The 66,330-nt window shown below is 39.4% G+C and overlaps 5 protein-coding genes and 1 long non-coding RNA gene across 6 annotated transcripts; 4 read left to right on the top strand and 2 right to left on the bottom strand.

Moving 5' to 3' along the window:
- Positions 1–858: 858 nt before the first annotated feature.
- On the top strand, positions 859–10,957 carry LOC133994365 (uncharacterized). Its single transcript, XR_009927100.1, has 3 exons — positions 859–944; positions 3,858–4,026; positions 10,758–10,957. It is a non-coding gene; the product is annotated as an uncharacterized LOC133994365 (long non-coding RNA).
- A 4,791-nt stretch (positions 10,958–15,748) lies between these two features.
- On the top strand, positions 15,749–33,678 carry hap1 (huntingtin associated protein 1). Its single transcript, XM_062433603.1, has 14 exons — positions 15,749–15,925; positions 20,305–20,381; positions 20,643–20,759; positions 20,873–20,967; positions 21,611–21,719; positions 22,100–22,178; positions 22,275–22,405; positions 22,595–22,669; positions 23,029–23,240; positions 27,096–27,314; positions 29,563–29,900; positions 30,631–30,819; positions 31,065–31,167; positions 32,064–33,678. Exons 1-14 carry the CDS (start codon positions 15,766–15,768, stop codon positions 32,479–32,481), a joined length of 2,322 nt encoding a protein of 773 aa, XP_062289587.1. The 5' UTR covers positions 15,749–15,765; the 3' UTR covers positions 32,482–33,678.
- Positions 33,679–33,939: 261 nt separating this feature from the next.
- LOC134000892 (gastrin/cholecystokinin-like peptide) lies at positions 33,940–34,421 on the bottom strand. Its single transcript, XM_062440402.1, has 2 exons — positions 34,178–34,421; positions 33,940–34,016 (listed from the first exon to the last, which is right to left on the bottom strand). Exons 1-2 carry the CDS (start codon positions 34,419–34,421, stop codon positions 33,940–33,942), a joined length of 321 nt encoding a protein of 106 aa, XP_062296386.1.
- Positions 34,422–38,798: 4,377 nt separating this feature from the next.
- Positions 38,799–42,426, top strand: LOC133990759 (keratin, type I cytoskeletal 42-like). The gene is made up of 9 exons (XM_062429167.1): positions 38,799–38,947; positions 39,910–40,035; positions 40,549–40,631; positions 40,880–41,036; positions 41,231–41,392; positions 41,595–41,720; positions 41,861–42,087; positions 42,176–42,213; positions 42,320–42,426. Exons 1-9 carry the CDS (start codon positions 38,906–38,908, stop codon positions 42,424–42,426), a joined length of 1,068 nt encoding a protein of 355 aa, XP_062285151.1. The 5' UTR covers positions 38,799–38,905.
- Positions 42,427–51,832: 9,406 nt separating this feature from the next.
- Positions 51,833–54,201, top strand: krt15 (keratin 15). The gene is made up of 7 exons (XM_062441546.1): positions 51,833–52,315; positions 52,542–52,624; positions 52,748–52,904; positions 53,004–53,165; positions 53,317–53,442; positions 53,601–53,818; positions 53,996–54,201. The coding sequence occupies exons 1-7, from the start codon at positions 51,872–51,874 to the stop codon at positions 54,102–54,104; spliced, it is 1,299 nt and encodes a 432-aa protein (XP_062297530.1). The 5' UTR covers positions 51,833–51,871; the 3' UTR covers positions 54,105–54,201.
- Positions 54,202–55,800: 1,599 nt separating this feature from the next.
- Positions 55,801–59,469, bottom strand: krt98 (keratin 98). The gene is made up of 8 exons (XM_062441559.1): positions 59,131–59,469; positions 58,414–58,496; positions 58,106–58,262; positions 57,338–57,499; positions 56,549–56,674; positions 56,130–56,350; positions 56,004–56,014; positions 55,801–55,898 (listed from the first exon to the last, which is right to left on the bottom strand). The coding sequence occupies exons 1-8, from the start codon at positions 59,467–59,469 to the stop codon at positions 55,801–55,803; spliced, it is 1,197 nt and encodes a 398-aa protein (XP_062297543.1).
- Positions 59,470–66,330: the final 6,861 nt, after the last annotated feature.

Genomic DNA, 66,330 nt, shown 5'->3' with positions numbered 1-66,330 from the left:
GACATAGGGCAACGTGCATGTGTGTTAGTATGTCTGTTAACATTCTCAGGCGGGTTTGGTGGTTGGCTCTCGCAGTTAAAATAGCTCAGCACTTGCTTCACTCACATGTGGGCGCCCTTACCAATTTGAGACGATCCAGATAAAGTAAAGGAGAGGCAGCTGAAAATAACATCTACTAGAAATGTTAATGACACATGACAATCAGAGAGATGTACATGTTGTAAAGGTCACTGTTGGTAATGGAAAGGAATCTGATTGAGATTTGTGTTTAAATTGTTTAACGTTTTAAGGTCTATGACATGTATTGTATAGGATAGCTAATATTTGCTCAATTATTTTAAAGGCAGACCTCCTACATTTTCTTGTAGCCTGTGGTATTTCGTCAGCATTTTGGGCTGTAGGTTTGTCAACTGTCACTCACCCAGGCTCTTTGTGTCAGATAGGGGAACCAAAAATATCCAGAGTATGATTTCTCTGGCTTAAAATACTTTTCATGTGATCAGTTGCTACTATGCCTGGCTCAGTTTGCACATACCATCTCATATAGACAGTATTTCATACAGTAGAATGTTATGAAGGGCAAAGTACAGAGTTGGGATATCCCTGCAGGTGTGACTCGAAACCTTAATGAATACTACAGCCAGTTATAAATGATCATCATAATAAAAACGAGCAATTTATGATTAATCATAATCAGAAATTGTTTCATTTGTATTTGTATTTTTTATTTTTTATTTTATTTTTTACAAACTTTACTGGTGTGTGATGAAAAAAAGCTTTCCATTTATAAACTACATGTCCCATGATGCATCTCTCGCTCTGGATGACCAAATGGAATACGGAGCAGACCAGCCGTTGTGACAGCTGAGCTACAAATTTTCTGAGGGAAACTTCAGCCTTCAGCGCCCACTACGACCTTGAATACACACAAATGACATGAACATGTAAGTGTACTCTTTTAACCTTTCTTTACTTCTAACTGGCATTACACGGACCGTCCTACTGACTGTAAACTTGGTCGCATCACCGTTTGTTTCTCAAACTGTCCAAACTTAGTGAGGGGAAATTTCCGTAACGCTACAGGGTGGGATCCCTCCGTGGGTGGAAGCGTTGTTGATAACACGATTCAAATTATCCTGTTTTTTTACGTCCTCTGAACACATTTGACGGTCTAGTTAACGGTCTGCTTAGTGACATTTCTTGTTAACTTATTAAAGCTGTTTAACTGAACTGTTTATAATTGGAGCTAGCTAAGTTAACGTTAACATAAAGTTATATCCTCTTGTTTGAGCTGGCTATGCATGTTTTGGTAATCATGTCATCTATCATAATGATAAGAGATGATCTTACAGTCAAAGTAAGGATCAATATTCAACTGTCAGGCATCGGCAGTGTTGGTTTTAATAATACTCTGTCACTTTACAGCAGGTAAATTAAACTCATGGTCCTTTGGAACCATTAGTCTCTTACAGTATCGCCTTTCATTTTTAACCCCTCCTCTGTCAAAACTCTTGTGACTCTTGTAATGCAGGTTAGAAAAAGACATCCTCTTCTTGTTTATTCTTCAGGTGACAAACTTGAAGTAACAATAGCTTCTGTATGCTGTTGTTTAGCAGAGGATTCAGACAGCAGAGGCTCACAGAAGGTGCATCCTCTGTACACACACACACACACACACACACACACACACACACACACACACACACACACACACACACACACACACACACACAGTGGTGGGGGATGAATGCCACCTTTGTGTGTAAACCATATTATTCACTGTGTGTGCAACCCACTGATTGAGATTTAAAGAGGGGAAATGACCTCACAAAGGCAGTATGGAAAACACACTGCGGACCAGACTAAAATTAGGTATGGTATTATAAGAAACGAGCAGCACATGATCACCTTCTAAAACTGCTTTGAAATGCACTGATATGTATGTGTTTATTATTAAAAGATTTAAGTATTGAACAGTGTAACGTACTGTGTCTGTAGCACAGTTTTGAATACTATTAAGTATTGTCAGTTGGCTTTGAATGTTTGCTCAGATTCAAGCTGTTTGTTGATTTAACAGTTTCTTATTTAAAACTCTTATTTTGCAAATCGTAGACTGTGTTTTTTTTAAGGAAACATATTGTGTATCTGCTTGCTTGTAGCCTGCATTAATTATTTGAGAAGTTGAGCTTTTTAAAAAAAATGGAAAAACATGTTTATGTCTCCTGAAGTAAGGTACCCAAACTATAATTTTGGTACAGGCACAGAAATGCAGGTGTCAAAATCAACACCACCGACACCCAACACTAGTTATTAAGAGCAAACTCTGACATTTCATAGACACCTTTAATTGTTAGAGGATGCAGAAAGTGTGCTTGAGTTGAAAAGAAATAGTTGAAAACATGATTTTCCTAGTGAGTGAGTGAGTAAGTTTTTGTTTCCTCCTGATCGCCAAAAAACAAGAAAAGGATGGTATTGTCTGGTAGCAAAACATGGGACAAATACATTTATTTTTATTAGATACAGAGAGTTTTTAAGACCCTCTGATACAGAGTCATAATTTCTTGTTAGTTTTTAGTCCACATTTACTGTTCAGGATTATTATCTTCCCGTCAGTCCTTGCAACCATTGGAACGAAGCCCAAAACCGTCTGATCATATAACTGGTTTTATTAGATCTTTTATTATGTTGATAAATATTGATCTGATTAGCAGTAGTATTACCTGGCAGCAACGCCTTCTTACCAACATATTATTCTACAGTATGTATTGTGTGTAATTCCAACTATTCGCTCTCAGTACTGCAGATGTTTGTGTTTAACCACAGTGAACAGCAGGTTTTTTACAAACTTTAATAGCTGACTCCTTTAAGGACTCCTAGATCTGACATTATGAACCAGTTTTCTGTTATTTTCAATCACCAAAGTGTTTGTAGAGAGTAGAAGTGGCTCCTCATGTGTGCCTTTTGCTTTTTGGACAATGTCTTGTGTGAAGTAATTGAATGTTTGAAGTATTTCCTATGATATCATGACTATATCAGGTTACATGACGTTAGATAACAGAGGAGGTGGCTGTCTTGCTGCTATTTTAGAGCAAGTTGAAGAATCATAAGAAACTACAATGTCCTTTTTTGGTAAACACGCATCACCAATTACCACAACAGCAGCCCCTTTTAAGTAAGAAAGAAAACTTTGTCCCCAGTATTGAGTTAAGCCAGATTTAACAAACAGTGCTGGCTTCTGTTACACCGTACACACTGCTGATGTTGTCTGTAAGTAAACGTCTGTGTTTTCATGCAACGGGACACATTCTAAACTTGCCCTCAAGATGGATACTGTAAATCGCCTCCAAGTGTAAACATGTATGATAAATTCAGGTCAAAGTGATGAATCTTAACATTATAGTTAAACAAAAGAAACATTCACAAGTACATGAAGAGAATACGATGTTACAAGATTGAGTTGTCACATGTGGAGAGGCCTTTTGAAACAACGTAGTGCACGTTTGTTCAGTTTGATACAACTAGTAATTAATCACTGATTACTGTCTGTAAATCAGTGACCAGTAGTGCCGGGAAACAGTCTTGGCATTGTTGCTGTGATAAAGTCTGAACTATAGGTGTAAATCTAATTTGACTACTACAGTGGGGACCAGGTCCTGGAGGTTTGCATCTTTTGACTCATGCAAATCACAGAGCTCATAAGGAAGAGTGAAATCCTGACCTGAGAGTCTCTGTGTGTCAGCAGCTTGATAAACCAGCACGCCTTTGCTCTGTCACGTCCCTCCTCCTCTTCCTCTCTCATTCCCCCCTCAGCCCCACCTCCACCCCTCCTCACTGTTGCTCTCTTTCTCCTCTGACAGGACACACTCTGTACAGGACAGAAGCCGGCCGGTAAAGCAGCGCTAGCAACAGAGAGCATTTAATTCGATGAAGAAGAGAGCGAGAGAGAGAGAGAGAGAGAGAGAGAGAGAGAGAGAGACTTTACCTACACAGAACATCCTTTGCTCAGATAACTGCTGCAGCAGCACAGTAAGTCCATTTCACTTAGTGCTTTTTTAACATACTACAGCTGGTGGGTCTGACCATTGTTATTAGCATTTTAGCATGCTGTCTCTCTGCTGTGCTGCTGTGGTGGCTGCTGCACTCAGTCTGTGTTGATAAGCACAGTTTGCTTCTCTCCTCGCCTCATGACAACATGATAAAATGAATAAAACTAATTAAAAAGTAATTTATGCGTGAGACTATTTAAACCTGTTCATTTGTCTCAGTTGAATCAGTTAAAATAGATTCTAGGCTTGTCTGTTTGTACTTCTCAACCAACCCTACTGATTTAATCCCAAAGTCAATTTCATTTCTGTCCTGATAAGGTGTATTTGTCTCTGAACTGACAGATGTGACAGTGCAAGGAAGACTTCCCCTTGTACCTTGTGTTTGTCGCCGTTGTGGCAAAATGCTTTGAGAGCATTTGAACAGCTGAGCGATCAGAGAAAAGTGATCATTACGCTCTGACGTTCATAGTAGAACATGTTGACCTCACGCTGTAATTATTAACAGAGTGAATTTGTAACTTTAAAAATCAGTTTGACCTCTTCTGCTTGTTTAATTTGATTTATCAGAGATATTATAAATTAGATGAGTAATAAAGATTCCTGTGTCGCTCCTGAAATGATTCATCAAGTTGAGATTGGCCCTGAAATGTTTGCAGAAGTTCAGATCTCAGAGTGACTTGATGCTGCACACTAAACTGTAATACAGCTGAGCAACAGTTTAACTTCAGACACTGTGGTTAATGTTATGTGTGGTTTGGCATCTGCTATTTTTTCCCAGATTACACATTCAGAGGTTGTTCTTCAAAAAAGTGGCAACGCATCAACTATAGCTCCTTTAACACAGGTTTTTGAGCTGATGGAACTTTTTAGGACATTACAGATAAATAAGTTTAAGACAATTTGTAATTTAAGATTAAAAAAAGGCTGTAACCACCTATTAAATAATCCATTTTGCTACCTTAGCAACATAATGTCACCCTTTAAAGCCTTAAAATCTGCTTGTCTTCTGACCTAAGGACATAAGGGAGAGTTTACATACTGTATTAATTATTTCCACTTTACCTCTTTGTGTTTTAAAGCTTACAGCAGTCAGTAACTCAGCTTTGGACTCTCTTTTGTACACTAGCCTAATCTTTAACGCTGATTCACACAAATTGTTATTCTTGCCCAAATCTTAAATACCTCCAAGCTGATTAAGTTGGACTATGGGTCAGATGTTTAGAGCCAAAGTTTTGCTCCTGGAGCAGATTCAAAGGACCTCTTATTGAGTGAACAGAGCAGATTGGCCTTTAGAGAAGGAGAGATCGGTATTTGGGGTTTTTTTTGTGGCTACTTTCTGCTGTCCAGATATAGCGCTCCCAGTTGTCAGGGTGACATTCTTCTTCACGTTAAGGTCTGCTGTACACTGGCCTGTTGTGTCCCAGGCTCCTTCACTTTCATCTCCGTGTCTAATAAATTAGCTTTCTACCTTTCTCTTTACTTTGCTTTTCTCCTACTTCTTTCCTAGTGTTGAAACTTTTAATCAAATAGTTATGATAATTGATTGATTGCAATTATGGAACAAAAACACCAAATAGTTGCCGCTATCAACTTTTCAAATGTAAAAACGTTGATGATTTTATTCCAAATTATTTTAACATAATATATTCAATATAAATGGAATAACTTGAATGTTGGTTGAGGGTGTTTTTTCTAAACTAAAGGATGAATTACAAAAATGATGGACATATTAGCTCGTGAAAATAATCGTTGGTGAATTTACAGAACTGCTCTTGCCTCTTTTCTTCATCAAAACCGCAACATATTTATCAGTCCTTTTTTCCCAAGCTCTCTTTCATTGTGGCAAACTTCAATATTTGTTTTGTTATCTGGCATCATATCCTGTCCGTTGTTAAGATGTAGGCTTCGTGTTTGCACTGTGCTGACCTGTGCCTGATACATGAAAATTAAAAGTCATCAGCAGCGTGACAGATATCAGTAAAGATGCCATTTTACAGCTCATCTCCGCTGTATTAAAGTGAGCCATGGCAATGTGGAGACGATACAAGGCTGTTCTATCTGCGTCTACGAGTTCAAAATCCTCACTTCCTTTTCAGGCTGCAGGTTCTTCTCTGTGAAGTCGCTCTCCTTTTTATGATATCGCAAAATGACTAATGCACTCTATCTTTCTATGGTAACTTGCCAGAGTAAGTATGGGATGGTTAACTAAAGTGTTGTAATTGACCTCAATGAAGGAATCTCGTGCTTCAGGACAACTAGCAATCACAATAAACATGATGTCATTCAGCATATTTAGGATAACGAGTGTCTATCTGACGCCGCAGGGGCTGTTTGTCTGGGGCTTTGTGAAGCAGCGTAATGAAAACATGGAAAATGAATTTGTGGCTTGGGTTAAATCTTTGTGGACTGAATGAGAGAAAGCTGTATTGATCGGAGTTTGATGATTTGTTGCACAGTGCACATTATTTGTCTCTTTGTGGTTATGGTATCATATCCTCGCTTCAGTTGGCCACTCGGTATGTAATTTGTGCTTTGATGATAAGTGCTGTGTCTAATTTAATTATATGCTGTATTTTTTAGTATTTTAATCCCACTGATAATGGGTTCTTACATTATGTCAAACCTTGGATTAAAAGAAAGTGAAGAATCCGTGTGATTGTTTCAGGAATTGGAACACGAGCAGTGGAGTTTGACTTTGGTTGGCAGCACGGATAGATCTGTACAGGTGGTTGTGTTGGCTCTGAGGTGCAGAGGCTGTCACATGTGTTGTGTGTAGTGTTTTTGTGTAGTTTGTGGTATTCTTGATGCAGCTCATTTGAATATACAGTAAAATTGACTGTTGGCTCATGTTTATCCTTTTAGCTGATGAGGCTTAAATATTTAGCCCAGCCTGATGTTTGTGCCTTGGCATTTTGCACAGAAGAGGCAGCTGATGATACATTCAAAGGAAGAGTTTAAGCTTTTAAATAACTTTGTAATATTGCACAGTGTTGTTAGGTGGATACCAACATTATCACGACATGAGCTATCTATCAAAAGTAGTTTATGCTGAACGGTGCAGCACGGCAGAATATTTTAAAGGCCCTAATGTAATTCCAAGCGCCTCTTAGCCAAATGTATGAAACTCTTTAATGACATTTAATCATTAAATAGCTGCTATCATGCAGACCCTGCATGCATTACTCTCCAGTGTCCTGTGCGCCAAAGTAGTGCAGCACAGATGGAGCAAGGTGAGTTTGTTTGTGCTCCAAGGACTTTAAAGCACAGCCTTTGTTACTGGCATTATAAATCCATTAGATCTACTTAAAGAAACAAACACACTCAGAGTTGGACACATTTTCCATTCAATATTCTGAACTTTCCTGTTTTAACTGTGGGAAAACGGATGCACACCGTTCCCTTTAAGATTTAAAAACAAACATTCACTGCCTGCTCTTGTACTTTGAGTCTCGTTCTGTGTAACTCACAGACATTGCTTGTATAAATTATCAGCTACCTGGCACATTATCAAACTGCCTGTATTGAGCTAATTATTCAGGTATACTGTATGAACACTGCCCAGTTTACCTTGATGGTGCAGTGTTGAGGAGGATACACAAGTTTAAAGGAAGCGAAACATCAGAAAAAAGAGAAACGGTGAAAAGAATAACGTTAACTTATATTTTATTAGTAGATATGAATTTGTTAACATGTTATCTAAGAAATGACATTTTTGAAGGTTTGAAACTGCTGTGTGCTGTTTCTTGTTGGGGAATATTTTCAAGGTTGAACAGTTACCATTTTTGTACAGGGAAACAAACTATCAGTTGCTGAACTTTAAACACATAATGTCAATAATTTATCAGCTTATTTTCAGGTTATCAGTAGAAGTGCTTTGGGGGGGTTGGTGGCTTTCTTAAGAAATGGTTTCAGCTATTTGACCAAAGCTAACCTTGTCATCTTATTAATTTAATGATTATATATTTAAGTTGAGAAACATTGCTACAGTGTCCATATTACACTTGAATATTTGCTGCATGAAATATTAGTTCAGAGGTGTGGATCCTCTTGAGCGGTCACAGAAGAGATTAACAAACCCTCCCTTTGCATTTTTGGCTTGTTTTCAGAATGTGAATAATTCAACCTGCTGCTGACAGAGCGAAAAGAAAGTCTTAACAATTAGTGTCTTTTTCTTCTCGTCTCTAACACCCCCCCTCAGTGCATGCGCCCTCTCCCCCTCCCCCCTTCTTCCTCCCAGCTCTCTTTCACTCCTGTGTGCCTCTGCTCACGTACACACCCTCCTGGAAGGCCTTTGTTTGTACAGAGTACCAACGTAGAGCTTTTCAAACACCCTTCACCTCCTCTGAGTTCAGCTCGGGTCCAGACTTCAAGGTCAAAAGCGGGACGTGATTTCAAGCCATTTGCATGAGGCACTGGCGTTTTTAAGGGTCATGTGATTCTTTAAAAAATCAGATTAATGTCTAATTAATTCTGGTTCCCTCGTAGCTCTGTTGGCCAGTTTTTCTGGGCACAGAAGTTGGCGCTTTAATCTCTGCAGCTCCATTATGTTGTGTGCGAACTCAGCTCCAGCTGATTTCTCTGGCACCCTGTCTAAGCACAGTAAAACAGACTAAAATACAAAAGAGGGGGGGTTAGAGGGCTAATAACCATGTCCTCAGTGTCACCCCTAAGTGGCTGACAGGGTCTCGCTTGACTGCATGGTTAACAAACCAACAGTGTGCCACACCAGCGGCTAAATTGGAACTGACAGGCTGTTAATGTGAAAAGCTTGGACATGTCTCTTATTTTCTCTCTCTATGAGTGCGTAGCTTTTGTATTGTGTGCACGCACCATTAAAATATTTTTAACACTCACAGCGTCATTGCTCAATTAGTATTATTGTGTTGTGGGTGAGTTTAAATGAGAATCTCTCCTCGCACCACAAGTGGGTTTAGTGACAAAAAGTGGCGCTTCTAGTATGATGGGGTGGGTGACTATAAAAGCTCAAGTGTTTGCATGTGCTGACATCTCTGAGAGAGAGAGAGGATTGATGGGGAAATGTTGGCCACAGACCAGAGCACTCAGCTGATTGGATGGAACGTTGCAAAGGAGACCCAACAAGGGTAAAAGGGAATAAAGGGTTATTAGGGTTGTGCTGGTGTTAGTGGTTCTGCAGCCTGGGAGGGTTGGGGGTTATTTCATATGTAAGGTGGGTGTGTTATCATTTGTGCACAGCTGCAGTGTTTAGCTGTGTGTGTCATGTGCGTCCGTGCCAGTGCATGTGCCATACTTAACGCAGCAGTATAGTAGCTGTTGCTTTAATGGAGCCTAACCCTTTGCCCTCTGGCCAGCATGTTTTATTGACTGCAATAACCGAGGTGAGGTATCAAGTGTCCTTTTGTTAACAGCCTGAGTGAAGCGTCTTCAGTCTATGAGGAAAAAGCATCATTCGAACAATATCACACAACTTTTTACACTGTATGAGGATATTTTACATGTTAAAAAAACTATTATTTGTAATCTTTTTCATGAAGATTTGACACTGTAATTTCACATCCATACACAACATTATATGTACTTGTATACTTGTAGTGGATGGTCCCAAGTCAGCAAATAGACACTGGTGGATGTCTCAATATCAATACACTGCATCTAAGGGAGCTACAGTAACAAATTCAACTTTTATAAGCCAGCAGATAGAACATAAACTTGAATGAAATCTCTATGATGTAGTCCATCATTATCTTTAAGACAAATCATACAAAATACTGTATTTACAAGTGCAAAGAATATCAGACAACATATGATTCATTTTTGTCTGTTTGTATAAGTCTGTATTGGGTCATGTGGGAATCAATGATATAAATGATGAAAGAGTGTATTCTGTGTTTGTCGTTATATCAGAGTTCACTGAATCAGTCACAGATCAGTGACTTTGCAAATATTGACTGACATATTGCTTTATACAGCACTGTCGGACGCATTTGGATTAAGCCACACTGCTGTTGGCTAAAGCTATTGGTGTTAACAGCTCTGTATTTAATTCATAAAGCATGTTTCACCTCTCGCTGCAGAGTGTTTATAGTGGTGTTACAGTCACGCTGAGGAACCTGATCCGTGTGTTGCTTCAGGCTGTGGTAATTTTATCTTTGTGACCCCGATACACAGACAAGAGGCCAGGCCCCGCTTTGTTTTATAATGAAAGCTTCTTTGATCATAGAACAGGTTTGATGCCGGGAGAGTTCACATCTGTTGAAAAATTAATGAATCTCAACCTGTTACATGATTAGATGTACAAACTGTAGCCTTGGTAACAAGTTCAGTGTTGTTAAGTACCTTTTCATTTGTACCACATATTGGGTTTTAAGTTTCCCTTAAGTTCTTGATTGTGAGAATTTTTTTGCTAAATATATAAAGTGTATGCAGTGTGTAATGCAGAATGTGATCTGGGTTGTTTTGTGTAATTATGATGACAGAGATACTGCACAAACAATTCAAACAATATCTGAAAAATTACAGCGTGAACCACATTAACAACCACAAAACAAAAACTTCCATTATATAAGCGTTGTGTCAGTTTTTCATAAGATATGTGTATTTCTCAAACTCTGGAAGACTGAAGACAACGTTTAGTCTTAGCTTACAGTACTTCATATGACAAAAGTGAAACTGATAACTAATCTAATTTCTCTTCTCTCTTTTCTTTCCTCTTTTGTTCTTTTCTCTTATTAGTCTGTACCCTCTCGGCCAATCACATCCTGATGCCCTGGAAGCCTGTGTTCTCTCCCTGAGCCGCCAGGGGGCGTCAGTCCCACAGCGGGACACCCAGCACTGAGCCTGCCTTCACCCTGAACCCTCCGGCTCCAGTCAAGCTGTCCCATCCTGCTTCCCCTCCCTCCTCTTCTTCTCCTCCTGCTCCTCTTTCTCCCCCCTCCTGGCCCACACAGGCCCACCTGGACTCCCAGTCAGCCTTCTCCCTCCATGAGGGGCAGGGGGAGGCGCCGGGGGCCCTGGATGTGGACCCCCAGTTTCTTCAGTTTGCTTCAGCTGGGAACCTCAGGGACCCGGTACAACCATCTTATCATGATGTGTCTACTCTAACAGGTAAATGACACTTGAAATCATCTTATTCTTTATACAATTAGTGTTTTTAAAAAAAGAAAACTTCACCCACTCATCAATCTTCAAATTACTTACATGTTAATAGTACTAACCACCAACGGTTAATTAAGTTATATTTTGGATATGGAGGTGTAGGTTGTAAATTTGTCAATAGGGGGCGATGTGTTATTAAAGTTAAATGTCCCTGCTTTCTCTTGCTTTTTCCTTTCTCATACATGAACTCAAACACATATATCTTAATACACACACACACACACACACACACACACACACACACACACACACACACACACACACACACACACACACACACACACACACACACACGCACACACACACGCACACACACACACACACACTTTTCCTTCCTCAGACCTTTGTTCAGATCTGCCAGAGTTGGAGATAGTGAGCCTCCTGTCAGAGGGTCAGCCCAACTACACTCTTCGAGCAGACAGTGTGTTTGGGTACGACAATGACGACTGGCTGCACACCCCTATGCTGCCACCAGAAGTTGTTCTGGGACTCACACATGAGCAGATTGAGGAAACGTTCAAGTACTTCTGTGAGTAGTGTTATTTTGACTTAACATACAGCATAAGGTGCACTCGTGAATCAGCAAATTCTAAGGCATTCCCTGATTTTATTTGCAGAAAACGTCACTCTATTTTCTTTTTTAACATGAAATGTTAATGGAATGGCTGATTCAGTTTTCTTGGGACCACCAATAAATGGTTTGACCTCATGTCAAAGCAAGTGTGCAGACATTTGCTCACTGTTCTTTTTTACTCCATGTTTTTATGACCTAAATGCCTTTTAGGAGAGACTGAACATGTCTGATAATGTGTTTCAGCACATTAACACACAATGATGCCATCATCCCATATATAAACAATTATCATGTCACCCATCTATATTTCGATCAGCTTTTTAGCCATTAACATCAACATTAACAGCCATTAACAACTCATTTTTATTGCACAACACCTTTTATGAACCAGCTCTTTAGTAGCATAACTTTTTATGTGTTTGCTCAGTCAATAAGACAGTATCTTTCTTGTTTGTGTGTTCACGATGACCCACATGCGTGGAGACTAATCTGCCCCCCCCTCCTTTCTTCCACACTCTCTGCCACATTTGTGAGTCACAGATGTCAAATGTTGCCAAGCCAATTAACCTGCCGTTACTTGGCTTCCTAAGCAGTTTCCGCTGCAGCTCTGCAAATGATATTTCCCAGCGACGCTCTTGACATCACGATGACATTGTTGGCATGTCAGTCACTGCAGCAACCCGGAGAGGGTGTATAATTAGATGTGTGCGTTGTCTAGACTTGTGAGGTGATGCGAGGCTGTGCATTCACACCTGAGCTATCCTTTGTACTGTGTCACTGTGCATGAGCGACCATTTTTCATCATTTTTAGTCACAGAGGGTTGACCAGTGAGTCTTAAGGGTTCTGCTATGTCTTTATATGAACTAGTGCACATTAAAGAAGCAGTTTGACATCCATGATGCGAAAACAGAAAATCAGTGTTTCATTAAGTAACATTATGTCATGTGTATCTGCCATATTTACTTTGTAGTGATCTAAAAAAGGGAATGACACTTGAAAACAGGTAGTATTGTGTAATAGTAGTAAAGTATTAAACAGTGAAACAGACGTTTATAATAAGGACCATATCAAATGAAGCTACTTCTAACAGTTTCTCGTGAAAGATCAGCCAATTTGAATTTTATTTCAAGATATCCTTATTCCTGAGGACTTTAGTTTATAGGATTTCATTAGATCGTATGGCTGTGCCTTCATAATGCTGATTGGCTGTTCCCAGCTGAGGCCAAGTCACATGTTCTCATCAGCAGCGAGACAAACTAACCTGGTCCGTGCAGATTGTGCCAGGCTGCAGTGTTTGACTCGTTGGCAGGTGACACACAGTATGGCGTTGTTTGTTTTTAGAGTTCTTTACTCAAGCTCAGTGCTTCCTTTTCTGTTCCATCTGTTAGTGTTTCCATGAACGTCTTGAAACACACTTGCTTGTACATGTCCTGTTATTTATGTCATTTTTAAATTTTTTTACCCCCGAGTTCTTTGTCCTCCTGGGTATGATTGCGGTTTATTGTTGGTATCATGCCAAATCTGTGGCACACCAAACACACCAAACAATTGACTGTTGAAGCTGCCACAATTAGATCAGCTGACTGTGTTTAATGTGGACTGGTTGCTCCTAGCTCCTCACTCCTAGTGTGTTTTTCAGCTTATTGTTTGAGTTTCCCCTCACAGAAAAAAAACGCCTGAAAATGTGTGGCATTATCTCAATATGTAAATAGTTATGTCATCTCGCTGCTCTGTATGATGGCCACGCTACACTACCTGTCAGAGCATTGAAATTCATATTCATATATTTTTTCAGTAGTGGCTGACAGGCTGAGAACCAAAAACAGCTGAAAGGAGCATGAATGCACACAACTACAAATGAATCCTAATGTTGCTTTGTGTCTGCTGGATGTGTACAGTTTGCTGACACATATTATTTGGTTTCTCTTTATATAAATGATTTGTAAAAAGCAAGAAGTTATCATCTCAGATAGCATGTGAATATAGTTTAAAAACTTGATATGATTGTAGTTATGAAGTAAAGTAGTCACATTTCACCGACTAGCTCTACCTGTGTTTCTTGGAAGCAAATTGTTAAGTCACACCTAAAATAATATTGACTTCTTAAACCACTGCTCCTTAACCCATTGTACACTGGAAATACCCACAATGTGAATGAGCTCTGATGTGCAGTGCGGGGACGAATCTCGCTTCTCTGGTTAAACAGTAAACATCCAATCTTCAATGAATAATTTAATGTGTTGGATCAGAAATACGAGCGGTACGTGATTGCTGTATAGGGCTGTGTCTATGTTGACACTGTGGACCAAAACAATGTCATAATCGACCTGTCAGGGTGTTCACTCTGGCAAATATTGACCAGTGATGCCAGATTACAGAGTTAGATTTACAGATTAGTAATTTAGTAAGTAGATTTGATCATGCCTTTGCTCAAACTGTGTTTAATTGCCTGCATTTAAATATATATGAGTTATTTATGAAGAAAACAAATCATCAGTTTGCTTGTTTTTGTAGACAAAGCACTTGAAACATTACTTCCCTGCAACCTCTATTTACGTTGCTTCATTTTGAGTCATGCTTCTGTAGTACGGACCTCTTCACTTCTAGTGTTTGAACATTTCTCTAGAAGGTGAAGTGGTTTCTTCTAAAGCCATACGTGCTTTATTTGCTACTTTCAAATGATTTATTCTGCAAGGACAAACAAACGCTTTCAGAGACGAAGAGCAGGAGGAAATAGGACAGTGCAGATGGCGAAAGTTGTGTCTCCGCTGTCTCTTGCGTGCAGTATTTGATCTGGAAGAGTTCCTTTTTGTGACTGAAAAATTCATGAGCAGGTTAATATTTGATTGTAAGAAACTGCCGCGTCTGGGTCGCATCTGCAAGTGCGTATGGGACGGACTGAGAAAAGACGGTGAGCTCTTAAAATAAGGAGCATGACAGCACAATAGAGTCTTCTGGAAAAATTCACTGGAAACTTCTTTATCTTGATATTGTAATAAAAACAAACCTCCTGGAAACCACCTTTTCCTCCTACTTTAGGGGAAAAGAATAATATTTTCTGAGTGAGTGTTCACAGAAAGCAACCCTCTGATCACTTTTTTGGCTTGCAGCAATTGTGCAGAAATTTGCCTCAATAGAACAGCTATTTTGATTAGTTATTCATATAAATATTGACTTAATCTTTAAGTATTACATAAAAGGAATTATTCATATATAGCGAGAAATATATTTAAATGGAAGGAAAAATAAAGAAACCTTTTCGGGGCAAAAAACTGAAAAAATTAGTATTCCTTTTGTGGTTTTGCTCAACCACCCTGAACAAAACACACATAATCTCAGCATGTGTTCACTCTTTTTCCTCCATCAGACCCCTGTGAAGGGGGTGTGGCTTTGTCTGCACCAGTATTACACAGAGCCCTCTCTCCATCACTCTGGTGTTACGTATGTGTGGAGAATAAGAGCAGCCATTGGCATGGGCGGAACCTACCATGTCCCTCATTTCACAGGGGTGTGTGGGCTTAATGCTGCTTCCCTTGAATCTGCATCAGCTTTTACATCTTTATTGTTTTTCTCAGTTAAAGTTATATTGTAGTTAATCTTTGTATGCTTGTGCAAGGTGCGATCAATATCAGCTGTACTAGTTATTGATTTAGCTTTTGCTTCCTCCTCCACCCCTCCTCCTCTTCCTCCCCTCTTCTCTTACCCGGTAGTCCAACGTGGCCAGGTGAACGGTGGCAGGCATGACGAAAGCTGGCCCTTACAGTCAGAGGGATTATATATTAACACCAAGCAGCTCAGATTCTCTTGCACACACAAACACAAGTGTATACACCCACTCACGTAAGGTAGTGGACACTGTTTTTTCCCGACACACGAACCAGCGGAATGATGCTAGGGGCCCAGCTGGTGTGTCGCAGCACAACAAACAAGCAGTAGAATCAGGAGAGTAAGAAGAAAAAGAAGGGATTTAAACCATGGACGGAGAGATGGAGGGCAGTTTTTCACCGGTCATGGAGGTTTGGAGCTGTTCGGCATCTGAGGAGGAGGAAGAAGACAGGAGCACTTCCAGTCTTGTGGATGAAGTGGTGGAGGAGAAGACATTCCTCAACAGCAATAACAATAATAATAACAACAACAACAGTGACAGCCTTTGCAGGGAGGTAACACAAGGTGAGATAAGTGCGTGTGATGAAGTAGAAGATAAGAAAAAGGAAGATGACATGATCAGTGATCAGTGATCTGCAGAGTCGGTGCTTAGAGGAGAGAGTGGAGAAATATAATATCAAGAGTTTAAAGTGTAATAATACTTTTTGACCTGCCAATCTAATTTTTGATGGCTTGTCTACTTTGTTGTACGTGGCATTGTTGAGGTCTCTGTTATCTAAGTGCTTTAATACTTAATAGTGAACAGCGTGTACTGCAGAGTGCAGGGGGCAGTGATGTCATAGAAGGTAGATCATGCAAATAATAATCCAGTCCATTCAACAAAATGCTTGTTTTTGTGGTTGCAGTTATAAGACTGCTGGAGTTTATCATGAGGGTGCCTGAAGACCTGTGCAGTTTTGTAAATATACCCAAACTGAGTGTTTACTCTTAGTGTGGTGAAGGTCACTGAGCCTGTGTGTGTATGTGTGTGTGTGTGCACGTATACACACACACTGCAGAAGCACAATCCATCTGTGTGTACATATATAAGCAGTTATTGTCAGTATTGTGATCATAGGTTGTGTTTTGTGCTGCTTTTTTATGGCAGTTTTAATGGAGGTCAATGCAATAAAATGTCAGAAGAGTATCTTAATGCAACCTTATTTTTCCAATGATAAGCTTGTTAACAGAGAATTGTAAAGTTTAAATAAGAATGAAGACATGAGCTGAATGCTTTTCTAAAAATAATTTCTTCGGTTAAATGTTCTCCAACATTTAGAGATTTCAGAGCTGTGGTTCAGTGGAACAAAACCTGCAGGTACATTAACTGTGCTGCTAACCCAGTTTCTATCCAGTATTGTTAGCTGTCTTTAATTGTACTGTAACGCCTCTAGCAGTGATACAATATCAGTATATTTCAATCAATACTTAACGATCTAGTGACATGTGATCTTAATGAAGGGCATCTTTGTGCATCTGAGATTATAAAGGTCTTTGCACTGATCTCCTGATTTAACAAAGCAGTTGATGTGAGCAGGAAGTCTCCTTTATTCCCTCTCTGTGTGGAGCGTTCTTTGTGTAAATGGGCATGTGGCTGGCAGCCGCACCATAACTGCGACACAGGCGCCCCTCCAGAAAGACGGGACATTGTGAACAAATTTGTGAACAAATGTCTGTTATGCAAGAGGATAAATGCACTGGATACAATTTTCAGCGCATGTGTATGTCAGCTGTTTTTTGTTTTCTGTTGGATTCATTGTTAATCTATATTGTGTATGAATGTTTTTACCGATAATTGATGGATCTGGTACTGATAATGTTATTAGAAATCCTTACAATTCTTTAGAGTGCGATTAACGTGAACTACTCTCAAAAAATATCCCAGCAGATTTAAGAAGCTCTATGACACACTTTAATTCAAACTACATTTTGGATTCACAAGAGGGGTCCATAGAAATATTTTTAGCTCTTGTCAATCTTGTCAAGTCTGCACCTTTACAACAGTAGAGATGAACAGGGGATCAAAGTGAATCTTAATCTCAGAGCTCATCCCTGCCTGTCTGATCCCCCACACCATGACACACGTCATAAGTATACCTATGTCTGCAAGGGTCATACATAGAAACAGTATTAGCTTAACAGTTTATGATGGCTGCCTGGATTTAGCTCCACCCAAAACCTAAAACCTGAAGCTGGCATAGTGACATCTCTTGCCTTGATCTGTGGCAGTCAGGTCAAGAGGAAATAGATCAGGTATTTTGGCAGATGAGACTTTGCAGATGCACTGTTTAGATGCATGCTGACAGAAGAATTCAATGAACAACAATTCACAATATTTGAGAAACAGTACATGATGTCTAATTGACTAAGAATTACAAGAGCTTCCTCGTAATAAATGATACGTTTCATATATTTTATTTTTATATTCCGGCAGCAGAATGATATGAGACACAGAAACTGAAAAAAACAAAGTAGATACAGGATAATTGAGTTTTCACTTGCTGCACCGATTGAATGAAAATTGATTTGGCTTTTTATTACATTTGTGTGTGTTTGTGCGGGTGGTTTGTCTGTCATAGGCTACTTCATTTTAGACTAATAAAATGACCAAATAATTGGGGGACAGCCTGTCCAATTGGACAAAACCAGTGTTCCCAACTTGGAAAAAGATGATTTTAGATCAGTGATTCAGAGCAAGTTGTGGTTATGGTTATGGTTATGGTTATGGTTATGGTTAAGGTAAGTCTTCAGGAAATGAATGTAAGTCTATGTAACGTCCCCAGAAGTGACCTAAGTAAACTTTTGTGTTTATGTGTGTGTGACTGTGGATCAGTGCTTGGCTCCAGGACGGTATCTACTGCTGACTTTGCTTTTAGCACTTTGGCTGCAATCCACTTAAAGCACAATAAGATTTGAGAGAAATGAAATGTGTGATGATAACAACACAATCAGCCTGGAACTGCTTGAGATTTGAATGTTCGCTGTTTCAGAAAATGATCGTTTGTTGTCCTTCCTGATTGAAAGTCATTTAGTGATTGTACAGAATCAGAGTGGAAGATCTGTTATCAGAAACTGAAATGTCTACACTGTTTGTGATTAGGGCGTTCAAGGTGAATAACGAGTGCGTCTACTATAACCTTGTATAGCTTTTAAGCACTGTAATGAACAAAATGAATCTATTTGATTATCATATTTGGTTCTTATGATGTCAGGAATATGCACAAAATTAAGAAAATTAATTTAAGGTATTTGTGCAGTTATCAGAATGAATAACGTCCACTGTATGCATGACCTATATTCAGGAAACAGAGTTGGCCAGTAACGGTAGATTCATCCGCCTATCAGATGCGTTTGCCCTACTGCAATGTCCTTGATAGAAACCTGCCAACAGACCGTTATACAGCCAACAGTGAGCTCTAAATTTAAATTTCCCAGTGGAGTTTGAAAATGACCAACACATTTTTTCTGTTTTGTCATATTGCTGCCTCAAACTCAAGTTTAAACTGTTCTTGTTTTATTTTCTTTTGTGCACTTTAGCTGCTTAGTCTGCTTTTGTGGTGCTGTAGGTCTGCCCACTCGATTTAATGAAGATGGAAAGATGGCCTCTATCTTATAGTTAATCATCTCAGTGGGGTATAGACCTTATTTATGTTATATAATTCATGGGCAGCTATACTTTACAGTGTGGGAGTTCAGCCCCAGTTTAGCTTCTTTCCATTAGGCTGATTAGATACTGATACAGCTACCCAATCACTGCATTTCCAAGCCAAATTCTTGGATCTCAATCTAATTACTTTGCTGTATGGCAACTATCCATCTCTTTAGTCCAGCTAAGCTTTCTACCAAAGCAAGATTACACAACAGATTTTGCTTTAGAGGTATGCAGTGTCATTCAGATATGCACTCCTGTCCAGGCAAAATCTGTCCCGTCTTAATTGAAGATGAATCAGAGGTTTACAGATGGTATCCATCTTAAGTCAACAGGTTGTGCCCCAAAAGCAAAAATCAAATGAATGATGTTGCAACTTAATCATTGATCACTTTTCAAATTGAGGACACGACTAATTAATCACCCACACATCCTCACATCACCCTTATTGACTTTGAAGTGGACATAAACAAGCCGTTCTACAGGGTATAAACAAAGTTTCAGGTCAACATCCAGTTACTGTTATCCCCTCCATTCTGTACATGTCCTGCTGTTGTGAACGCTCCTTCAGTTTAGTCCTAGCAGTCTCTCCCATTGAGCTATAAAAGTATCCAGGAGAACCAGGTCTTTACTGGTGTCTTATCTGGGCTAAAAGGGATCAAGCTAAGAGGATCATTATGTGCCCGACCACATGGAGATGTTGTGGTCTGTTGCTCTCGAAACTTAAAGGAGAAACAAGCTCCATTCAAGGAAACTCAGCCTTATAAACAACAGTGTCGTCAGTGTAAAGGAAGATTGTAGTTTTTTTGTTGGTGAATGTTCTTTTAAAATAATGAATAAAAACAAGTTAACAGGGTCAGCCTTTCTCACTTTCATTTGTTTACATGATTGTGTAAGTAATAAATAATAATCCACTCTGAATACTCATAATACATAATCCATTTTCAATAGATGAGTACATCCAGACATACAATATCGCTTTGATTTCCAAGTTAATTTTGGAAAGTGCAGTTCAAGAAATTATAGTACTAGTGGCTCAGGGACAGCAATGTTACCAAACTTTATAAATGTTCAAGAGGATATGAGGGAAAACTCTCTTTTATTTTAATTTTAATATGAAATTAACTCTTCTTATCATTTTCTCTTATAGTGATGTTGTCACCACCTCTTATGTTGTGTAGCTACAGTATTCTTTGTGTACCATCTAAAGCCTCTTCCCCCATTCATGAAATCCCCTCTCTCCCTCCTCCCTCAGTGCTGTGCTCAGACAGAGTGGGCCAGGTCACCAAGACATATCATGACATTAAGGCAGTCACCCACCTGCTGGAGGAGGTAAGAGAGAGACACACAGCAGATGAACAGGATTAAAGAGGATTACATTTTTCTGCCTCACTGACCATCACTGTTTGTCACCATTTTCAGCACTCTTATTTCTATCAGAAAGTACACAAAACACCTCTGCTGTTTCTATGAATTGTTAGTTCATTGCTAAAATTTTGATTGTGTTTCTTATAATTTTGAAATAAAAATATAAATATATACTATATCCACACACATTGTACAAATGTGGTAATATTTTGTGTTACTTTGCAGAAAGAGCGGGATCTTGAGTTAGCAGCACGGATTGGTCAGTCTCTCCTGAAGCAAAACCAAGAACTTACAGCGCGGAATGAAATGCTAGATGAACAGCTTGAAATTGCAAAGGAAGAGGTATAAACAAACCCCATAATACACTGGTAATGAAAACAAATATGAAATATGTGACCTCTTTTTGCTATAGTATAAACACTGTTGAACTCAAATGATTGTGGCTTATTTTCCAGATTGCTCAGCTTCGTCATGAACTTACTATGAGAGACGACCTCCTCCAGTTCTATGCAAGCACTGAGGAGATAGAGAACGCTGAATCCCATTCACCGTAAGTACAACTCACACACACACACACACACACACACACACACACACACACACACACACACACACACACACACACACACACACACACACACACACACACACACACACACACACACACACACACACACACACATTATATATTATTATTATTATTAAAGATAGCCTTTCTTTAAACACAATGCTGTAGGTGTTCAGTGATACAGTGGAGATCCTGTAAATGTTTTGGACTGTAACAGTATTTGGTTCTATACTGCTGCTGTGTACAGTGAGTCTTTATGAGTAAACATACATCATAACATCTCCACTGATCCTCTCAAAGTTTCCAGCTAAGCTTCTTTCTGTGGCGTTGGACTGAACATCGTACTCAATAGAGAATCTATTGAGATAGTTTAAAATGAAACAACCATGTTATCTTATTACATACACAAATGGTAATTAATACTCGTGATTTTATACAGTATATTTTAAGATGAGGATTTCTAATGATCACATCTTTTTTTCCTGATATGTTGTCATGTATGAAAAGATCCAAAATTAAGACTACTATAGGCAAATGATTTAAAAAGCATTTGTACAGTAATTATGCTGCCCCAAGGTTTTTGACACATATAAGTGGTTAACGCAGACACATTTTCATTTCGTAGAATAAAAAGGAATGAATCCTGCAGTTCTCTCAGCAACTTTGTCCACTACGACTTCCTGCAGCAGAAACTGAAAGGTTTAGAGGACGAGAACCGCAAACTGCGAACAGAGGTACAGTATGCAACACTTCACAGTTCTCACACTCAGTGAAATATAAAGGAGGTTGCTCTTAGTCTTGTGTAACATCAAATGTTCATGGTTTATGGATATGTCTGTAATCTCTTTGTTCAAACTTAACTTTTTTTTTCTACCAATACATAAAGTTCAGGCAGTAATTAGACCAGTAAAATCAGTGTTTATCACAGCCTTTATGTGTGTTTGTGTTAAGTTACAGTACCAGTCAAAAGTTTGGACACACTTTGAGATACAGTGATTCACACAGTTCAGTACAGTTCAGTAACATTACAAAACTGTCATACATTTCAATTTGTAAACTACTCTCATGAAATTTCCACCATTTCGAGCAATGACATTAAAGTTACTTTTTGCAGGCCAACGATCTCACGACAGAGACGACAAACTACGAGGAGCAAGAACAGGAGCTGATGATGGTGTGTGTGGAGGAGCTCTGTAAGTGTCACAGTCTCGTTTCGGTACATAGGAATACTGTAATGCATAGCATAGAGCCTCAGTTACAAGTGCATTAACGGGACTTGTGTATTTCAGCATCTGTCAACAAGCAGGTAGTGGACCTGTCAGAGGAGCTGGCGCGGAAGGTAGAGGACACTGTCCGACAGCAAGAGGAGATCAGTTCACTGCTCGCTCAGATCGTTGACCTGCAGGCCCGCTGCAAAGGGGTGAGAGAAACACACACACACACTTTATTTCAACAGTTAAGATGCTCTTAAAAAGGGTACATAAAACAGTTACTAACTATACTAATGGAATAGATCATAGTAAATATTTATTTTTGCTTTCAAACGATTCCATTTTATTTATATAATCACAGTGAAACTCTTCTGACTTCCTCCTCTCTACCCATCCAGGTCACCCATGAGAACGAGGACCTGAACCAACACCTGAGTGCCTCCCGAGAGGGCCAGCTTAATCTGAAATCAGAGGCAAGGCTTTTTTTAGTGTCTTAGTAAAGACATTCTTACCAAAGCTCAGTTTTGTTTTTCCTTATTGAACAGTGCAATACAAATATGCCGCACACACCTCTGTGCATACAAGTCTGAAACATGCATATGTTACCTGCCAACCTGCTTCCAGGGAATGTTATTGTTTACATTTAACAATAACAAACCACAATGTTCAGGAAGCAAAGAAAAAACAAGATACAAAATCCTATTTTAGGCTTAAAGAAAAAAAAAACAATAAATGAGTTTGTATTAAAACAGAAGCTGTTATTCATTTCCTACATTGTGAAGGTATTCTTCATGTTCTACGGTTTGACAGATTTGTCTCCCCCTATCTGCAGCTCAAGGACTTGCAGGACAAGTACTCTGAGTGTGAGGACATGCTCCATGAGGCCCGAGAGGACATTAAAAACCTGCGAAATAAGAGCGTGCCTAATAGCACAGTGCAGCGGTACACTGCGCTGGCTTCTGTGCTCCCCATGGACTGTCTGGCTGCAGAGATCGAAGGCACCTTCCGTAAAGGCCTTGACACACCGCCTTCCTCAGAGTACAAGTGAGTAAATGTTACTGTTTTATAACTGTACATATTCATGAACAGGTCTCAAAGTGTTTTTTCCCCTTTTTCTGCTTATAGGTTGGTCTGTTTGCACTGTAAACTAGGAGTAGGTGTGATTACCTGGGTTTTCTCATGTGTAGAACAATTGTACCTAGAAATAAGTTTAGGACTCATAAATCCAATTTATGGCACTCCATAAATGATTTTAATAATAATAATTAATGCTTTTATGATTTCATAATTGACGCTGGAATCTAATCCTGAAAATCCAGTTTGATTGCAACCGTTGTTCTGCAAAGGAGCAAACAACAATTTTTTTTTACAGCCTACAGAGGATGAGTGTTTGACTTCACTGAAGGTGAAAGATCTCTTTTATCCAAGCTAACTTACTTTGAGATAAAGAGTTTGGAGAGAACATCAATAGATCATTATTGCACAAAATCTTATTGATTTAATCTTTAAGTTTAATTCGATTACAATCTTACAGTTTGGTCATGTTTAAGGCCAAAAAGTATTTACAATTTCCGTGATTCAAGCCATCATGCAGGAGCAGTTTGGAACATATCATGGCATTATAGTGAAGTATGAAATGTATAGACCATATAACTGATTATATAAAGGAATTAAATCTAAAAAAAAAGTCACATTGGGTTTGGTTGACATGTTTAAAAAATGGTGTCCCTGAAGCCAGTAAAATAAAACGAGTAACATATAACACAGTTCATATGAAAAATTAAACAAAAAAATATTTTTAAATGCTTAAAAATACACTTCAGGTGTTACTGTACATTCAAGTATTCATCTTCTTAAGTGATCTTCAAAGAAACGAGGGAACCTGAAGGAATCGAAGGTTAAAACTTCAAAAACACAGTCATTCATCATAGTCATCGAGTATAATTTTAATATTTTTTGTCAGGCTGCAGTGTTACAGACTGAGTTACTATGAAGGAAAGAAGAAGGAGGTGAAGCATGTGAGAATGTTGCTGCCCAGATGAAGCCAGTCAAACATCTTAGTCGCTGTCCTGGCTATCGCAATCTGCTGCCTTCTTCTTTCTAAAGAAAGAGAACAGCCGTTTCTTCTTTTTTGAGGCTTGCTCCTAGAAAAAAAGACATATCAGAGTGTATTTTAATCAGGCTATAAAAAGATAGATCCTCAACAAGTTTGTAAGTCTTCTGTGCGAAGCAAAGTGATCAGTGTGAATGAAACGAAGAGGCTTACCTTTTCGGCCTTCTCCCTCTTAGCCTGCTCCTCTCTGAGTCTGACCTCCAGGGCCTCACATTTTATCTTCCACTGTCTCTCGCTCTCCTCACGAGCATCATTTTCCTCTGGCGCTCGAATCGCAGTCTGCAACCGGTCGTTGACGAGAGCCAGCCTTTCTATCAGCAACCCATTGATCATCTCTTCCTTTTTCTTTATCTCCTCTTGCTGCCCACGGCACTTCTCCTGCATTTCTTTAAGTTCGGTGGTTAATTTTTCCTCTCTGAGTCTACGCCGGCTCTTCCACTCTGCCTCGACTACATTCAAGGTGTTCTCCAAGTTCATTTGAAGAGCGACTTTTCCCTGAAGAGCTTCCGTTTCCTTTCTGCTCTCTTTGATCTTCTCCGCGTTCTTCCTGTCAGTCTCTTCCTTGTTGGACTTGGCAGCATTCAGTGCCATCTCCAACCTGTTGATCTCATTTCTAGCTTTGTTGTATTTCTTCTCGTGTGTCTTTTGTATGCAAACATTGTCATGCATGAGTTTAGTCTTTTGCTTTACCCAGCTGATCTCCATGCGCTTGTATTCAGTGACCTGTCTGCACAGATTATCGTTGTTGCTGCACAGTTTCTTGTTGGTTCTCTTGGCTGACTGAAGAGCTTTTCGAACTGAAGGCATCTCGCTGTCTGAAGCTCCTGCTCTGTGCTGTCTGGTAGCTTTTGTACGCTGCTCTCTCTTATATGCCTGTAAGAAACAATTACCCATGAAGAGTTTAGCTTCAAACACAATCACACAGACATATACGTATTTTACAGTCAGTATGTTGTCAAAGAAAACTGCAACAGCTACTGCAACCCTAACCCTAACCCTACAGTCGTCCTGTTTGAGTTTCCAGGGAGCCAAGTTCTGTTTGAAAATTAATCAAGAATGAATGTTATTAGGTTATGTTTCTTTTAATACAGAAATTTAAATGAGAATCCATCAAAATACGTTACTCTCCTTGTTCTGTTCCTTAACTGACAGAAATGCTGCCCAATTTTGAATTTCTTCACCAAGCTTATTTTTTTGTTCATGAAATATTAGTCTTCTCAATCAGGTTAGTAACCAAAACAGACACATTCATCCACTTCATCAATAACTAAACAAAGCCACATATTTTCCTCCATGCATTCAAGGTGCTGGCATATCTGTATTTTAGTATTAACTACTTAATACGTTTAAATTGTTCGTATTTAGCTTTTGCTATTTTGCTAAAGCTTTTCCGTGATGCACAGGATAGGTTTTTAGTGAATTAATAAAAAAACAACATTTAAATTGCCGTGAGAAGTGCAAAGGCATGATTTGAGCCAATATAAATCTGCTTTTTTCACAAAGGTTTGGTTGGTTACATTATGTTACAATGCAAAACACTTTCACCTCTATTCAGCGGTTCAGTGACAGCAACAGGAAAGGTTTCAGGACACTTCTGTCATGTGTCTGCAGGCAAACCCTGCTGCATCCAATCAATCCTGTATGTATTGTTATTCAAAATATATCCAGGCTAGGCTGTGCTTTCTATTCTTCAGTGTTATTTTATCAAAGTGTATGAAAATCTGTACGCTCACTAGAAACTTTTTTTAAAATTAATTTATTAAAGCAATTTTTGCGTTTTGTTTCTGTAGTTTTCATATAGTTTAATCTCAGTGTAATGAGGAAATCTTACCTTGTTTCTTTTCTTGGATTTCGTTTGCATGTTGACTGAACACAGATATGTAGAGGAGGCCCGGACCCAGATGACTTTAACATGAAGTGTAACCTTATTTTAAATGAAAACAAATGTTTGTCAGATTCTGTGTTTGTTTATGTTTGTAATTTCATGCTGAGCAACAGTTCATTCTATAACTGAGGTTCAGTCTTGATTCTGGTTCAAACTGCATTTACAAAATTATAGAAATAAATATGAAGACATCATTTTCTGCCAGAGTTAAAACAGTTTTGGTTGTTTCACATCAGAAATTTCTTTATTTGTGCTTGTGTCTTCGCTTTTTTCACTTGTTTAAAGTTGTGGGGCTCAGCTGGAAGAAAAGGTGATGTCACAAACTTCAGTGCACCAATCAGAGTTTAGCTGAATTTGAATGAAGATTTGATGACAGTTGCCAGGCAGCTGTCACTCAAATTTAACATAAGCACGCTCACACAGTCCTGATGAAGCAGAATACTTTAGCTTTTTAGCTTTTGAGTGTTAAATATTTATTTTAATTTAAATTCAAGTCAAACTTGAACTTTGACTGCAAAGTGACATTTTTTTCAGGATTTGATTATAACACACACTACATACTAATAGGTGACCTGGTTTGCTATCCAGAACACACCTGCTGGGCTCCTTCACTGTCGGATAAACATGGAATAATAAAATTGAAAAACATCTCTCAAATTGTCCTCATTCAAAATCATACAAGGTGGATGTGAATATAATATAATGGGCTCATTGGCACAATTCTAATGTGCATTATTACTTCAAACCATTATATCTATTTGAGGAGCAGTATTAGGGATTATATGGTGAAAAAAACACATTTCAGAAGTGTCATTTTCATGGTCTGTGGCTCAGATGAAATCTCTATATCATGTGAGTTAATGTCATTTGAAAGCCACTCACACCCTGTTTTTCCTTGCAGGAACCACCCGTGGCGTGTGTTTGAAACCGTGAAGGTAGCCAACAAGGTCGGGAGGCTGCGGTCTCTGTGCCACTCCCCGGGGCTGCCAGGCTCCAGCCCGGTGTCCATGCGCTCCAGTTGTACCAGCACACCCCGAACCAGCTACTATGGCTCCGATAATGTCAGCTTTACTCTGGAGGACCGGCCCAGCTCCAGTCAAGCTCAGAAAGAAGACAACAGGTGTGTTTCAATATCTGAATACTGTGTTTATGATCAACAGCATGCATGTATTTGCGCTGCATGTATGTTTCTGTTTGGATGTAAGTATTTCTCAGAAACATTAAAAGCAGTAATCTCTTTTTATCGTGATTTATAATGTTTAATATTGTTTTGGCCACATGAATCATGTTTTTCCTAGTGTCTAAATTATATTAATCAAGCCTGATAACATTGCAAATACTGTGTATTTTATGTTAGTTCGGTATTGAATGAATGAGTGAAATATTTATGTCTAAAATATAAGCTCTACAGCTGCAAAATTCCTGGTCTATGTGGGATCATAACACATCTCATCACAGTAGTAATACCTATGAGTGCATCTTCCTCAAATCAAGTTGGTTCCTGAGGGCTGGTCACGTTCTCGATACTTATTTTACCCAGACCACTGTATTCAATAGTATGTACAATCACTGGCATCTGTGGGTGAATCATATGTGTCTTTAGAGTGTATCACATTCGGGTCTGTCCTTTTAAATCACCCCACATTTCTGCAATGCCCTCTGAGAAAGTTTGGTTTCTACTGTGCCAGTCTTGTGAAAAAATCCATTGCAACTGACTGATTCAGACTGGACTCTTTCTCAGTCTGAGTCTCAGTCTGTGGCATTTGTTGTCTCTGCTACAAAACACACAAAAAACACTTTGTTTCATTCTTTTAGGTTAGAGGCTCAGCTGCTTCTGCTGCCACTTAACCAAGAGAGCGTTATTATGATCACGCACCGCTAGTGGAAAGTTCTCAATTGGCTTCCAAATCCATTTGCTGTGGCTTGTGTGCACTCACGTGTCTCTCTCCGTTATCTCTAATTGGCTCAATAATGTATCTGCAATGACTCACGTGCACCCATGTGATCCTCTCTGTAATCTTGACTGCTGAGGCGGCAGTGAGGAGAACTAGGTACAGTCCTTGCTACCTAGCCTGGTTCCAAAGCTTTCTTCTGAACTCCTTTATCACCTCCCAGTCAAGGTTGTGCAGGTTGCCTGGTCTCTCCTGAGGAAGGACTGCTTTCACTTGTGTGTGTACAGCACTAAGAACAGAGGACAAGTTTACACAATATCTCAACATTTCATCCATACATTGCTCTGTGCTGGGGAGCTGTGTTTAGCTGGTCCAGCACCTGGCTTCAGTGGTCTGCCAAATAGGATTTCAAAAGGACTGAGATTATTTCTGGGTCTGATGTGAGTTCTCGTTGGTGTTAACAGGCAGGAACACAATGTTTGGTCAGTCTGTTTTTTTATGTTCTCTCCTTCTGCTAGCCCCTCCACTCTTATCTTGTTCAGAGGAAATGTTGAAGTTCACACTGAAAATGTGTCACATGGTACAACAATTCCTGCTTTCAGGAGAGAGTTAAACACCAGTTTTATACTCTCTATTGCTTCTAGTGGGTTTGGCAGCAACTTGTACCATGTCTCTGTGCATCTATGGTCATCGGGAGGGAGAACACACTCCTCCATGGGGAAGATATCGTCCTCCTCTGATCTCTTTCAACACTAATTGCTTGCTATCACAGTTATTGTTAAAATCACAGAGCAGTTTTTCTCACACACGCCTTGGTTGCCCATTGAGTCTCTTGGAGGGTAGTTTTTGCAGCCCAGTGGTCCCAGACTGCGGTTCTCTGCACATATTTTTCTCTCAAAGATGAGCTGTCACTGGTTCATGCTTGACATCCCATCTTTATTCCTCTTAATAATAGATAAACTCAGAGAGCAGCTGTCTTTGGGAGTTTATGGCAATATTCAGTCAATCATTTGCAAATGGAGGTCTAAGCTTGTTGGACTGTATGAAGTTAAATGATATTTGTACATACAGCTGCATACGTCACAAAACATCCCATATTCATCACCCTCTAAGACAAACAGGTGTCTTTTAATTTATACAGTATATTCCTTCTGTTCATATCTGTCTGTTTTCCTCTGTCTCTGCTTCTGCCTACGTAGAATTAAAAGTTAAAGGTTGAATACACAGATTTGTTGTTTTGTGGAACAATTTCAAACAAGAAGCAGAAAATAAAAAGAATGACACTGTGCACTTCCTGTACCCACGAAAAAGTATTACATAAGACAGTGTATATAAACCTGAGTATAAATTTCTATCCCAACACATTTCTCTGTATTCAGCATGACATATTTGGTTTATTTAAAAAAGAAAAACTAGGAATCTGGTTTGAGTGACACACTAAAGTATTTAAAACACTGTCACTTCTTCTCCCTGCAGTGTCAGTGGGCCAAAGCGTCTGGGCCAGCCAGGCACACCAGGAGGCCAGGACCTGGAAGCCGCCTTGCGCAGCCTTTCAGACCGCCAGCAGAACCACTCTTCTGAGCGGCCTTTTTTCGACGTGGAGCGTGAGCGTAAACTCCGTGCCTTGGCAGCAAACTGCGAGGAGGGCGAGTGCTCCAGTGGCTTCCTGACACCTAATGACAGTCTGGACTCCAGCCCCGCAGCATCAACGGGCACCAACTACTCCAATGGCAGCTCGCGGCACTCCTGCGGCTCCTCGGGAGGATCCAGGTCCTACCTGCCAGACCGTCTGCAGATCGTCAAACCTCTGGAAGGTAGAAACTACAGTTTTATAGTGTGTTGGAGCCCTTTCAAGCTTCTGTAGGGTCAGAGCGGACTATAAGAGTCTGTCGGTAAATAGGACAGGCTAAGTATGTTGATCTATTTTGACATTAGTCTGTGATACTGATTAAATAGCAGATGTTCAAAGCTGCCCTGCTCTTAAAAGTAGAAAATAGAATAAGAAGAATACATTCAACTTCAACAAAGGAAACAATCTAGGATTCAAATTTTGAAAGCTGTATCAGCTTTGCAAACAAAAGCAACAAAATACAACCTTTTAAAACCTTATAAGTATGGGATCAGATTAGGGTCAAATTGTATTGTAGCTGTTTATCACCATATATGAATGTGTGAAGACATTTTGTATGGATACATTCAAATACAAATACAGATTTTTATCCAATGCATCAAGAAAATGTGCACAAAGGTTTGCAGAAACACATGATCTGTCTGTCTGTGGTTGAAAAAAGTTCCCACAGAACTCCGCTAATAATCAAATAAACAAGTACAAATCAAACCTACAGATACAAATACTCTTGTCCCATAATTAACGCCTCCTCCTGAACAGTCAATGCAGATGCTCTGAAACCCTGAAGGTGTGTCAGGTCATCCCCAACCATCATTAATCATTAGTCAGTGCTTTTATAACAGTATAAATAAAATGGAACTATGTCGCTCTACACCATTCCTAAACCGCAGTTCCCTTCACTTTCTCACCGTCAGGCTCGGTGACTCTGCACCAGTGGCAGCAGCTGGCTAAACCAAACCTGGGAGGCATCCTGCATCCACGCCCTGGTGTCCTCACTAAAGACTTCAGAGAGCTGGAGGTGGACATACAGCACGTTTACAGCCTGAACGACCTGGAGGAGGATGAACCTGACCTGTCGCTACTCTCTGGAGCACATGGCATGGGTAGGAAACAAGTTGCCACCGCTACACTCTGTCAATCTTATTAACTTCATTAGATTCCCGTTAAAATCCCCTTTACATACAGTACCAGTCAAAAGTTTGGACACATCTTCCCATTCACTTGACTGGTACTGTATATCCTCTGTTGTAGTTTTCAGCTTCATTGACCCATGTAGTGTCTCATTTGATGCAAATATTTTCCTTCATGCGTAGTTTTAATGTGACTTTCTCCCTCCATGACCTCGCAGTCTCTCCATCTGGTCCTAACCCACCTCAGACCTCTCCCACACATACCATTACCACCAGCCAAGCCCACCAACCCTCCCTCCTCATCCCCTCCCTCTCCGCTAGGTAAGAAAACACATACTGTAAACATGCTGTTAACATGTGTAAAAAGGTGTATTTCTGAGCATGTTCTGTTGTCTTTGTGCATTTTTCACAGCCCTGAACCAGATGAATTCCATCATAAGAACTTTTAGATGTTTTTATTCTTTTTTTTTCAGTTAACTCTGACCAACAAAAAATCCCCAACAATTATTAAGTGTTCTTTTTTCTTTTCAGCTTCTTTTTTTTGGCATCTCATTGATAAAGCGTGGGCAGTTCAGATTTCCTCTCTTCCTTCCTGCTGTTGTTTCTCTCTCTTTACAAATCTTTGCTCTTTACCCCCACAGAGGCAGGAAACGTCTGTCCAGGCTCTTTGTCCACCTCTAGAAGAAGAGCTAAGGGCAAAGTAAGAGTTGGAGGATGCGGATACTGCTAACTAGTCCATTCATCTCTTTTCAAATATTAACAACAGGGGCACAGTACTATGTTTGAATAACTACAAAAAAAACATCAGTTGATGAAGCTTTTTGCCAATTACATTGTTACAAATTAGCTGTGACCTAATTGGAGCTGGTCAGAGCTACTTTATGGGCAAATCTTGTACTGTGATTCTGTTAAATGTTAACCCTTTACCACCTGCTAACGCTTTCCTTAATGCTGTTGGGCTGTTACATCCCCTCTTGTGTTGTTACACCACATATTTCAGTGTCTCTTGCTTTTTTTAGGTGTTTCATCTGTGCCGTCACACTAACATCATGTTTATCCATCTTCCAGCAATGATAGACGGACACTAACAATGAATGAACTAACTGAAACTGCTCACTTTGTTGTTGTTGAACTTATGCATGTTTGTGCAATGAGAAACATTTTTGTTTTATGTTCTTTTTAATTCTTAAAACTGATTATTCCTTTCTGTTTGGCAGCCTTCACTCTTTCGGCGTGCCATCTTGTTGGAACTGTGAGCACGTGAGCGCTGTGCCCCCTTCCCAGCAGCAGCAGCAGCAATTTGGCCCAGGAGGCCAAACCCCCACCACCACCACCACCACCATCACAAACGGAGCCATTTCATCACTGGGACTCCTGCAGCTGCTGCAAGAGCGCGGCATCTCAGCTTCCACTCGTCCCCACCACAACCCGCCCTGCACCCACCAAACCAGCACCAAACCTTCACGCTCCGCAGCGAACGAGAGAGGTGGAGGCTCACGCGTGGACAAAGAGGGAAGAAAGAACAATTTCAGCTTGAACTTGTTGGGGAAGCTTCAGAGGCTCGGGCTGCAAAAAGTGGCAGCCTGGGGGATGATGGGTCATGACAGCGCAGACAGACAGCCTCCGAAAGTGTGACGCAGGCTGATCCACCTCTCACTCCTCTCTCATTCACCGTAGTGACTTTGCATCAAGCCATGTGATTCCCACTGTGCAGTTAAGGTCCCCGAGCACTGGTGTCTTGAAAACAAAAGCCACAGAATGTGCTAGAGCCATACTTTAAGTTGTCTGTAGTGTACAGTACTGTTCTTTTCTATTGACGTGTGTGTGTGTGTGTCTGCGTGTGTATCTGTGTATATGTGTGAGAGACATCTTCATCTCAGGAGCATCACCTGTTTAATAGAAACGTGCAGAAACGGTTTTATGAAACCGTTTCTGCAAAAAATGATTATGAAGGAGAAAAAAACCTTTTTATACTGTGTTTTGTGGATGTCATTTTACATGTTTTTCCCTGCCTCTGGTTTAAAAAAACACCTTATCTCCTGTCATTGTTTTAGTTTCCAAAGTGGCACATCAGTTTATGTACAGTATATATAAAACAACTTGTCATTTTAGGAAAGTTAAAACAAGAGTACATGCAGTAAATTATTGTTAGCTGAAACCACAAACCAAACCAATGCTGTCACACTGAACAACTGTCAAATGAACTGAAACACACTCTGGTCTTCCTGCTTATTAGCTGCTATATTGAGAAAAGCATGTTGTATATATGATTGTCAAATATAATGAATTCCAACTTGAGGAATAAGTAGATCAAGAAGCACTGCAATGACATCGTCCCCAAACCGGGACAGATCATGATGATACACTGACTGAACTGAATAATGTTGACACCCTTTAGCCCCCTGCCCTTCATCATTAAATGTTGAAATTTCTGACTTAGTGGACTTTATCCTGAGCGAAACCTCACCAAAAAAAAAAAACAATTCAGGTGTGACAGCGAATGAGATTTTTAGAAGCGATATGTATATTTTACTTGTTGACTGTAAAATCTTGTGTTAATCTGCTGTATTTCATGTCATCATCAGGCATTCTGCTGGGATGTAAAATCACAAAATCACATCGGGCATTGAGGGTTGAGGGCAGCGTTAATTTAAAGTAGAAGAGTGGACGTAATTATTGAAACAGCATGTTTTCTGTGAAAATCTTTCTGAATATTCAAATGTAGCAAAAAGGCATAGGATACTGCGGATTAAAAAGGGAAGAAATCATAAACACAAGTTATGATAATCAACCAAACCACTGTTTCTCTGCACTACTGTTTGCTCTGTTCTGTTTTAGCATCACAACTGTATGTATATATATATATATATGTCAGTCTGTGTATAAATTGTACCACCTGTGAATAAAACTTTGCATTTCCATCCAGTACAGCTTTGTACGTTTTTTAAGAAGGCAGCAATAAAACCAACAGATGTGATAATTCTGCAAAGTGGTTTATTTATAAAGTTGAAGGGGAAGTAAAACTTTGCATATAAAATCTGAACTTAAAGCCGTAAGTGTGAACTCTCCAGCTGTTGCGACAACTGTTGGGTCTCATTCTGCGTCCCGGCGTCCGAAGTCCACCCAGCCCTGATAGTCCCGATCAGACATGCACTCAGAGTTCATCATCTCTGTGAACAAACCATTCCTACATGAATCACACACAAGGATGCAGTAAACAGATCTGAGCGTTTCTTGGATCTCTGCCCATTTCCTCATTTGTATGTAACTGTCACATGCAAAACAATTCACAGCAATCAAGAATGATCACTCACACCCTAAACCCACATACCTGAAATTGCTTGCATAATTTGTTTGGTCATGATCTCACGTTCATCCTCAGATAGGTGTGCCCGTCTCTCCATCTGTGCGGAGCGAGCCCTAAGAGCCGGCGCCTGTCTATCAGCAGACTCTTTTGCTTTCTCCCTCCGGGCTAAAAGCTGCTGTAGGGCATTTTTCTCATTAGCTTCTCCAGCTGCACTAGACAGAAGCAGCACTGCCACAAGTGCAAACACCACAATCCTGTTTCCTGGCATGTCTGCACAGAAGAAGGACAAAAAAAAGGTTACATTCACACACAGAGTGACACAATTCTGCTCAAAAGCACTATAACAACTTACTGTAAGTATGAAGACGGGATATGTGCACAGCAGAATCCAAGCAGTGTGATGCTTCTGGTGCCACATCCATCCTTTTTTATACCACAAGTTGGGTGCAAGTGATGCAGCCTAAAATCAAAGATCGATACCAGTGTTCACCTTAGAGCTTCGCATTGATTAGGAGACAGGTGCATTGGGAGGATGTGCGTAAAGGAAATGATGGATCACTACATCCACAAACTCGTTATTATGCTCCTCTCTTTCCTGGAATGGCCTTTTTTTTGCACTGCAATAATAGTAAAACAAGTCAATGTATTTACATTAGAAATCCAATATACCTTAAGAAGCTTTTTAACCATTACAGAGGATGTAATGTCACTGGCTGGACATTTGGCTTGGAATATTGGAAAAAATGTGTTTTCAAGTTTTCAGATGGAATTTAAGGAATAGTTATTAACAAGACAGACAAATTATTTTTATATCTCTTGCACTGTAGCGTAAATTCCCCTTCATTTCAACACTGTGTGGGATATTACACTTTTTTTTTTACTCTTGTTTTAAGAAAGTAGAGCTTGAAGCTGATCAATCACAGTTTAATGATTGAATGTAAGTGATTATCACCTTCATCATGTCATGTTGCAGTCTGGACTTTGCAGATGACGACCACTCTACCTTCCTAGCAACGATACTACTGAGCGTGGTTGACATTAGGACTGTTTACATACTGTATGGATTTTCTACAACACCAAGTAGCCCAGTTATTGACTGCTGGCGCAGAGCAAAACACCTGATCATAACCTGGATGAGCGATTATGTGCTGTGTACACTTTGATTCACACAGAGTAAAGGTGACACAGATGACAGCAAATATAATGGAAAGCAGAGAAAGTAGACACTAATTTAGGATGTTTGGCCGAGGTTGTACGGCAAATCTACAGCTTGTAGGAATGTTACTGGTGAACTCTGAATGACTTCCTGCGGTGAAAAGACTTTCCTTGGACTGTGACTGACTGCACACACCCAACAGTGAAATCTGATCAATGTCCCAGACAGCTCATACTAAGGAAAGCTTGATCCCTCAACTTTATCTGTGTTCCATTTCAGATTCACACACACCCACGGTATCAGGAAATGATGCAACAGATATCATTATTCCTTTTTTTTTTTCTTTCAAAAAAAAAATCTTATCACCTGCATTGTGTTTTCACACATTTTTCTTCTCATGTTCCGCTTTTATTTGCAGGACTTGTGACCCTGGTGAGAGGTAATGAGTCCGTCTTTTACTAATACAATATATAAACTCATGCAGCCTCTGATATTAAACATACAGTAATGCTGTATGTCATCTTCACACACAATAAAGCCTTCTATTCATCAGTGCTGCTGATGTCAGAAAAAAGCCATTTATTGACAATGATGATGTAAACAAACATAGTAATATAAAAAAAAACAATGCACATTGCTAAATCCTATCTTCACCTTTTAACAAAAAATGAATTAACAGATACAATAATGAACAGTTACATTTTGAAGCATTACATGATTATGATGCTGAATAAAGTTTTTAATTCAAAGTGAGTGTGTAGATTGGAGAACTTACTGAAAATATTGTTCACAATCAAAAGCCACCATCACAACGTTATGGCATACAATGTGTTATCTGTCACTTTCTACTGATGGGTGTGTTCCACAGCAGAGCAACAAGATGGTTTTAAGATATGTGCATCAACAACTACAAGATGTCTTAGTCTGATTACATCTCAGATATGTTTCAAACGAAGGTGTGACACTATTTGTGTTGGGTTGACAGCGGCTGAGTTCAGTAATGTTTGATTGGACACATTTCTTAAATGATCCATTAAGAAAACAACAATTAACATCTTTGCCAAATCTTGCTTTCAGAACAGAACAAAAATGTTTTTAAAAAAATATATTTATATTTAACCGTGCATAAGAAAGCAGGAGGTGATTCAGAAGAACCCGAAAAACATGTATTTGTTTGCCAGCCATTTGTGTTAGTCAAGTTAAAGTTTGCACTGCACACTTTCTAGATGATGTAATGTTTTGTCCCTGAGCAGATTTGAATTGAGAACTTATATTAATGAAGATATAATGAGTATGATGGTGTTCCATGGAGCGGGCAATGAATGACTACATGAGAAACACAACCTTATATACTTTTACCACACTCCTCCTATGATGGAGCTTGCTTACCCTGTCTCCTCCTTATTTTCCACAATTATTTCCAAACCTTTTCCTGAGAAATAAGGTCACAAGTGTTGTATGTGTACTGGCTCCAAACATTAGTTGTTTTTTATCTTACCATTATTTCTGGTTCTGATTATCAAATGAAATAAAAATAAAATGGCACATGGCTTTTATTGGTTCTTAAACCTTACTGATTCATAATAACGTAACATATTAAACATGTAATATAAACCACAGGCTAACCCCCTTACATTCCTGCTGAAGTGTGCCTGGTACAAGCATCGCCTCCCTCATGTTGCAGTCCTTTCATATGTGTGATCATGCTGATCCATGAAATGTTTGATTACACCAAAAACACAGTATCATATTGCTCACACACACACACACACACACACACACACACACACACACACACACACACACACACACACACACATTACTTACACTAGGAATCAAACAACATTATATGAAACTGGCCAACTTCACACATTGAAAATAACCCAAAATTTCCAACAGAAGCCACTAATTATTGAGATGTGCTTTGGATGATTCTCGTTCATAGGTAAAGTTTTTGTTAATGCAGCTGCTGGATACTTGGATAGCCTTTACTATAGTTTCAAATCAGTATGCAAACTGTAGAAAACATCGACTAATGCTGGTACGACTGTTGTTACATGTGCTTACTTAAAGATCCACTCCAGACATGTATTAAGACATATAAAACACTCTGCTTAGAATAATAATGTGTCTTACATGGTTTTTCAACAAAAAAGTGTAATTACAACTTTAAAATCCTTCATCTCTTCTATTTCCCCCATTAGAAAAATCCATCATCTCTGAATATGTAAATAGTGTTCATTTCAGAAGTTTCACTGCAAAATGTCTCCTCATTCATTCTCAGTGTTTGTGCAGTGGGGGCTTCACGTTTCCTCATCACACTTGTGTAAGTTGATTATTGGACCAGGAGTGACTCCAAACTACTTGTGATGTCACAAATCATGCTAAGAGGCCCACCCCTTAAAATCTGATTTTGATGGGCACAGAGAAACTCCACCTTCAGCAGATGAATGTGAAAACAAACTCATCATTCTGCACAGTGAAGCTCAAACATACAACTGTAGAAATAAGAAGAAAAACACATTTTTGAGTGGAGGGGGATTTTAAGATAGATGGTAGATGGAAACAAAGAAAAGATGCTGTGATGTAACTGTTTACTTCCATTCAAAAGCCCCAAAAAGTCCCTATAAATTTGCAAAATATTGCTGAGGTACTTTAAAGCTAAAGATAAATGCTAAAACTTAGTGTAACATATAGTACAAGAAAAGAAGAGTATCTCATGTCAGTTAAATAGAACATCTTCACTGGCTCTCAATATATTTACACAGAATAACAACTCAACAATATTCAGAAATATACACCAGGAATGATTACAGACAGGTGAAACTATATCTGTGAACTGTAGAAGTGAAGAGTGCAGGAGTGCTGAGATAAATACTAAATGGTGAAAAAGGAGACATGTTACTTTATATACATAGTAGGATTAACATTGTGTGATTTCAAAATCTTCAATATCAAAAGTAATATGCTTTAAAATGATCTCAAAATCTACACAGACTAGACACAGTATCCCGATTAGCAGCTACTGAATTACAATAAAACCTTGTAGAGCCAAAGTGAAACTGGCATTGAAGAAAAATAAAACCATTAAACACCTGGGAGGATCTGTTATCAATCCATCAAGTTTACCAACCTGATATTCAACCTGTCCTCCACCGAAAACATTAGCTGTCACGCCTAATCAGTTAAAAAAGAAAACAATTATCTGCATGCCAGACACTGTCTTGGAATCTAAACTGACGCTGTCTCCCTCCCTTGGACTCTATATAATGCTCAGTAGTCTCAGTCAGAAACACCACCTGGTACAGACTCTCTAGCTTTGACCACCTGCAGCTCAGCCTCCTTCTCCACTTCTCATCATGCCTATCTCTGTCGAGCAACAAAGCAGCCCTAGCATCGCCTACAGCTTTGCAGAAGGGACGACCGTCGGAAGCCGACAGAGCCTAATCACCACCGGGGGCTACCTGGGGCGCGCTCCCAGCGTGTACGGAGGCGCGGGAGGTTACGGGACCCGCATCTCCCAGTCCAGCTCTGGCTTCTCCTCCAGGTCTATTTTCGGCTACGACTCTTCAGTGATCACCAACGAGAAGGTGACCATGCAGAACCTCAACGACCGCCTGGCCTCCTACTTGCAGAGGGTAAGTCATGTTGTTGATGATGATGATGATGATGATGATAATAATGATGCACACTATAAACTGCAACAATCACACTTTCCAGCACTTTTTAAGCCTAGAAATAACTCAGAAAGCACATATAGTAAACAATAATAATAATAATCATCATAATCATAATAATTATTATGATTATAACAATTATCCTTGCAGCAGTCCTCATACACAAAGTATCCTATAATCTGTTTTTTTTTTACAGTTTAATTTGATTTGATAAAAAATGATAATAAAGATTACAGGCATCTGGAGAAAGTACCTTTAGTGCATATAAGGTGCTGACTGTGCTTAATAACAGTACTGAGAATTATTTCACTTTATTCATATACTCTACTACATTTTACAGGGAACTATTGTACTTTTTGCTTGACTTATTTGACAGTTACTTGTTACTTTGCAGATTGTGATATTTAGCTGAATGTATCATGAGCTTATAAAATATAAATCACTGTAAAATAAGCTACTTAACGATATGTAACATATCTGTACTTGAATTGAGCTCCACCATGACCAGCTACAACATTAAAAAATAACATATTAACATATTATTGCATCAGTGATATTAAGTCAATATTTCTAAGTTTATATGTAAAAATACACCAATAACAGGAAGCTTTCAAGTACTTTATGTTTGATACTTTAAGTTTAGCACGATGAAATGTTTTAGGAGTGGTATAATATCCTTTTTTGGATTAGAAAAATATCATTTAACCGAGGAGATGCAGGAGTTATGAGCCAGGACTGAAGCGCTTCATAAACAGCCTCAAGTTCAAGATAAAGTTCAAGTTTATTGTCATTTTCACTGTGCCTTTGCATACACAAGAGAATGAAATTCTGATTCTCAATCAGTGACCCCAGTGCAGATAAAAACATCATCTGTCATCTGTCATCTGTCGTTGCGTGCCGTGACACTTTGGTTGTGCGTGCAGGTGCGTTCCCTGGAGAGTGCCAACGGGAAGCTGGAGCAGCAGATCAAAGAGTTCAATGACAAGAGATGTATCATTTCCACAGACCTCACCATCCACTCTGCCACCATCTCTGATCTCAGAGCTAAAGTAAAACTTACATTCAACACCACACGTTAAGAACGATAAGAAAACTATTTTTTAAAAACACAGAACTAGAAAAACACAGAAAGCATGTAGTGTATGTGGTTTAAAACCTAGGCTGGATTAACAAAGCCGGTTTTTAAAGAGGCATAATCCTCAGTTATCCATTATGACAACACCTAATAACACTTTTGTCTACTTTGAACTGCTTAGAAGTAGAGAACAGAAATCTCTTTAGTTTTTCAAAAGAACACAGAGGGAGATTAAGAGGAACCAGTTTCTAGTGGTTAACATATCTTTGTTTCTCAGCCTTTCATGTCAAATGTGATAGACTTAAGAATCAGTGGAGCACATCTATGGATTCTTTGTTGTAACTTAAAACATTTTCATGACAAGAAGTCAATCATTTTCTGATGTCTGCTACAGAACAAAAATGACACAAATTTACTGATGAACGCCTTCAGTGAAGCAAACAAACATATGAACACAGACAATTTTTCATTTTTCCACCACATTTAGATTGCGAGGAGATATACAGAGAATCAAAGTATCATCCTGCAGATTGAGAATGCTCATCTGGCCATGGATGACTTCAAGATGAAGTAGGTTTAAATTCTTCTGTCACTTCATGCTAAAATCTAGATATACTTTCTTATAATCTCATTAGGGTAAAAAAGAAAGAAGAAAAAAAATACTTTTGTAATTGCTGTAAAGTAATGGCTAATTGTATACGTTTTGAATAAGATTTACATTATGTATTTATTGTTAAATGTGAACTGTTTTATTGCAACTATAAATAACTGTAAATCCCGACGCAGCTTCTGTAACTCCACCTGACCTCCTTCTGTAGGTATGAGATGGAGGTAAACATGTGTAATGCAGTGGAGGCCGATGTGGCTCGTCTCCGAGGGATCCGGGACTCCATGAAACTTTCCATCACCGACCTCAGTGTGCAGATTCAAAGTCTGAAAGAGGAGCTGGCGTACCTCAAAACCAGCCATGCGGAGGTCAGGAACAAAATGTGTTCTCTGTCCTGTTTAAAACTGAATTCGAAACTATAAGTGTTGGAGGATTCTGAATGATTTAAGAGCAGGATTGTCCATTTGCTTAGTGTGTTTCTGGTGCAATGGCACCATCTGTTGGTGCCATGACTCTCACACCTGCAGAGGACATTAAAGTTTTTCTCCTTTTCATGTGGCAGGAGATGGAGCGGCTGAGGGTCCAGCAGAGTGGTACTGTGAACGTCCAAGTGGACAACGCACACTCTGTGGATCTAACAAAGGTCCTGGATGACATGAGGGGCCAGTATGAAGCGATGATGATGAAGAACAAAGAAGAAGCTGAGAGATGGTTCCAAGAAAAGGTGAGATGGGAGAGCAACGTACACAAAATGACCAGAAACAAAAAATTATGAGAAGATTCACAGATGGCAAATTCAAGACATTTATTTATTGTATGTGTGTGTGTGTGTGTGTGTGTGTGTGTGTGTGTGTGTGTGTGTGTGTGTGTGTGTGTGTGTGTGTGTGTGTGTGTGTGTGTGTGTGTGTGTGTGTGTGTGTGTGTAGATGAAAGGTCTTCAGATAACCATCATCACAGGCACAAAAGAGGTGGAGACATATTCTGTCCAGCTCAAGGAACTGAAGATGACCTACCAGAGTCTGGAGATTAAGCTCCAAAGCATCCGCGCAGAGGTAGGAAACAGACAAAAGCACCATGACTGTGTGGGATTATATTTGTATTGTGCAGATACATCATGGACCTGTAACTTTCCTATCAGGCAGGCAGTGCGGTTTTCCCTCTTAAAGTTTCTCTTGCATCATTTGTCCTGCAGATTCAGTGCCGTTATCAGAGTCTAGAGGAAACAAAGAGTCGATTCAGCATTCAGCTCAACCAGCTCCAGCTGACCATCAACATGCTGGAGGTGGAGCTGCAGCAGCTGAGAGACTCTCTGGAACAACAGAGAAGGGAGTACAACCTGCTGCTGGACATCAAGATGCGGCTGGAACTGGAGATCGTCGAGTACAGGAGACTGCTGGATGGAGAATATAAGCAAGCAAAGTGAGATATGAAGCAGTCTTTAATTCTTTATATAACAGTTTAAGAAGAACATTAGACATGGTTTGACACATGTCCACTCTCTCCAAAGGGCTGTGATCATCAGCAAGGTAGTGGAGCATGTGGAAGGTAAGAAACTGTCCAATAAACCAGCTTCACTTTCCTGTAAATGTTTGCTGTCATTAGGGTGCAGCGACTGTCAATGATGCATTATGTGTCTTCTCCACCTCTGCAGAGAAAAAACCCCACATCGAGAGGCGAGTGAAGATCATCACGGAGGAAATCATTGATGGAAAGGTGGTGTCCTCCAGTGTTGACACTCAAGTGGAGGACATTCAGTAACACCTCTGCTAGTGCTAAGCTTCATTTATGATGATTCAGCCCCTAAATAGTTAATAAGTGACTCCTTTAATATCATTTATTACAGTCAACTTTTATGTTGAGCTTAGCCGTCTACAGGTATCATAATTATTTCCTAAATTTAAACTATATAGAAAAAGTACATTTCCTTATTAAGAGGGGTTACCTTTGCATGTTCTCTCTCACTTTTCTTTTTATTGCTTATTTTGTTTTTATAGTGAGGTGGGAGTACATAATGAGATTTTTGTGGTGATTGCTCAGTGTGAGGCCAACATACGTTAAAAATTCAGAAAATACAGATAAAAATGCACGTTTAATCACAAATCAGAAAGGTTTGTGCTTTTGAATAGTATAATTTATTATATAGTATAATTTGTTTAAAACAAAATCATGTTTTGGACACACAAACAATAATTGGGTATTAAAGGTGTTCAGACAATATCAGACATTGTTTAAAAAAAACATAGCTATGTAGGGAAACCTGCATGCAACTTGTCAATCTTTTAGATCACTTGTGATTTTGGCTCCCTGCTGCAGCATCAAGCCAGTTTTAAGCCTTGGAAATAAAATGACATACTAACGTTTTGCTGCAAGACCTTAAAGTCAGTATCGGTATTTTTACTGTGTGGATACTCTGCTAAATATCATAACAACATACTGTAATAAAACCTAATTAAATGTTAACTCTTAAGTGCCATGTAGTTTTTATTATGTAATTCTACTCAAGACCACCAGGTGTCACCTTTGTCTTTCCATCCAACAGTGCAGTCTTGACATAACTTTGATGGATCTTATGATCGCATTTCACCAAAGTGGAAAGAGATTGTTGCTGTACAAAATACATTTAAAGACATGATTAACTGAACTCACTTACAGGACAATGAACAATGTTCTAGAAATAGCACAGTAGGCACAATATTGACCTATGTGATCTACTCAGAAACATGCAGAGCTTTGCCAGAGATGTAAATGTGTCCTGAATGTGACACAGTAGATGTTTTAGAGTGGTTCGGGGAGGCTCATACTTCATGATTCAGTCTTCATTTGGGTGGAGTTGAATCAAGTGGAGACTTGAGATCTCCATACATCCATTATTCACCTTCCTGATGGGAAAATGACTCAACTTGGAATACCTTTCTTCCTTCACTGCTTTTGTGCTGCACTCAATTAACACATCATTGCTGGGTTAGTAAATCAATTTAATGGTCCTGAGATGTGATTCTTGCTGTTTCAGCAGCTTTGAGCAAAAGAGAATGATCAAGTTTAGGCAAAGAAGACTATGCGCATCTGCCTCACAAACAATCGCAATTTGAATCATTCTGCATGACTAGACAAGACAAAAGCCAACAGTGTTGATGGACCTTTGAAACTTACACTTAACTCACCGTAGAGGCAGTCTGAAAAGAGTGTGTGTCACATTCATGATTAAAACAGAGATACTAAATCTGCTTAGATTGGCAAATGCACAGCACACTTCCTCTCCTTTACTGTCCATCTTCTCACCTGGACACACACAGTAACGTCCCATTTAAAACTGAATTCCTAACATCCAATTTGTACTCCTAGTGTCAAACTTCATGCCCAAGAAAGTAAAAGGGGGCAAAAAGAGACTAAATCTACATTTTGCAGTAGCATGTACTCTTTGGACAGAACAGAACAGAAAAAACAACAACAACAAAATCACAAACTCATGTTACCTCAGACTTGTGAGCATCACATGAGTTTTCCCTCAGCTGACTAATCTCTATTATCAACAAAATCAATGTAATTAAGGTCATTAATTGTGTGCATGTGGGTCCTCATTCAATTTAGGTACGCATTGTAATGCTTTTGAAATGCAGTTAGGAGATAGTGAAGCTCTCAAGTGAATATATAAGTTACTTTTATATATTATTAATGACAAAAAGTGAATCTAGAGTTAGTTCTCCTCAGTTCTGTTGCATTTTCTGTTGTAAATTTCCAGACTTCTCAGTGTAACTGCATTGGATTGTTGCATGAATTTCTGCTGTTAGTAAAGGGTGTTGCCAATATGTGCAGGGTATAAGTGCAAACAAAAATCTGTCTGGGCCTGAAATACTTTTTTAAACATCACACTGACAAATGGGCCTTTCAAGAAAAAAACAAAAAAAACTTGATGCATCAGTGATTCACCCCAGCCGTCATTCGCTCTGCTACAAGAGATAATTAGAGAGATATTGTTTCAGGCTGGTCTTCTCTCCTACATGACATACACACCCAGGTAAAAGCACCTCAAGCTAATTCTCATGTCACAGCAGTAACCACATTTCAAACATACTGATCCGGTTTTCACCACAAGCTGTGGTTATTTGTGTGTAACAGGAACTTCGTACCCAGGCTTGAATGGGTCATTCGTATTCTGAGAACTCATTCAGATGAATAGTGGAACACATATGTGACACAGTAAAAGTGTCATTAAGAGTTATTGATATGTTTTTTTTGACAAAACACCCACAAGTTAAACTACAAGTATAACTAAAGTATATGTGGAGATTATCACCTTCTACACACACTGCACATGAACCTATTACTGTAAAGTCTTCATTCAAGTTTCAACATGAATTCTCTAGTTAAAAAAGCTACAAAAAAGGACATTCTTAGTGAATGGAGCATGTGGTTTATAGGAGTCTTCCAATTAAAAGCGTACATACCTCATTCATGGTTGCTTCACACACAGAAACCACAGTCACACCTTGCCTCATAGCCACACATACCATAACCATCACTCACTCAGATAAAACCAAACCCTCTCCTTTGTTTGTCAAAGCAGAAGAGTGCACAGAGTGTCTGTTGATTATATAATATTGTTTCACTCTAACTAAAATTAAATACCCTAGTTTTATCTTCAAGTTAATTAAATCTACCTATAAAGTGTATGTATTGACAAAGAGATCATAATAAAGATAACTTTATTTGTATAGTGCCTTTCATAAAAGAAATGCAGCTCAAAGTGCCCTACAACAAAAGAAATGATATAAACAAAGTGCTTCACATTACGCAACCTGTGAAGAAATGTATAAAGTCTCTTAACACTTTGGTATTTTACATCAAAGAATCCTAAAGCAAGAGCACCTGAGTATGATTGCAGAGCCAGTAGGTGAAAATGCTTGCTATGTTATTAACTTAGAGCATCAGGGAGGCACAAGCACACTTCTCCTGACCACTGCTGCTTCAAAGAGACTTTTATGTGATTTTTGTGGGTTTTGTGAACTGTCATTTAATTGCAGAAGCTGATAAAGTGCCTGTGTTTATTTCTGGTAGCAGTAATTAATTAAATTAGGTAAAGTAAAAAAAAAAAACCCTCTTAATGTTCCTGGAAGTATGCAGCATTTCCAGTTTATTACAATTGCTCACAGGCATTACTCAATAGTCAATACTACAACTCTTCACATAGTGAGCACCACAGAAGTCATTGTTGATTAAACTATGGGTCGGTGTGATTCGTTACCATGACACTAAATGCCTACAATGACCACACCTTTCACAATTCACAAATTAGTTTCTCACTAAAACTCAACCACCAATGAATATCTGTGTAATTCCATTTTGCACACATTTACATACTATTGTCAAAACAGTTCAGTTTACATCAAAGAACCTAACATATCACAAAATTACGCTAAATTTGGGTGCAATTTGATACATTCTGCTACATCTTAAAAGACGTAAATGAGAAAGATAAAAATATATACTGTTAACTCTTAATTGGATTTTACAACACTGAGTGCCTCGTTTCTTTCTTTGATTGACCTCCATTAAAGCCAGGTGAGGAAAAAAAGGGTTAAAAAGTTTTTCACTTCACTTTTCATTGCTCAATCCCACAGAGAAATACTTTTCCTCATGAAAGTTTATGACCTGATCACATGATAACATCCTTCTTTTACATAATGGATGTTGCATGTCTGTATCTGCAGGGGATTGAAGGGACGGATCAGAGATGGAAAAAGAGTCTTCCCCACATGTATTACAAAATGGGGTTGACTATCTGTAGCTCTCCTTTATATGTAAGTGAATATGCATGGGTTTGAACTGCATTACTGGTAATATTTTAGTTTCAAGCAATTGATAACATCTTAAATACTGCAGCATCAAAACGGTTTTATCTTTGCTCAAAATCCAACAATGATTGCACCACCAGATAAAATAAAAACACTACTGATCATTTATTACATACTACATAAAAAATTGCGTGGAGATCTAGAAAAAAGTTTGATTATACTGTAATACAGTAAATGCATTTTGCATTTTTAAAAAGAAATATTCACAACTCAGTGACACAGTTGCTGGGTCCGGCCAGCGGACTTCATCTACATCACAGGCTGCCTGATAATGTTCTGTCTAGGCAAGAAATGGGAGAAAAACCCTCTAGTGTGCCAGATCCAGCCTTGGCAAGACTCCACACCTGAATCACCACAGGCTAATTTCATGGCCTGGTACTGGGTTTTTGGTAGTAAACCTCCACTGCCATGCAAACAAAAAACCCTTCTAATGGGCTTAAAAGGGAGTACAGTGGAAGGAAAACATTTATGAATGCCTGGTTGATGTTGAACGACTCCTTTATCAGCACAGTGAAAACTGGCATTGTCCCAATCTTCGACATAGCCAGGAGACTCTGCATGCTCATGATCCTGCTGCTCACGTCCAAACAAGACATCCTAAAGACCACCTAGAAATGCAAGAAGATGTTCAGTGTTACCCAAAAAACATGCCCATGCGGGCCCGCTGTGGGGATTGGTTTACTGTGGGGCAGTGCAAACCCACACTAAACCAACATGGGCCCTGTGTGTGTTACACAATACAGGGCCCAAAGCAACTTTGCCCTTTTGGGCCCTCATGTGGGTTTTCTGTGACCCACTGTGGGCTTGACCACAGATAGTCAATATATTTTCTTAATGTTTTTCTTATAACCTGGCTGTAAATATATGTAAGTATTCAAAACATACAACTTAGTTGATTACTGCTACTTTCAATAAGAGCACTTATCTTGCATATGCATAGTAATTTTGTGGGTCTATACTGCAGGTACAACAGGACAACATTAATTGATACAGAATGCAGTGGTGCGACTGGTGTTCAACCAGCCAAAGAGGGCACACGTCACTCCGCTGCTTATTGAGCTCCACTGGTTACCTGTAGCTGCTAGCATCAAGTTCAAGTCTCTTATGCTTGCCTACAGAGTGATTGTTGGGAATGCTCCCACCTACTTGAATGCTCTTGTAAGAGCACATGTTACCCCCCGGATGCTGCGTTCATCAAATGAGCGTCACCTGGCTCTGCCGGCCGTACAACCACGGCAATCCAGGTTATTCTCATTTGCGGTTCCACGTTGGTGGAACGAGCTGCCGAAAACCACCAGAGCAGGGGCCTCCCTCTCTGTCTTTAAGAAGCACTTGAAGACCCAGCTCTTCAGAGAGTACCTCCCCTCTTAACTTACAATTACTTAGCACTCTTAACTTACAACTACTTAGCACTACTTAGCAGTATTTATTCATTGTCACACTAATGTTTCTGTTGCAATGTAGCTTGAATGTTATTCTCCCTTGTAAGTCACTTTGGATAAAAGCGTTTGCTAAAGGACTAAATGTAAATGTAAATGTAAATGTAATTGTTTTTGTTAAGTATGGCCAGTATGCCCACTGTTAGCTTGGGCACCTATGGGCCGCCCACACAGGGTCTAACAAGTATACTGCTTTGGGGCCTCTGTGGCCAATCTACTGTGGACCAGCATGAAATGCAGGGGGCATGTGGACCCCACATCCCACACTATGGTGCCCAGGTCTGTATGGCCAAAGGTGGCATGACCTGTGGAGAACCCCACAATTACTTATGGCTGCACAGTGTCACATTGTTACCATGTTGGCCAGGGACTCCTTACATACATCTCTTTACAATATAGTACAGCCTGACAGTAGCATGTAGTATAGTATTGTACTGTAAACAATCACCACTGACTGTGTCTGTTTGAATGCACACTTTTACAAACTGAAATCACTGATCTTTAACGCTTCGAGTTATGCTCAATAGGTTGCTTCATGTGAACCCTGTTATGTTGGAGGACACGGTCAGTGGTGGAAATACTGACACTGTTGATTCTTCTTCTTAGTCTTAGGTGCCATTTTCAAGAATGGAGCTTCTCTACAACCTGCCGGATGCCTGACCTAATATGGTATTTTGAGGGCGTCATTCATGTTAATTTACTATTCTCGGGAAAGCACTTTCATTTAGAACAGGTTAGTTTCATAATGTTTACGACGGTCATTTACGACTGTTTCCTGGTGATACAAGTGTTTGATGAATCCGACGTGGCACACTCATAAATTCCACCTCACGAAAAAAGTAAGACAGATTTAAGAAGAAAAATACGAACATATTCTTGCATCTGGCTTATTGTCTTGAAGGACCATGTCAACAATGAGAGCCTCTTGCTGTTAAGAGAATGTAAGAGTCCCTCCACCCTCACATGGCAGTCCTGCAATACTACAAAGAGGGAACATGCAGTAATTTCATGAACAAGAACATGGTCTATCAAAATTGCAGGAATTTAATCTGAAATGTTTATGGTCTTGCTCTTCCTCCTCCTCTTCCTTCTTGTTACACACACTCTTCTGCCTTTCAGGTTGTTTCCCTCCTTGTTGGTATCATCCTCCTCTTCCAACTCACTTGTGCAACCTGTCCACTCTGAACTGGCTTATATTGGTTTTATCCCATCATTAGCAACCAAGTGAGAACAGTTTAGAGTCGTTGTGTGTAAGCTATGACATCTGTGCTGTAATTGTGTTCAACTTTGGCCTCCTGTGGTTACAATTATGTATCAGAACTGTATCACGACACAAAATGTGTTTTAGTGAGTGAGAATGTGTTTGGAGTTTTACAAAAAGAGTAGTTAAGATCTACAAATTGTGTGTATTTGATTAAAAATTGATTAAGGTTTTTCTAAAAGAGCCATTGATTCAATAAATGGGTTCACGCTACTGAACATTTGGTTCAGAGAAATGGGGTTTACGGCTTTGGCAGTTCAGAAAAACTGCAAAATGTAAACCAAATTTAGCACGTGAACTTAAAAAGAATAATTTAACTCTATCATAATAATATTAACCATGTAATCTGCATTGATAATTTAACACCAACCATGTCAAACTGTTTTCAAGGTCAAAAATGAACCAACATCCTCAAATTGATGAAATAAAATTTTGAACAGCATAAATTTAATTTCAGAAAAAGGAGTCAAGTAAGCACATTTTTTATTTTTTTATTTGTATTTGTTTTACTAATTCTACATTATCTATGTCACAGTTTCCAACTTTAGCCCTGTTTGACCTGCAGTGAGATCTCTCTGCCACTCTGTTGATGTGTGATTCTGTTTTTTTGGCAGATGAAATGATTGCCTTGTGCCTGAGGAAAAATGTCTCTGTCATGCTTTATATCATCTTTGATAACCACCAATTACCATCAAAATGTTTTCTCTTTAAGAATGTGATTAATGTTCTTTATATTTTCATAGTGTCTATTTTATTTTTATTGACAAAGTGAATTAGTCATTTTCAAGTTGTGCAATATGGGTCAATATAATTAGTGTTTCATTTTATGAAATGTGAGAAAGTCTCACAATTTTTGTCAGACCACAGAAAATCTATTTATTTAGTATTTTGCACTCATTTACTCACAGTGTTGCAGTGTAACTCATAATTTAATGCTGACACTAACATCCAATAAACTTTATATAGACTAACTAAACCAGAATATTCTGTAACAATATGCTCTGTTTAAACATCTTCACCAGTGCCACACCCACGATACAACAATGTGCACAAACTATGTCCTGTTGCACTGAATCATGTGCCAACTACCAAACATGCTGTACATATTTATAAATGAAGCAAGAATGCTTCATTTATAAATGTTGGAACTCTACAAATGTCAGGAGAGAATGGTGTTTAACCTTAATTATACGTCTGTGCTGTAGAATACTTTTCCAACACTTGTGAATTGCTATACATTAGAACATGCACACACTAGAGTTTGGTGTGTTAGTGTGAAAATGCTATCTCCAGAGAGCTGTCTTAGACATAATTTATAGCTGTTTAGCACATGCATGGGATGAGTTCTTAACCTCAAAATGAAAAGCAGCAGTGAAAAGAAACACCTGGTTTGTATTACCTCAAGCTGTGTATGTGGCCAGTGTACAGTAGTCATTTGGCAGTTAGAGATAAAACAACTCTTTGTTAGGTTTAACTCCAAGCAAAATGCCCCAAAGCATAAATGCATTATTGTTGCATCTATGAATCCAGAACTGCAAGGAAAAGTTTAAATGTCTGCATTTTTTAATTAAATCAACCTTTCCACGTTTGATGTGAGACTTATTGTTCAAAGTCCTCTGGGCATTATAAAACAGAAAAAGAAATACTGTTGTGAAATGGAAAGAAGCAAACAAGCAAGAGCTTGTTCTTCTTTGAGCATGATGCACATGCCAACGCACAATGCCAAGAAAAATAAAGAACAAGTAGACTCATCGTGGGGAACTTTCCAGCAGTGCTGTGCCCAGTCTTGAATATGGCAAGGTCTCAACTTACGTCATAAATGCCCTTAAAACTAATTCAAACTGGCAACTCTGCAGGCTATTGTTAAGCAAAAAACAGAAGACATTGTATCAGAACTTTTTCAGAAAAGTTTCAGATGTGAAAAAGAAATGAATGTATGAAACACAAAAGAACCAACGCTTAGAAGTTGATTTTATTGCTAGATAACATCAGCATAAAAAAAAGACAAAGGGGTGTGTGAAAAGAAGTATGCTGGCTGAGAGACAAGTGAAAGACTATCATTCATTTTGCTGTGTTTACAGTGCTCGTTTCTGTGGTTACACAACAGGTTTGTCATGGCACAAATTCAATAAAAATGGATTATGTGTCAGAACAGACAAAGACTTAAACCTGACGGATTTGCATCAATAACTAACCTGAAGCTCAGTGACGGGTGTGGCTGTTGGCAATCATACGTTGTAGAAATAACAGGTAAAAGTTCAGATAGATGCACATTAATATGGAGTATGGATATGAATAAAGGCTTAACAGAATAATGAAGCATGTGTTTAGTTTGAGGTTCGGATATAGTTTTGAGGTTTGAATGGTGTCAGTAAATTTAGCAGGATTTAGTGTAACCCCACTTTCTCCCCAGAATCGTTGCATAAAATGAACCTGACGGGGGGGGGGGGGGGGGGGGGGGGATGGGGGTTGATGGGTGGGGCAGAGCACCCATCTCAGATTATGCTCCTCCCTTCAGTTCTGCACGCCCCCACTCACAGCCGAGGGAGCATGCCTTGTGAAGGATATAAAAGCTGAAGGAGGCAAGGCTGTGCATCTCAGTCTATCATCTCCTCTCCAAGACAGGCAGACCTTCTCAGCAAACCATTACAATGGCATCCATGTCAATGAGAAGCGGCGGCATTAAAAGCTCATTCTCTGGGCGCTCCTATTCAAGTGGAGGCTTGGGTGGAGGTTCAGTGCGTAGGGGCTATGCCTCAAGTGTGTATGGTGGTGCAGGTGGCAGTGGAGCAAGAATCTCCTCCGCCAGCGTTTTCAGCTCAGGAGGTGGTGCAGGTGGTTATAGTTTTGGCATGGGAGATGGCGCAGGCTATGGAGCAGGTGGTTGCATTGACATTGGCGCAGGCACCAACGAGAAGGCCACCATGCAGAACCTGAATGACCGTCTGGCCTCCTACCTGGACAAGGTTCGCAGCCTTGAGAAGGCCAATGCTGAGCTGGAACTCAAGATCCGCCAGTTCTTGGAGAGCAAGACCTCCCCCAGGTCCCGTGACTTCTCAGCTTTTGAGCTCACCATTGCTGACCTGCAGGGAAAGGTATGTCACAAGATGCCAAAGCATGTCACGCTGTAGTTTATCATGCAGTGCAAAATGATCCACTGGAATTTAAAGTCAATGATTGTGAGCATTACTGTCCTTGTGTTACATGTATTGCTTTTTGTTGCTGACAGCATAGTTAATGTCTGGAGTCTGTTTGCAGTTGGAGACAGTTTGATGAAAGAACTCCACTAATTATGTTACATGAAACATTTCTTCATCACAGATCCAGGATGCCACCCGTACCAACGGAGGCATCTATCTGGCTATTGACAACGCCAAACTGGCAGCAGACGACTTCAGAACCAAGTAAGAATCATGATGACTGCGAGTTTCTCTGTGAAATGTAAAAAAGAATTGACTCTAAAGAGAACAAGAGATGCATATTTTGAAGGTGCAAACACTGATGTTTGATCTCTTGCTGTGTAACAGGTTTGAGAATGAGCTTGCTATGCGTCAATCAGTGGAGGCAGACATCGCAGGTCTGAAGAGACTGTTGGATGAGCTGACACTGGCCAGATCAGACCTGGAGATGCAGATAGAAGGTCTCAAGGAGGAGTTGATCTTCCTCAAGAAGAACCATGAGGAGGTGGGCAAAGCAAACTGAGTGGATTTGCATGGCGATTAATTCGTTACTGTAAGGTAAAAGGAGCCCAACAAACCTCTTACCAATCTGTGTATTCAACAGGAAATGGCATCCATGCGGTCACAGATGACCGGACAGATCAACGTGGAGGTGGATGCAAAACCACAGGTAGACCTGAGCACCATCATGGCTGAGATCCGTGAGCAGTATGAGGGTGTGGCTGCCAAGAACCAGAGAGAGTTGGAACACTGGTTCCAGTCAAAGGTAAGACTCAACCCTGTACTCTGGTATATATTTAACACGACATCCAGCACTATATATTTATTTCACTTAGTAATTTTAATTGTCTGCTTAGAATCTAGTTTGAAGGCATATAGTTAAACATAACACTGATATTCTCCCATGTCTACTGCAGACAGAGGCGCTGAACAAGGAGGTGGCCGTGAGCACAGAAACTCTACAGACCTCCAAGTCCGAAATCTCTGAGATCCGTCGTACACTGCAGGGCCTGGAGATCGAGCTACAATCCCAGCTAAGCATGGTAAACCCTCATCTTACTCCCTTTTTCATTCTGCACATTCTTTACCTATTCCACTCTCTGCAATATGTCATTCAAAGTTTGATACACCTACAGTATGTTTCAGTGTGTTCATTGTTTCTCTCCTCACCGCCTCTCTTTTCTTCTCTTCCCTCCTGCAGAAAGCGGCTCTGGAAGGCACTTTAGCTGACACAGAGGGCCGATACTCAATGCAGCTACAAGGCCTCCAGAGGCAGGTGACGAGCTTGGAAGAACAATTGATGCAACTACGTGCTGACATGGAACACCAGGGCCAAGAATACAAAATGCTGCTCGACATCAAGACCCGTCTGGAGATGGAAATTGCGGAATACAGAAGACTGCTGGACGGAGAGGGCAGGTAAGAGAGGAGAGAAGGATCAGAGCTTTGTACAGAAATGCATGATGTGATTGCGTGTGAATGTACGGTCTTATATTATTTCTTAAAATAAAAATAAACTGTATGTGTACAACTAACAGAACATTTGTATGTTTTCATCATAAACTAATATAACAATGATTGTGTTACCCTCCACAGCTTTGGCGCTTCATCGACCAGCAGTATGAAGACCAGCACCAAGGTGATAGTGGTGACAGAGGAACTGAAGGACGGCAAGGTGGTGTCATCCTCCACCACCAGCACCTAATCTGTCTCACGCAGCAAACAAACACAAGGGAGCAACACCTGACAACCAAAAGCAAATCTGAATCCAGTACTTCCATCACGTACATGTCTGAACAAAATAAAAGGCTCTCTGTTTGCCGACTGCCATTTTGTTCTCTGTGTCTGACTAAATGTGTCTGCTTCATTCAAAATAATATCATGATGGTTACAGCTGCAATGTTTTGAAATTGTAAATTTCATCTTCCTACTGATGAATGTCAATTTAGATGTTTGATAGTTCAAACATTCATAACTTTGGGACATATGTGTATAAAACCTACACACAATGAAATCATAATAGCTCGAAGCTGCAGTACTTCAGCAGTGTTAGCCACATTATGTCCTGACTATAAAGGACAGATAAAATGGGTCTGTGAAGATAAGGTTGCTAATATGAAACCTGAGGCTAGCTGGTCTTGCCTCTTCTCATTCATTTCTCTGAGATACAAGTGACTTCAGGATTTAAACCCCAAAGACTATCCAGTGTTCAGCAATACAACACTACAGTTGTACAGCTCTCAGGTCTGAACTATAAGACTGAAGCAGAGCATTTGTTAAAAACAGCATGCATGCTCATCAGGACTTTTAACCCCCAGTCAATTAAGATTTTCTGTTTCAAGTTGAACTTTTATTAAACACAATTTGCATATGTATTTGATTTTCCGAAGGCCAACTTATCAAGGGAGTGTGCTTCACTTCCCCTCATGCATGCTGGGATAAGTCTGTCATTACACTGACTAAAGTTGCATCAATTGATGTTTGGCCACTAGGGGGCAAAGGATGGCTCTATTTTGGCACTCATTTATTTCAGTGAAGGAAGGCCAGCAATCCAGAGGTGCTTTCTGATTTGCTTGTGTCATGTGGAGCCCACTACACATGTGCATTTACTTTTTATTCCATGGGCCCACCTGCCTGTCCCAAAGTCTTTTTATCGTGAGATGACATCACACACATAAAAATAACTTTTCAAAGCTCTGCAGGAGCTTTACAATAATAAATCTTCATGGATTAAAAATGCATAATGCAAAGAGTAACTTGGTTTGCAGCTTGAAGCTACAAACGTTTTTTTTAGTTTTTTAATGGAGGTCTATAGGGTTTTTTTTGTTACAGCATCATAGCCACAAACAAAGCCACATATCATCCCACTGGAGTTATTTCTAGCCACTGATGAAAGTTCAAATTCCTTGGCTTTAGCTTAGCCTTACTGTCTGTTTATCAGATGTTGTTTGCTATCAACTGTTTGCTATATAAAGCTGCCCGCTGATGCTGGAAACAAGGTTGATGAGAGCAGTAAGACTCAATCGTATAATAATTGTATCATTAAAGCAAAACGATGAGCTATAAGAGGCTGAAAAGCTCCCTAGAAGTGCAGAGTTAGAAGATAATTCTCTGAGTTTGTGACTACAAGTGACCCCTTTTTCATTACATGTACAGTACTTGATCCATTGTTTGTATAAAAATGCTGATTAATGCTACTTTTAAAAATACATGGGCACATAAAATAAAATAGCCATCAGAAGCAATATCTGCTCTGATATCTGTTCTTTAAGATTAAAGATTCATTATTTGTCAGTGAGGAACAATGATGATGAAAATGTAGCATAAGCAATGAAATCACATATACAGGAGCTGATTCAGTTGCATGATCTTTATTGATTTTTAACAAAGCTTCCAACGCATCACTCAATCTGATCGACGTCCACATCAACAGTCTTGCTGGTTCCAACCACCTTTCCATCCACAACTGTCTCCACCACTGTGATGACCTTGGTGACCACTGAGGAAAAGAAAAGAAACAACATTCATGAGAAAATCTTGTCATGTCTTTTCAAACGCTGTTAAGATTTGAGCAGCACATTAAAGAAAATTAAAGAATGCTTACCTTGCCTTGAGCTGGTGATGGAGAGGAGGACAAGAAGAAGAAAATGTTAGAATGTATAGACTTTGTGATTAAAACATTACATTTTTTTTCACCTATAACATCTGATCTCTCCCTCATCTCTCTCACCTTTCATCCTCCCCATCCAGCAACCGTCTGTACTCTGCGATCTCCAGCTCCAGCCTGGTCTTGAGGTCCAGCAGCATGTCGTACTCTTGCTTGCTGCTTGTGATGTTGGCATGGAGCTGGGACAGCTGGGCCTCCAGGCTTGTGACCATGTTTTGAAGACTTGCTAGCTGTGCAGCATAGCGGGCCTGAGTCTCTGCCACAGTGCCCTCCAGAGATGCTTTCTGGTGGTGTCAGAGGGTGAAGTTGTCATGTGAGTGAACATTCAGTGATTAAGATTTTGATGCACTGACTGCAAGACCTGTAGGTCTGATTGTGATTCTGCATCATTAAACACATCTACAGTGTTGTAGACTTGGAACTATATGCTTACAGTTTCAAATGCAGTAGATGATCATTATTATCAGTATATGTTGACATACCATGCTCAAATGGGACTGCAGTTCGATCTCAAGCCTCTGGAGCGTGCTCTTCAGTTCTTTAATCTCTGTGCGGGATGTTAATAGACTTTCTGTGTGTACAACCACGTCCTGCTCCACTGCTGTGATCTAAGCATATCAAAGACAAAGCGTTACATGTTTTACTCAAGAATTACAGCAGATGACTGTCGTACTCTCAAGATAAGAAAATTCCACAAAGCTCTTTAAAAATCAATTAAACAGTTTTTATTTTGCAGTGGTGGAAGAAGTACTTAGATGCTTTACTTAGTAAAAGTAACAATACAGCAATGTCAAAATATTAAATTACAAGTAAAAGTCCTACATGAAAAATCCTACTCACATGAAGTATTAAAAGTAGTGTTTTCGTACCTGGTGATGTTTTGAATGGATATAGTATTATATATGACATCATTTGATTATTAATACTGAATACTGAAATACAGAATCAGTGTGTAAGCAGCATGTTACCGTTGTAGCTGCAGCTACTTTATATACAGTAGCTAGTTTAATCCAGTGGTTCCCAACCCTCCAAAGGGTCAACAGATAAATTAATAAGATAGGAATCTGTTTTCTGTTTTTGACTTATTTTGTAATCTTTGATTTCATGTGAAAATGTGAAAAGTAACTAAAGCTGTCAAATAAATGTAGTGTAGAAAAGTACAACATTTCATTGACATGTAGTGGATTGAAAGTATAAAGAAGCATAACATGGTAATAATCAAGTACCTCAATATTCTACTAAGTTACTTTCCACCGCTGGTATTTTCTCACCTTGTTCTGGTACCACAACTCGAGATCCTTGCGGTTCTTGGCGATGCCACTCTCGTAGTGTTCCCTGATGTCTGTCATAACCTTGTTCAGGTCTGTAGAGGGACAAGCGTCTACGGACACGTTGACCTGGCCGCCCATCTGACTCCTCATCATAACCAGCTCCTGTGGGGGTCAAAGGGCAACACCTTGATCAGTCGGTGCAAAATCTCAATGTAATCAGGTATTTTTTTATTTATTATAACAAAAGTATCTTCCTGTATTGTATGCATGCATGCTTTTGGTTCTTTGATCTCTATTAAGAACTGTGTGAGTGTGTGTTTGTGTGTCTGAGACAAACGGTGACAATGAGCTAATGGAGGCAGAGAAGAATACTAGGAAGTGTGCGGTGGAGAAGGGGGCAGCTTTGGGAGAATGGAGAGGGCAACAGAGCTGTTTATAAAAACATGCAATTTCCTCACTGCTATCAGAGGTGAGGCCGAGGTCATGTGTGCACAATTAGTCTGGTTTAGGTTACAATGGACCATAACAAATGATGAGAACTTTTTCATGTAATGAATAGCTGCTGTGTAAAGTTCCCAGCTGCTAAAACGATGGATGATGTTGAACATTGTGTCATTTATCACTCGTGTACTAACATTTACTTTCAGACACTGTGCATACACAGTGTGGGTGTTGGCCTGTGTGAATGTATTATGTGCTGACATTTTTTGTTCTCAACCAACCCTGAGCTAGTTCAATTTGGTTCCCCACCACTCTCTACACCCTCACCTCTTCATGGTTCCTCTTGAGCATGATGAGCTCATCCTTCAGGTTCTCATACTGACTCTCCAGATCCATCCTGGCCAGATTCATCTCGTCCAGCACCCTCTTCAGTCCTGCAATGTCTGCCTCCACAGCCATCCTCATAGCCAGCTCGTTCTCATACCTGAGGGCAGAGGGCACAGGAGGAAGTCCAGGCAGGTCAGACAGGTTTTAGTGGATCGTTAAGATTAGAAGTTGTTAGTTAGACGTGACGTCACGCTTTGATGCACAAGTAAGGTTTCACTTATGTGGCAGGTTGGAGAGGGCACACTCACTTGGTTTTGAAATCATCGGCAGCCAGTTTTGCATTGTCGATGTCCAGGATTGTCTTGGCATTGAGTCTGGAGGCGATACGAATCTGAGAAGGGAAATAAACACAAGGAAACAAGTCAAAAAAGAGACATCTCATGTTTCTAATAGTTTACTGGACACAACAGCACTACCGCTATGGGATGTTTTAGGCCAATATATTGACATTTAGAGTTCAAAAAGTATGTTATACACTGATTTATTTTGATATCCCATTTTAAGGCTTTTTTAGAAGGGATCCCTTTAAATGTGGTTATTGGAGTGGTTATTTACTCATAAAGATATACACTGATAGTGATGATACTTAATAATGTCAGTCAGGCTGTGGCTTCTGTAATTATCACTGTGACACTGAACGCTGTCGGCAAGATGTGATGCACTGTAGGAATGACAGTCACGAAAATTGCCGTCTCACTGCTGTCTGGTTGTGTCATGTGCTTCCTGATGAGATGGCTTACTTCTAAACTATGCCAATGATGGATTTACTAGCTCTCTAAATGAAATGTCACCTGTCATACCTTAACCCCGAAATCACAGTTAAGCCACATGCAGTACATACCAACAAATACCTGTCCAACCCCTTACTTCTAAACTCCTAAACTCACAAGATACAATAATATCACAAAGATGAAAAGATAATAGAAAAGACTGAAACACATCCACATCTCCCTGCTTCCTCTTACCTTGTCCTTCAGGTCATCGATGATGACGAAGTAGCTGGTGTAGTCGTGGGAGATGATAGTTTTGCTCGCGTACCAATCCCTGATCTGCTTTTCCAGCTGGTTGTTCTCCTTCTCCAGGGTGCGGACCTTCTCCAGGTAGGAGGCCAGACGGTCATTCAGATTCTGCATGGTGGCCTTCTCATTGGCTCCGACATGGAGGTCCAGGCCGTCGGCAAGGTTGAGGCCTCCATGGGATGGTGCATAGTTCATCTGGGCTGAGGAGATACGGGTCCCACGACCACCTGCTCCACCGTAGACACTCATGGTCCTTGAGCCGTAGGATCTTGAGCTGAAAGACATGCTGAAGGATTTGAATCTGGACTAGGTAGGGATACTGGAGGTGATCAGCAGTTGAACGCATCAATTGAGTGTCCTTGGTTATATAGCAGCAGCAAAGTGGGAAGGGCTGGGAGTTGAAAGGGAAGAATGCAGCTGACAGGCTACCCCCATACAATCTCTCCATCAGCATGGGTGTGGTGGTTGGTGGGTAGGGGGTTATTCACCTTCTTTACAGGTCAAACTTGTGATTCCACATTTTAACATTTCTCAATGAAAAGGTATTCCTTGAATACATTTCTTGTAGTCCTGAACCTGTAGCAGTGTGTAACAGCGGGTTTAAAGACACAAAACATGCATTCTTAAATAATGTACACCTACGGTAAAGAAGAATAGACTATGTACAGCTATATAGTAAGTATTCATTTAGCCTGATTGCTCACACCAGTGACAGAAATGGCACATACAAGTGACAATTTCACCTCAGTGAAACTTGGGGCCAAAGGTAGAGGGCAAAGCATTTCTAAGATGGCTGAGGTTATTTTTGTCTCAAAAGTTTAGAGCCAAGATGTTCACGATTGTGTGTACTAGTCATTATACAATATACTCTGATGAATAAATAAATACTCAACTGTCACAAAACCAAAGGTGACAAGCCCACAGAGGCCTACAAGACTCTGCTTGCTTCACATGTAATACAGAGGCAATAGAAAACAAAAAGGAACAAGTAAAGCTAATAGCATGTGTCACAACATAACAGTTGTAACTTAATTGTACCATCTTTTCATACCTTGAAGATAAGCCTTTGTTAAATGACTGGTATTTAAACCTGTACGCCCACCTGCTATGTCTCTGGAAAAGCACAAGTCAAACATTCAACAACAACAATCAACTGTAAAATATTTCATCTCAATCACACAGGTGACTCTTTCTGTCCACCTGAGCAACATACCTGTGTACTCTGCGGGATAGGGGTGACAATTTGCTCTGGATGGGAAACATGCTAAGTAAGTAGGTTTGCTTAGGCTTTATCTAAAACATTTCTTCTTCGTCAGTCTTGAAATAACTAACACTATAATGAAACTTGAATCATTTTATGTAGAGTAAATTAAACATTGAAAACAACTCTGTGGGCTCCATGGATAGTTATTTGAACAATTACATTAAAAGATTTGTTCAGTAAATCTGTTGGCAGGCATGTCAATTAATCTGTTCCAGAGTCGTACCATATCAGCCTTTTTCCTGACTTCACATGGCTCCTAAAGCTGACCCTAACCCTGACCCAAATGCCAATTGGAACTTAAGGCAGCAGAAAAGGATGGAACAACTATGGAAGACAAAATGAGGCACATTGTCTGAACAAATGACTGAACTTGTCATAGGGTCAATATCCTCTTAAATAAGTAGAAAGATTGTGAGAATGTCAGATATCATTGTTCACTACCAATGCTAATAAATAAAACAAACAAACGCATGTGGTCTGTGCCTGTGACTGACGGTTTTGTACATGTTCTCTGTATAGCACTTAAGTGGATCTGGATTTTTCTTCCATCTCTGAGTACTCCCGCAACTTTAAATGTGACGTTACCTATGGGCTTACAGCTTTAGTATGCTCTTGTATGTCTTTGTGTGTGTACATATATGAAAATATAGTTTTTATGAAAATTAATGTGATTAACACCCACATCATGATTGTACAAGTTTGACATTAACTTGTAAAAATGTACCATTTGGTTTCATTGGTTTATAATCCTCCACACATACACATCCTCACACTAGCAAGAACTGATCACCTACATTTTTTTTGTTTTCAGTTATCTCTCACTTGTCTCCACCCCTACTTTGTTTTCATTTCACAACCTCTTCAGTCAACGCTCAGGCTGATAAGCAGGGTGAGTCCTGAGAAAGACACGACTGATGGTTTGATAACGACTGAAGAATGAATGCTTCAGTTGTGTTTTTTTATATAGTACAATGTGCAAAATATTATTGGAGGGGAATGACACACATTCTAATCCAGTGCATGCTTCCATTATGCAGCAGATCTTTTTTTATTGATTATTAAAGCCCTAATTTATTTTTTTATAATCATGATTAATGTTATTTTTATTTTATGACTGTCACTTTATTATGCTGCTGGGACCTGAGTGCAAATCTCATTCTGTTCATGTAAAAGCATGTTTTGAATGACAATAAACAAACCTTGAACCTTGAACCTTGAAGGATATCAGTCAGTGAAATGATTGGTGTGGATGATTCGAGGGCTGATGCATGTTTAAAGTCGAAAGAAAACACAGAAACCAGTGTCTTATCTTGGATCTCTTAAACTGTAGACTGGGTTGTAGCTTTCAATTAAGGACAGTAATTACTTGTAGTGAAGCTGTTAAAAAGATTTGACAGTTATCAGTACACAGTGAGATGTGCCTTTTGTTGGGAAGAGGCCCAGTATTCAAATTAAATTATATTTTTCCATTTTTAGGTCCTGTAGCAGGTAACAAGGTCTGCCATATTAAATCTACTGATCTGTCTGACAGGTCAGGTGACACCATTCTCTCACATCTTTAAACTGCATTTAATCCCACTCTCATTCAGTCTTGTATCTAGATTAAATCTGCTCAGGCTAAACTGCATTGGCTTGCCCCACTGGCTGAGCAGTTTCATCTAAATGCCATGATCCGCCCAGTAGCCCTGCAATCATCCCTGCTTGTCTAATAAAACAAAAAAGGTAATTAAGGTAGCAAAGACTTATAAATTAAAATTATTGTTGTTTATAGGAGAAGCTATTCTGGTCTAGTTTTGGCTTGTGAATACATTTTAAAATCTAAACTTTCTTTCCCACAAACACCTTCAGGCCTTACAGCCCTCAAGTAATGTAGCACCCTGATAGGTGTGACAGGCTTGTAAAACAACTTTCTCCATTTTTTCCATTTCCCTTAAACATGTTCCTCAAGTCACTGTTCTCACTCCTGGATTATAAGTACTGATAGGTCTTTTGTTCTATCAAACACTCAAGACAAAAATGCTGCTCTGCCTGCCTCCTTTGTACCACATCGGCACCCTACATCTCTTTCTCTCTGATAAGACAGGTTGATGGTATGTTTGCATGTGGAGGGAGAAACTGCAGGTGTAGTAACACACCTTTATGTGCATATGCTTGGACAGCATAGGTATTTATTGTTCATAAAAGTTACTGCTTTTGGTGTGTTGCATTACGCACACAACTGCCCTGATCTTGTAGCTTCTACATAATACATTGTGCATTTGAAAAGCATGGTCTGGCTGTATGATTGCAGCTCTTCAAAGGGGCTAATCAAGTATCCAGCACATAAATCCAGTGCAGACCTACTTTTTAATATATTGAAAAAAAGGAATGCATAAAATGAATAATGAATCACAGTCTTATTTATAATGTCATCAAAATCATCACATATTGGGAATAGAGATTCCAGCAGGTCAATGTAAAATCAGCCCAAGGAAAAGGCCACCTTTAAAAACGTATGGGTTCATAATTAAAGAATACATTTTCAAGTATCTCTTAAAACAACATCCTTATGTACACTGACACTGTTTTTTCTTGCCATAATCAATCCTCTTGCTCATCCAGTAGGAGGCGAGATAAATCAGTTCTCTTTTGTGTAAAAAACTAATTTTATCTGAAACTAACATGAGTATTCAGCAGTCTATCTTCAAAATGTGTCTTTTTAAAACAAAATACCGTCTATGTCTTACTATCCCATCACTGCAGCTCAGCATGGAAACACTTTCTCTGGAAACACACAAAGATTATCTAAAACTTTTGCACAGTACTGTATATTATATTATGAAATAAAACAGTGCAGGTTATGTTTTCATTGAGTTGTCTTAAGTGTGCTGGTTTGGTTTAATTTATCCGTCAGTGGTTAAAATAACAATTCAGGGATTCGAGGTGTAAGCAAGCTCAAAGAATGATGTCGCAAAGATATAAAATTTAAAAAAAAGTTTCAACACTCAACACTGACCAATCCTGACCAAGCATAAACTCACCACCTCCCAACAGCTGTCCACGCCCACTTTGATTCATTGTTCAAAACTGAAGAGGCAGAGAACTCAAAGTGGACACAAAATTACCTGCTAACAAGAACAAGAAAGAGATGTGTGTCTTTCTTCTCTGCTCACTCCCATTATGTCCAGATGCTTTCACGGACACATTCTGCAGCTGCTTGCTGTTATTAGATGTCGGCTACAGTGTGCATTTGTTTGCAGTTGTATTATATAACTAAATACTTTGTGAATGTCTTAGTAGGAAGACAAAGAGAGAAAATATGTGTCTGCTTACTTTGAATTGTGCTTTAAATGGCTTGCAACCCACTGAACATGAAACATTCATTTTTAAATATTCATTAAACAGATAGCGCCATGGTTTAAATGTACTTTTAATTACCTCTGACCTCATTACATGTATAAATATACGCTGACTGATAAAATACACAGGAAGATCAACATCATATTCTTCTTAAGGAGGAAGAAATTTGTTTAACCAGTTTGGACTCTTACTTCTTTAAAACTTTCATAACTCTCTCAGGTGTGGATTCACTTTGACTCATTACACAAAAATGGGTGCATGCTGGATTTCCATGGTGGGCAGTTTTTGCAGTGACCATCGCTAGAGGGAGCTCTTCGGCTGTGCAACTCACCTCCACAACTCAGAAATCTGTTTCACAGGAAGGGTGTGGCACTGTTGATCATCTGTTGCATTTGTCAAGTCAACTTTGAGATGCGTCAACCCCAAAAAACCTCATCACATCATCTATTTCTCAAGTATCACTTACAGTATGAACTCTGCGTAGGTTTGCAACATGATACTTATATTATTTCTGGCAGTTCCTTTGAATATTTCTCTGAAGCGTGAGTTGATTTAAAACAAGAGGTCTGCTGATGCAACTCAAAGGTTAAATAATGTCAGTTTTCTCTCCTTTTATTAGCCATGGTATAATCTATTATTCATTAGGTTAAGCAACCACAATAAATGAAGCAACTGCAGTTCAAGTTATACTTGAAAAAAATGTTTACTTGAGGGATATATATGTCAAATGTGATATTTATTCATGTTATGTGAAACCCCATTAATGACATCATTCTATAGCACTTAACATTCTTTATCACTGCACTTCAGTAGTCATCTATTCCATTTGTGGCAAAAACAGCAGCTTGTGTTGGTGCATTAATTCGTTGTCATAAGGTGTTTTCACTTTTGAACAGACCAAGCCTTCTGGTAATATATCTTTATTAATGGAACTAAAGGTATAAAGCAAGGTGGCACTATTGACAAAAGACTTGTGTTTACTTGAGATACAGTGGCTGAAAAGATAAGTCTAGCTGATAACTCAAGGTGTTAGTGAATGTTTAACTTCATGTCTAGAAGCTGGTTCCACAGCACACAAACCCGAGCGTGTCACACCTCATACTACATAGCCAGACACAGGTGTAATCCCACGCCTCAGCACATTTTACTGTGGATGTTCAGTCTATGATTCAGTCCAGGAACTCGGTCGAAGGTGTTGCATGCATGATGTTATTGCACAGTGCAGGCTAAAGAGTTAAGCAGAATGTGATGATGCCTGCTGCGGAGGGGTGTGGTACATCAGGAGGAGGCTCCACGGACCATGTTGCTCCACACAGGCCCACAGCTGTGATTCATAGTTAATGTAACTCTGTACAGAGCTACACCCTCTGATGTTTATCTGTTCGCAGGAAAGACTTTATTAAATGGCCATTGTTATGCAAGAAAGAACTTATTAACTTGTAATGCTTTCATGATATGGATTTTCTCTAGAAGTCATACGTTTGCAAATGATTCACAAACCACTATCTAAGTTGTGTTCCTCTCAGCACACACACCTAGAGGCAAACCTTGTTCTTGTTAAATATCATAAAGGTGCTGCAGAAATCTGTCCTGGTACAGATTTAACTGCTGTATAAATATTTCCTGAACAGTGCAACAGGCTGCTCAGTAATTGCTGCTCAAATTTTTAAAAATCTATATATATCAATGTACTTTTATTCTATTTCATTCATTTGATGTATTATTAATTCTTCTTTGTCTTACTTTATTGTTTCATTTAATTTCATGATTTTGAAGTGTTATATATTTTATTTATTTAATTATTTTTTTATTTTAATTGGATTTTTTTGTGGATGTTCATGCACTTTTGTGGCTGCAATTGTTTCAATCACTTTTTGTGTTGCCACTGAACTACTGCCTTTTTCTTGAATTGATATATATATATATATATATATATATATATATATATATATATATATATATATACACTACCGGTCAAAAGTTTTAGAACACCCCAATTTTTCCACTTTTTTATTGAAATTCAAGCAGTTCAAGTCCAATGAATAGCTTGACATGGTACAAAGGTAAGTGGTGAACAGCCAGAGGTTAAAAAAAAGGTTAAGTTAACCAAAACTGAAAATTATACAAAAACACTTAAAAATGTAGGTCTTTCCTACAGAGAAAATGCGAAGAAAGTTTCCTTCACCATCAAAACGCACTCAGAAACTGGGGGAAACTCTGAAAGGAAGAGGTCTAGCAGACCCAAAGCCACAACAGAGTCAGAAGACAAGTTTCTGAGAGTCAACAGCTTGCGTGATAGGCGGCTCACAGGACAACAGCTTCAAGCACAGCTTCATAGTGGTCGTAGTAAGCAAGTCTCAGTTTCAACTGTGAAGAGAAGACTTCCAGTTGCAGGTTTGACAGGTCGAGTTGCAGCAAGAAAGCCATTGCTAAGACGTCAGAATAAGAAAAGGCTTGCCTGGGCCATGAAACACCACCAATGGACTACTGAAGACTGGAAGAAAGTGTTATGGACTGATGAATCAAAATTTAAAATATTCTGT

This window comes from Scomber scombrus, chromosome 2 (assembly GCF_963691925.1).
Source record: "Scomber scombrus chromosome 2, fScoSco1.1, whole genome shotgun sequence".
NCBI classification, from domain to species: Eukaryota; Metazoa; Chordata; class Actinopteri; order Scombriformes; family Scombridae; genus Scomber; species Scomber scombrus.
The sequence above is the reverse complement of the archived record's forward strand: the minus strand, read 5'-3'. Positions and strand labels throughout refer to the sequence as shown.

Coding starts and splice junctions, on each gene's coding strand:
- krt98 (XM_062441559.1), bottom strand. CDS start 59,469: ATGTCTTTCAGCTCAAGATCCTACGGCTCAAGGACCATGAGTGTCTAC. Junction 58,263..58,413: donor GCCGATGATTTCAAAACCAA/GTGAGTGTGCCC, acceptor CTCTGCCCTCAG/GTATGAGAACGAGCTGGCTA. Junction 56,351..56,548: donor TGCAGTCCCATTTGAGCATG/GTATGTCAACAT, acceptor TGACACCACCAG/AAAGCATCTCTGGAGGGCAC.
- LOC134000892 (XM_062440402.1), bottom strand. CDS start 34,421: ATGCCAGGAAACAGGATTGTGGTGTTTGCACTTGTGGCAGTGCTGCTT. Junction 34,017..34,177: donor AATTATGCAAGCAATTTCAG/GTATGTGGGTTT, acceptor GTTTGTTCACAG/AGATGATGAACTCTGAGTGC.
- hap1 (XM_062433603.1), top strand. CDS start 15,766: ATGGAGGTTTGGAGCTGTTCGGCATCTGAGGAGGAGGAAGAAGACAGG. Junction 22,179..22,274: donor GGTGTGTGTGGAGGAGCTCT/GTAAGTGTCACA, acceptor TGTGTATTTCAG/CATCTGTCAACAAGCAGGTA. Junction 29,901..30,630: donor GATCGTCAAACCTCTGGAAG/GTAGAAACTACA, acceptor TCTCACCGTCAG/GCTCGGTGACTCTGCACCAG.
- LOC133990759 (XM_062429167.1), top strand. CDS start 38,906: ATGCAGAACCTCAACGACCGCCTGGCCTCCTACTTGCAGAGG. Junction 41,721..41,860: donor TCCAAAGCATCCGCGCAGAG/GTAGGAAACAGA, acceptor TTTGTCCTGCAG/ATTCAGTGCCGTTATCAGAG. Junction 42,214..42,319: donor GGTAGTGGAGCATGTGGAAG/GTAAGAAACTGT, acceptor CCACCTCTGCAG/AGAAAAAACCCCACATCGAG.
- krt15 (XM_062441546.1), top strand. CDS start 51,872: ATGGCATCCATGTCAATGAGAAGCGGCGGCATTAAAAGCTCATTCTCT. Junction 52,905..53,003: donor TCAAGAAGAACCATGAGGAG/GTGGGCAAAGCA, acceptor TGTATTCAACAG/GAAATGGCATCCATGCGGTC. Junction 53,443..53,600: donor TACAATCCCAGCTAAGCATG/GTAAACCCTCAT, acceptor TCCCTCCTGCAG/AAAGCGGCTCTGGAAGGCAC.